Source organism: Cryptomeria japonica, chromosome 10 (genome assembly GCF_030272615.1).
Source record: "Cryptomeria japonica chromosome 10, Sugi_1.0, whole genome shotgun sequence".
NCBI classification, from domain to species: domain Eukaryota; kingdom Viridiplantae; phylum Streptophyta; class Pinopsida; order Cupressales; family Cupressaceae; genus Cryptomeria; species Cryptomeria japonica.
In genome coordinates, this window is record NC_081414.1 from 708,249,667 (window position 1) to 708,321,755 (window position 72,089).

Genomic DNA, 72,089 nt, shown 5'->3' on the forward strand with positions numbered 1-72,089 from the left:
TCAATATTGTTGTATCCATTTTCACCATAAACACCTACCATCACCTATTATCTTCCTTCCCACCTTTTTCAGAATATTTCCGATTTTAAGAGCATTATACGACAAGAGCCCGAGGGTAAGTCAAATTCCTAAAATATAATGTTACTAGTGCCATTATTGTGATATTTAGCTCCGAAGATTCTGACCCAATATTTAACACCTTCAATAATTTGCCATTTAATTTTGGCAACAAGAGCTCTATTCAAAGGTCTTATTTTCCTTATTCCTAACCTTCTAGATCTTTTAGATTTGCATAGCCTATCCCAAGCCACTAGGGCTATGTGAGTTTTGTCTTCTATACCTGTCCACGAGAACCTTTTGTGAATTTTTTCAATTTTATTAGTTACACACCCTGACATTTAGAAAAGAGAGAGATAGTAAACATGGATATTCTACAAACAAGATTTTACCAATTGCACTTTGCCATCCAAGCTTAAGAGTTTCCCCTTCCAGCCCGAGACCTTTTCTTGAAATCTCTCAATGATACCATTCTAGAGGTAGTTGGGCGAGCTTTTCAAAATAAGGGGTAGACCCAAATAGGAATCAGGGAAGGAAGCAACACTACACTCTAATATTCTAGTAATTTTTATTTGCAAGGCAAGGGAACATTGAGAAAGTAGATTTTACTCTTAACATAATTAATATGTTGACCTAACAATTTAGTATAATTATCCAAGATCTCTTTCCACCCTTTAGCTTCAAAGATATAGGCTTCTCCAAAGATAATAGCATTGTCCACAAATTGTTGGTGGGTAATAGTAGCCAATTGAGAAGAAACTTTAATGCCCTTTAACCTGTCAAGGTCCCTATATTTCTAGATATTTCTCCCTAAGACTTCAACAACAATGATAAATGGGTATGGGGAAAGGGTTTCACCTTAGTGAAGCCCTCTACCACAAGAGAAGTATCCTTTCAATGAGCCATTAACCAACACTGAAAACATGGGACAGCTTACACATTCAACTATCATCTTAAGAAATTTGTCCTTGAATCCAAACTTTCTTAGAACTTCAAAGAGGAAGTGCAAAGAGACCCTGTCATAAGCTTTTGAAATATCCAACTTACTGGCCATACCAAATTTTATGTTGTGTTCGATAGAGAGGGATAGTTCATGGGTAGTAATAACAACATCCAAGATGTGTCTTCCCTTAACAAAGCCTTTTTTATTTTCAAAAATCATCTCATCTAGCACATTTTTGAGCCTTTTAACCATAATCTTGGAAAAAAAAATTGTACAAGGTTTTGTATAGGCTGATGGGCCTAAAGTCTTTTAAAGAAGCAACATTATCACATTTAGGAATCAAAGCAATAAAATTTGAGTTGGCTTGTTTAAGAAGTTTAGCCATTCTGAAGAAGTCCTTGGCTGCATTGTAAACATCCATCCCCACAGTATCTTAGAATTATTGAAAGAATGTCGGGGGGAACCCATTAGGGCTCGAGACTTTATAAGCTCCAAAAGAGAAAAAAACATCCTTAACCTCTTGAAAGGAAACTCTAGATGTGAGATGGAGCAGGTCCATATCAGTGAAGACCTCGGGTATGACCTCCAACAAACCATCAAGATCACTAAAAATATTCCAACCACAATTATTTTGATTCTCAAAAAATGAAATCGTCATCCTTGCAATCTTGACATCATCCTCAGTAAGGGATCCATCCTCTCTTTGAAGTTGTCATATCTTACTTTTGCTTTTGTGTTTCATAGTTGACTGATGAAAGAATTTTGTATTTTTGTCAGCCTTTGTAAGCCATTGAACCTGAGACTTTTGTTTTCAAAACACCTCTTCCTTTTTGTTTAATTTGACCCATTGGTCCCTTAAAGCTTTCTCCTCTAAGCAATCATCTTGATCATCTTGACCCATTTCAATTTTATCCAAGATAGATTTTAACTTTGTAGAAATAGTCTTTTTCTATTAAAAAATGTTACCAAATGAGTATTTGCTCCACCCTTTCACCCGGTCTCTGAGCAACTTCAGTTATTGCACCACCTTGAACATAGGAGTCCCATTCACTTGAATAATCCACCAATATCCCACCATATCTTTGAATTTACAAATAGTTACAAATGCCTATAGATAATAATATAATTTAGCATGTGGCATACCTTGTGCTCTAAGTACCTTGTCACCAGTCAACCACCAAGCAAGAAAAATCATTAACACTTTCTACACAAGATGAACTTCTTAGATCTCTTTCTTGTTAGTATTGATAGTAAGATTCAAATCGTATCTATTCTTATGTGTGCCACTAAAGTGACATAAAAAATGTCTATTTTATATGTTCCTATGGAGAGTAAGTAACAAGGATAAAACTTACATAATGCCATCTTTTATTGTCCATTACTTTACATGGAACTCTTTTTGTGTCCTTTGATGTTTGAATCTTTACTTTTTATATATGGTTTCCAATGCTATATACATTGAGATACATGATCATTCTACGTATTCACATGTAGCTCAAGGTGGTAAAAAAAATTCTTACTAAAAGTTGCACCCCCATGAAATTTTCCATTTGGTTTTATGTTCGTTTTGGGAGTATCTTAATACATATGTGTATTTGATAAATGACACAATTTTGTGTGAAGTTGGACTCATTCCCATAGCTTTTTCCCCATCTCTATATACACATATTATATCCCTTACATTATCTCTATACCCACATACCTCGATTTGTTTACCCAAGCCTTGCATTTATTACACATGTCTATACACTATCCCTAGTATAGTTGTTATTTGCCTAGATTTGATATTTTTCTCACCCTAGCTCATTTGTAAAATCATAGGGTTGACCATGTAGTCATGAACTTGATCATCACCTTTTAAAATTTTATATTCAAAATTTTGCTAGTTGGCCCATTTTATGTTCTTTCATAAGCAAATTAAGTATAAACTTTTTTAAAAATTATGTTATGCAGTAGTATGTAAAGACATCGATTGTGTTCATTTACATTGCAACACTTCAATTTGTGCACTAAAGGGAATCTAAATTTGCAAGAGCATCCTTCGAGATTAAAGAGTGTTGTTTTCAATCATTTACACTCATTTATAAAGGTTGAACTAGGGAAACATGTCTCATCGTGTCACAACAACAACCCTACTAAGGTATTTCTAAATACCATTGGTCTTCATGTTTTTAGAGAGAAAAAATGTATACAAAGATCAAGTAGGCAAGAAAAAGAGCAAAATTTTATAGTGTGCAAGGTTAATTCTAGACACACGGGATAAATTTGCAATTATAGACTTTACCAAGACCTATGAACTTGATCTTAGGTAGGGCACAAATCTAATGTAGATAAATCACATTTCTTGAATAAATACAAATCTAATTCTAAAAATTTCAAAAAAAAAAAAATATTGTTTATCATAGAACTAAACATCCTTCTTCTTAAACTTACTTTTAAAAATAATTATTACAATCACCTAACTTATCATCCACAGATATCATAAACTAATGTACACTAATTATTTAGATTTACTTAATTAACCTTAATTATACAAAGAAAATATAAAAACAAAACAAAATATTCAAAATACATGAAAAAGCAAAAATGTTAAGAAGTAAAAAAAACAATACTAGTACAAAACATGAGCATGTACCCTACCTATATTGAAAGAAAGGCAAAAATAATAATGAAAGGATAAAGTGGGCTTCCTTTTATTCTAATAATTTAAAATATTATCCCTCTTGAAGTTAGCAAATTTAACTACTATAAACTACAATATTCTTCAATGTCAATAAATTATTCGCTTTGGATACAAAATAACTTTATTTAGATTAAAAATCTAGGTTTGCTTTTCTTAAAGGATAATCTTTCTTTTATGACACAAAAAGTGGACTATTTTCAAAATTGGTGTTGTGGGGCTTCCTATTTAAACGGTTTTCTTTCCCATTGTTCAAATTATGAAAAAGTGATAAAGACAAAAGTGTAAGTCTATTTGAAATGAAGGAATATGTCTAAATTTAGATGATGTAAATCTCCTTTCATATTGACTATAAGATGGTGGGCCTTCTTCACTTGAAATACATTTTAGCCCTAAGGATTTACCATTTTACATCAATTGAATCTTCTCTGTGTAAATATTATGACCCCTTTTCTTCATCATTACTTATATGCTTATTATTTAACTTGGAGAATCTGGAGATTATGAAATCCCATCATTTTGATAAATTTGGAATCCAATTTAAAAAAATTATAATTAATGATTGTAAAATTAAAAGTAATACATCTTTTTTATGGAATTAGGAATAGTTTGAATTAAAGTTTATTTGGGCATGATAAATTCTTTTATTAGGTACATAGTAGTGATAATATGGTGTTTATCACTTACGTAAGAAAAATTTATCAATATTATGGAATATTCATTTTAATTATGATTTGTAATATAGAAAATTTTCTAATTGATAATATTTCATGTAGGTCAAATACAACTACTATCTAACTCATGCTAAAGTTTAAATTGTGATGTCAACTCTAAGAAATTTATAGTGAATAATGCTACAATGTATGGGAGATAATAAACATGATGTATGTGAATGCCTCAATATTATCAATCTGAACCAAAAATCACAAATAAGACATCAGTATCTATACAAGCTCATAGTACTGCTCAAAATCTTACCAGAAAAAAACCATCAAAAACCATTATAAAGAATTAAAAACAAGGGAAACTATTTGTCTATTTATGTAAAGATATTATTTATATTCTATTTTTATTCAAAGAGAAATAATTCATATAAATTCATCATCACCCTTATTGCATGTACATCATGATATTATATAAGATAGTTCCATATAAGAAATGAATCATACTGCCCATTTTTAACCCTATTGAAATTGAACAATTATCATTTGATTACATCAAGATTACTAATTAGCCTCTTATTACCTACTTTTTAGTGCATATTATAACATTATGTTACAAATATCATGTTCATATTCTTTGATTACTATCACTCATTCTTATTACTTATCACTTGTCACTTATCATTTCCTTTTGAAGGATATATGTGCTCATACTTTATTTCAATGGAAATATATTAAGGGTGTATTAAACACCATGTATGTTCTTATATCTATTTCTTTTATTTGTTATGTTTAATTATCAGTCACAACTTTTTAGATTTGTTTTTTTTAATTCTATCAATTTTTGGACTCTTCATATTATACACAATCTAAGGAGATAATTATTAGTGATTTATTGTCCAAGGGGTTGAGCTTAACTGGTTAAAACATTGGGTTCTCACAGTGGAGACCCAAGTTCAATTCCCAATAGGGACATTTAAAGTGGAATTCTAAGTTGTGACTCTTGGCCTTCCATAGGATGGGGAAGGTCTTGGGGTCAATCTAATCAAACATAATAATAATAATAATAATTCAAAGATATGTAATGGGGATGGGGCCCCCTACTGTGTCCCCACTGGTTGGGGTCAATCTAATCAAACATAATAATAATAATAATAATTCAAAGATATGTAATGGGGATGGGGCCCCCTACTGTGTCCCCACTGGTTCATAGCTCCAGTCAAAAGCTATTCAGGCTTCGGCCAATTACCGATCAAAAAAAACAAAAAAAAATTAGTAGTGATTTATTCTTAGTTTATGTATATTTTTTACAATTTATCTTTATTATTCAATGTTATGATAATATTGATAAAAATCTATTGCATTTAAAGTACAAAGGGAACACTCTTATTCTAGTTTGCTCAATTTCTCATGTCTAAAAATTTAAATTCTTTTTCATAATTATTTATCTCTTTAATTTCTACTTGGCATGCTTGCTAACATATTTGGACATATACCAAAGTGGGGGAACATTGAGGGATAAAAGTGCTCTTGAACACCTTTAAACTGCTAAGTTTTATACTATTTTATGTGGATCTAATAACTCCATAGCGTTAGCACTCATTTTGACTTATTTAATGTACTAACCAACCCTAATATTGAATATATCAGTTAGAAATGCTTAATCCATCACCTTAAAACAAAACTAGTACAGTTTTATAGGGTTCTACCTCCTTGTACCAAGAAGCACCCATAGTTCTATCCTTTGGATGGGACTATGATCATGGTGTATTCCTCCCAATTTAAATTATAAATTTCTTGCTTGTAAGGTTGGCGTTCTTAGAATATGAGCATAGACCATTAGCTTTCCCATCAAAGGTCTCAAGTTGTGTCCTTAGAAATTATATTTAAGATCAGTATCCTAGGTTGTTAAATGATAATAAACTTCATAATATAAATAATCCGTATTTTCCTATATCTAGAGTGGAAACCACCAAATATCAAATATTTTGGGTGGAAATTATTAATAATCAAGGTTGCAACTGCCAAATACCCAATGTGACAGCTAAAAAATACCTAGATCACTAGGAAGAAAGCTCAATGTTGTTAGTTCTATTTACCTCTTCATTATTAGTACCTTTCGTCATTGGCCTATTCTATCCTCTTTAGTGGGTGGCTACCTTAATTTTTTTATCACTGTTAGCTTGTTTATAATACCTGCGTCCCAACTATCATTTTTCAATATCCTTTACCCTTATCTAGGTTCCTCTTCCAATTTTTGGTGTGAGTCACTATCATGCTTCTTCACCTTGGATTATTTTGTGGAGTAGATCATCATAGATCTCTCCCCAAAAAAGCTTATTTTTTATGGTACTTTCAACTATTCTATTGGCATATTGTGGCATAATAGACATAGTAGATATGCATTTCATTTAGCAACATATACTCGTGCATTTCATCACTACATTGCATATGTTTGTTACTCGTATTTATGTGTTCTCCTTACGTGTTTTTATCTTGTTTGAGTTACATTTTTTTACTATTATTGGCATACAATAACTACTTTTTTCATGGATTATTTTGTACGATAGGTGCTTATGAAAGAATACAGACCAAACCATAGACAAAGACCAATATCCCTCCTATAGTAAAATTCATCCATTGTATTTTATAATTTACTATACTATAGACTTTAGAAAATTTATTCCCTGGTGATTCAAAAATCTATTTAAGTGAGGGAAAATGTAAGATAAAAAAGTACACACTCCATATTTTTTATTGTTACAATTGCATATTTTAGTGTTGTTGTTGCATGTGTGTTTTAGACCCCATATGTTGTCTTCCCTAACATATTCTTAATACAAATTTTTCACCTTGTTTCCTTTCATGTGTTAAACCCTTTTTATTTTCTTGATTTTGACCCCTAGTCCTAAGTGTCTTTCCCCTTGCATAACACCTATCCCTTCACCTTGCACATTTTTATCCATTTAATCAAATAGTTCAATGAAATCCTCCATCATATTATTCATGAAACAACCACTTGGAAGCTCCTCAAATATCAACCATCATCTATCTTCTACCACCTCTATATGGAAAACTTTTATCTTAAGTGATCCTAAGAAATTTAGCCATTTTGATCCTTGAGAGTTCACCCTAATAATGGGTGAATGAATTAAAATTGAATCTATGTATCTAATAAAATTAAAATTGAATCTATGCAATCAATAAAATAAAAAATTTCAAAAAAAAAATTATTTATCTACCATCAATATAAATTTTTACTACCTTTCCAAACTGAATTCCCTCAAAAAGCTCAAAAAGCTCATTAAAAATGCCTCAAAATATTTTTTTCAACTTGAGAGAAATTTTTCAAATTACCTAAAGGCGGTTAGATCATTTCTACTCTAATTCAACTTTTCATCAAACTATTTCAAAAAATTTGTGACCCCTATAATATCCTCTAAAATTGAATCATTAAGTAGAGGTAGATTATTTTCAATTAATAATAATAGCTAGTGAAAGGCTTTTATTTTAATATTTAATTAGATTCTAATACTCATACAAATCCTCTTAAGACACCTATAATCTACCCAATCCATTTCCATCTATCTACATAATCATTTTGCATATATTTTTCCTCTACCATCCTCCCCAACCTTCATTGCATTTTGTGGAGCTTGTATTTTAGTTTTAAATGTATATATAAATAAAAATAAAATCCTATTATTATATTTTATATATTAATTTAATATTTTTCAAAAATCAATTTTTCTTAATGAGTCTTTGTTCCTTTCTCTAACTTATCCTACCTTTGTTGAAGTCCTACAACATCCTAAATTGCATTTTAGCTTATATTTGAATTATATATATATATATATCATTTTATTTTTTTACCATTAATTATTATATTTCAAGAGTTTTAGTTTAGTGATTTTTTATTTTCTTAATTTATATATTTCACCTAACAACATTATAAAACTTTTGAAAAGTAATATTAATTCATTAATAACTTTTAAACGTCTAATCATTTTTTACAACAAATAAGTTTTGTCACCTTCCTACCTTATCCATATGTTACCATTTGACCACTTTTTGTCATTTCACAAAAGAACCTCATTACTATTATGTCATTGCATCCTAGATTTCAATTATTGTTTATGCTTTGAATTAACATGATATATTATCATAGAAATTTCATTTATTAGTTTTATATCATGGTTGTGGGCACTCAGTTCCATCAGGAGGAAGGGGATGCATAGCATGAGTTCACTCCATGGGAGTGTTGGTATGTGTTTTATCATATACCGAACATTAGAATAAAATATCCAAGGATACTCTATCCTCCCCTGAACAAAATCACTACTTGTGCCAAGATTGCAAGCAGACCACAAGGTGACTCCAAAGTTTATATGTGTGAATGGGCAACTTTGTGTTGGATAGCTACCATGGTTATGTATGCTGAAATAGAAGGGGGACTTACGCTTGGCTTGTTCAATTCACAATGGAGATTTATCATTTGGGTTTTGGATCATGGACTTCAAGAAAATTGAGAAGGAGATAAGGGTTTAGAAATTCTAATCTATTCCTAAGAATTCAAGAGACGGTATTGACTAGGTGACTTCAATAACAACACTTTGCTTCGCCACACTTAGGACAACTACACAAAGTTAGTGCGATCTTCAAGGGATGTACTTATGATTTTCATACTCATGAATAATACCAAAATTTAAACAATATTACTCAAATTAGAAGTTAACTCCTCCACAAAATAAGCTCAAACTAACTTTACACAATGAAAAAAATCATTTATTCATCAAAAGTATGAGCAGAAATTCACCATAAATCAAAACTTATCAGATCTTGCAATCTCCTAACATACATGAAATAAAATCTAAACTATGATGAGGGATAAGAACCATGCCAACTCCAAAATAAGAGAGGTAATCACCATCAATTCGAACAATGCATTACTTATTACTTTGGCAAATGTAAGCAACAATTTACTTATCTCGACATGTTTTGCAACATGCTCCCATGATTTACAAATGAGGGGTGAGCTCAATTTATAGGCTCCCCAATTACAATTCAATGGTCAGGATTGATTTCAAATCAACGATCGAGATTACAAAATAAAACCCTAATTAAGGTTTGTTACAACTAACTACCTCTCGACCAATGAGAAAATTACATTAGAGGACACTTGTCCTTCTTGCTAAATATAAACCAATAATAAAATAGAAGGTTGTTCATCGTGAAGTGTGCCTTCTAGAAGCTTCTGGATAAGTTAGGTTCATTGAACCTGGACATGTTGATCTTGATTGTTGAATGTCCTTGAATTCTCCAATTTATGTCGAAAAATTGCCCAAGTATGGAAATTTGTTTGGAATAGTCCTCTTGCCACTATCTGATCTTGATTGGAAGCTTGTCTTTAACTCTTCAAGAGATGAAATCCTTCAAGAAGTCTGGAATTTTTGTCAAGCCTGAAGACTTTTCTTGATGCTTGGAAACTCTTTCAAGTGTCTTGAATTTTGAAGAAGAATTCCCCTGTGCCTTCACCACAATGAAGGAAACTAGAACTTTTTTTGTGAAGTATTTCCCATACTAAGCCAAATTTTGGCTAGTCAATTTTATTTTGCGACACCTTCATGTGGATCCTCCAGCACCTAGCCAAGATGTTGACCATTTCTATGCTCAGACACACTTGGGATGTGGATTTGCCTTCAATTCTGGATCTAGCTTGTGCTGAGTAGAACAAACTCCACCCTTGGACAAGGAATTATTCATCTTCTCCTTACTTTTCCTCTTTGTTCTTCTTCTTTCTTCATGTTTCCTCTCCAACACTTAAGTCAAAATTTGATTCTTTTGGTTGTGGAAAATTCCACACTTAGCCATTTTTCATGTGTCGAACTTTTATTTTCCAACCCGTTTGTTTGTTTGACCCATGATTTTATGTGTTACTTTGTCAAATTTGTTTTTCCCTTTAGCCATAGGCAAATTTTTATGTCTTGCTTAGGCATCTTCACTTATTCCATTTATGCCTAGTCAACTTGAGTTTATGCAATTTACCTCTACAAATTTTATTTTCTTTTGTCATGCAAAACTCCCACCTTTCCTTGCCTAAGCGGACTTTGCTAGGCATAAGACATTCTTCTCTTTGCCATATGTTTTGCTTTAATCCCTCTTGTAACCTTATCTTAATGGTGGACCTTGATGTAGACAAGACATGACGGAATTGGAGAGTATCATGCCATCTTCCATCTAGCATGGGCAGAATTTATGGATATTAAGACAATTCCCTTCTTGCCATCCTTTTATGCCTTGTCTTGGACAATTTTATCCATTCTTTTGTCTTTGCCAATGTCCTCTTGTTTTTGGCGAACTTCATCTTTGTTTGGACAATCTTCTTTTCAAATTTATCTTTGCCAACCTCCTTGGGACTTTAAAAGCTCTTTGCCATGCTTTAATGCTTTCATCTACTTAGGTGGAGTCTAGGCTTGTTTAGACATTCTTCATGTTGGGTGGAGTTCACCTTCCATTTGCCTTCTTTCAATTTGCTTTCTTCTTTGGCAGACTTGATTGCTCACAAGCCAAGGTGGACTTGGAAGACCATGTGACATATTTGCTTTAGCTTTTCTCCTTATCTCTTTGAGGGCAGACTTTGGCTCTTCTTATACATGTTGTTTTCTATCCTTGTTAACTTTGTTTTGTTTGTTTTTATGCCTTTCTCCTAGAGGGCGGACTTTATAGCTTACAAGCCAAGGCAGACTTGGCTCCCTTTGTGCCATCTACCTCTTGTGGCTAGCGGTCTTCATGCTTCATTGGATCTTCCTTATGTTAAGGGGACTTTCTCATGCCTTGGACATTCTTTGCTTATGCCTTGGCGGACTTTGAAAGCTCTTCTTAGACAAGGCGGAGTTCACACAAGTCTAGACATCCCCTTTTTTTTATGTCTTGGCAGAGTTTGAGGGTCTCATGACATGGGCGGACTTGGAAGAAGTCTTGCCAACTTTCTTTATCTATATACACCCCTTGGGTGGAGTTCACATCTACCTCGCCATCTTCACATGTTTAGGTGGAGTTTGCCAACCTTTGGACAAGGGCGGAGTTCATGAGTTTTATGCCATGTTGCTTTATTCCTTCAAGGTGGACTTTGAAGACAACCTACCATTCCTTATACATGCCTAGCAAACTTTGGAGAAGTTTGGACATTTGTCATAGGGGCGGACTTTAAACATGCTTGGACAATCCTCCCAAGGCGGACTTCGTGCATTGTTTGGATGTGTCGACACCTTGGTTAGGCGAACTTGGAGGATCCTGGGATATATGCAAGGGCGGACTTTGCTTTGGTCTAGACATTCCAATCTTTTGCCATACTTCCCTTGTTTGTGTCATCTTTCCTAGGTGGAGTTTGCTTGGTTTTTGACATGCCTTCTTTTCATGCTTTGGCGAACTTGATTGCTTTATTCCATCCTTGCCTCATGGCATATTTTTATCATGCTTTCTTTTGTTTTCTTGGCGGACTTGGACAATCTCTTTCCAACCTTGCTTGGGTAGACTTTGGAGGTGTCTAGCCAAGGCGGACTTGGAGTATGCTTGGCCAAGGTAGGGCGGAGTTGGAAGTCTTCATGCCATCATGTCTAGGCGAACTTGCTTTATTCCTTTGCTAGGTGGACTTCACCTCCCTCTTGCCACACTTGAACTTGAAGATGACAAGCCATGTTTTCTTTGGCTTAACCTTAACCATATGTAGGAGCTTGCTTGACTCTCCCCATGAGTTCCTTAACTGAAGGTAGGAGTTTAGCATGTGTTTGCCAACTTGTTTGTGCGTGGGCAAACTTGTAGAGAGCTTGGACATCCAAGTTGATGTGCCATCTTCCAAAGCAGATTTAAACCTTTGTTTGCCATTCTTCCCTTGGGCGAATTTTATCTAGACAGCCATGTCTTCATATTTATTCAAATTGTCATGTCCATCCTTGACCTGCCATATTCATACCTAGATCATCTGGAACAAAAACCCTAATCTTGTTTTTTGCACTTAAAGACATAATTTCTCAATTCTGAGGACATGGGCCGTAATGATATGACCTGAGGATCAAAACCCTAATTCCAAAAAAAAGCGAAAAAAACATAACCCTGCCTTTTGTACTTAGAGATAAAAGATTTAGAATCCAACAATATGGGCAATGATCAAATGACATGAGGAACAAAACCTAGGTTCTACTTTCAAAAAAGCAAGCCAAAAAAGATGCTTCCCACAATATGCCCTAAGTGCCAAAAACAAAACTTTCTATTTTTAGGAAAAAAGAAAAAGCAAAATTTCTAATAATAGAAAGTTGTCAAAAATGACCCAAAGCAATTGCGATTCTCGTCTTTCAAACCTTCTAAGCATTTTGACAACGTTCAAACACTGATTTGACCATGAATTCTCTATTTGGGTCGAGATGATTTCTCAAAAACTCTAACTCATTGTAAAAAGGCTGGTAATTAGCAGTTGTGATGCCAAAGCAAAACCCTAAAAAGCAAAAACAAGGGGGTCCCCATCTACAATGAGGCGATATGTGAAATAGGTCACAACAGGGAGCCCCCAAGAAAGCCCACCATGTAGGAGGAGATATCACCGACCACAAAGGTTATTGAGACTGAAGAGAGTGCACATCATGGTGATGGTGATGGTGATGGTGATGGTGATGGTGATGCCTCCCTGTAGTTGGAGTTGGTGGTTGATGAGTCCAATCGAAGGGGGATGCACAACAATCATATCAAGGTTTCAAAACCCGACCCTCAAGATGCACTCGGGACCATGTTTGCTCCATAGGGTACACGTTCAGAACATAACAGAATGCAAGTAAAACATAACAGTACACATATGCACGATGTATAGAGAGCTCTCAGATATATTCATTAATCATAGAATTACAATGTATCTCCAAAACGGCATTTCCAGTCTAACATAACATATTCCAAAGATAAGTACATAGACATATATAAGGGTGTCGACCGTCGGCTACAGCCGACCCCTCGACAACAACTAAAAACTACTAATTAACTCGACAACATCATCCCCCCCCCCAAAAAAAAAGGAAATTAATCTTTGGACGACACATAACAAAATGGGGAATACAACTATACAAAATAAATCAAGGAGCTAGGGGTTGAGAGAGCGTCGCTGAGGAGGTAGGTGCAGGTGGGGTAGATGTCGCGAGTTGCTCCCTCAACTGGTGGACCTGCTAAGTTTGTCGTTGTAGATCCCTCTTGGCCAACAGTTGTCTTCCCTTTGACAGTTTTCACCATAAATATTGCCTCCATAACCTCCTTGTGCTTCTCATCTATCTCCTCCAAGGCTACAGTAAGGCGAGTCTCCACTGTTGCCCGCTCAGCCTTCTTGTGGTCCAACTGCTCTTCCAAGGCTAACATCTGAGTCCTCTGTTGAACTAGCTCATCCTCTACCATTTGGAGTTGAGTGGCTAACTCCTCCCGAGCTATAATAGCTACCACCCGCTCGACCTCAACCCCTTTTGTTGAACGTTGGGCCAGTCTTAGCTCATAGTACCCATCTCGGAATGCCTGCTCAACCCTCCTGAGCAAGGAGTGTGACCTACTCTCCCCAACTGGCTCCTGACACCTCCATTCCTCCAAAATGGCAGGCATCTCTATAGCAGGCCATCCCCGAGAGTCAAAACATTGCACAAACTCCTCAGCACATCCCCCTATAGCCAATGCAAGCAAGTGCTACATTGCCTAATCCATCATCCTAAGGGTCAGTTCTTGTACTAAGGCTGCCATCCTCCGTGCACCCGCCTCCATATCCACCAGAAACTGCTCAAGAGCACTCAACTCACCGTGAGTTTCAAACACTACCTACAATGACACTAAATGTTTGATTTGTAGGGTACATGTTCAAAACATAACAGAATGCAAGTAAATGTAATAGTACATATATGCACAATGTATAGAGAACTCTCAGATATTTTCATTGATCACAAAATTAAAATGTATATCCAAAACGACATTTCCAATCTAACATAACATATCCCAAAGATAAGTACATAGACATATATAAGGGTGTCAACCGGCTACGAGTGCCAACCATCGCCAACCATCGACTAACAGCTGACCCCTCAACAACAACTAACAACTACTAATTAACCCGACAACAGACCATAGAGAGGTATCTAGCAAAGTTGTAAGACATCACTGCAGTCATCTGAGAAGTGGTGGAGCTCGCCAAGCAAGTTGACATTGGCCTTGTACCATAGAGGTCGAGAGACTCCTAACTTTCATGAGGAGCAACTGTGTGCAAGAGTTTGTGTGGCATTTCACAGCCCAAGGGTGGCCAGCCACTACGACGTCGAAGATGGTGGTTGATGAGTCCAGCTGGAGGGGGATGCACGACAGCCATATCAAGGTTTCAAAACCCGACCTTCAAGATGCCCTCGGGACCATACAAATGTATCTAGCAAAGCTATAGGACATCACTGCAGTCATCGGAGAAGTGGTGGAGCTCACCAAGCAAGCTGACCTCGACCTTGTACCAACAGAGGCCAAGAGACTCCTCACTTTCAAGAGGAGCAGTTGTGAACAGGAGTTTGTGCAACATTTCACAGCCCAAGGGTGTCCAACGACTAAGATGCCAGAGATGGTGGAGGCATCGCGATGGCCACATCTAGATGAGGGCCAAGGTGGTATGTTAGGCACCGTACATGGCATGGAGCGCATTTAGAGATATAGTTTATCAGTTGTAGATGGCAACCCACTCAACAGGTGAGGTCGAGGCAGGGAGAATGGTTGCATTGGGGCAGCCAACAGGTGTTCGAGAGGAGTTGATTCAGTAGCAAACTTACCACCGCTGAGAGGGAGAGGAGAGTGCCTTGGGAGGAAGAGTTGGAGCATTAGAGGGTGGCCCCAATAGAGATAGATGTGCAACTGGGAGAGACAGAAGCATGCCTAACAGCAGTGATAGGGCAGAGGGAGAGAGAACAAAGGACCTTATGGAAGCGATGAACCTGATGAAGATAGCACGTGAGCGCCAGAAGGTAGCTGAGCAAAGTAAAATGCAAAAATAGATAGTCTGTATTTCATCCACAAAGCATACCAATTCTATAGACAAGGTATCCTTCCTGCTACATTTACGATGACTAGCAAACAAATATTTCAAAAGTCACCTCCACAAAACAATGAAAGTTCACATAAAATATTATATACAAAGAGCAGTTGGACTCCTTTAAGCAGAGTACAAATGGACTGTCTACAACCTACCCCACTTCTTGTTATGTTCATTAATTTGTCAAACAAAATCTCCAACTCTACTCTTCTTCAAAAGTAACAGAGCTTTTCTAAAACACCCAAACACTGCAATAAAACTAGATGAAGTCGCATTAGGGTATAAATGAATTGGCAAGATGTAACTGACATGCAGTGTAGCATTAAAACGGATAATAGAAGCCATTAAGTTTCCACAATCCATGAAATAATAGTCATCTGTTTCCGGATTCGATTGTGTGTGATTTTTTGCATCAACGTTTCAAATCACACTCTGTGATCCATCATCAAGATGAAATAGTTAGAGCATACAGAGTGAAAAAATGAGAAAGAAGCAGACCAAGGGTGCTAAAAAGAGGGAGGGAGGAAGCACAAAGAACAAGGAATGAAGGATGACAATACAGGAAAGAAAAAGTAAAAAAGTGAAAAAGAAATTGACAAACTAACAAGAGCAAAACAAGAAATAAAAAGAAATGAAAAAACATAAGATGATAAATATAAATCAATATATAAACAAAAAATGAAATAGAAATAAAATAAGAAAATTTAATGATAAATTTTTTTTAAAAATAGAAAAAACAAGAATATATATATTTATCACTTTTTAAATATATATATATACCAAACACAGAAAGAAAAAAAATTTTAAAAAAACCAAAAAAAAAAATTAAAAATAATAAAAAATAAATAAAAATAAAATTAAAAAACCAATTTATATTATATATGAAAAATACAAAGAGAAAATATATATATATGTATATGACCATATATAATATACTAAGGTTTTACATATAAATATATCACACGAAAACACAAAATAACAAAGAAGAATAAAAATAAAAAATATATAAATATATAAATATGAAAAGCCAAAGAATATATATATACACACACACACATGAAAAAAACTCAAAGAATAAAACAAAAGAGCGCAAAAGGGGGCAAACAAGTGAAAAGAAAGAGAAGGAAGCACAACAACATGACAAATAGACCCAAGACCAACACAAGATAAAAAAGAAACTAGAAACAAGAGCTCAAACTAAGGAAGAGGGGGATGACCTAAACAAAGGAAAACGAGATGAAAGAAGCAGGAGACTCCAGGGAAAAAAACACAAAGGAAGAGAGAAGAACCAGAGGAAGAGAAACATCACGAGCAATGACGAGAGCAAGCACGAAGGTTTGAGAGCAAGGGTTGCCAAGCAAGATTGACACTCCACCCCTCATCCCGATTAAGGTTGGAGGCATGGTTCTTCCTTGAGCTTGCGCTTGAAAAAATTATCCTCCTTACACAAGATATGGGTGTTTTCCAAACAAATGTGGTGCTTGGTGGAGGAGGCATGCTCAGCTAGGGTAGATTTGGTGATACGCTCGTGCCTAATGTCGGCACTATGCTCTTTAATTCTGGTGACAAAATAGCAGCTCATTTCACCAATGTAAGGAGTGCCACATGAGCAAACTATCTTGTAGACCCCAGAGTCAAGAAGGATGTCTCTAGAGTCTTTGAGGGAAGGCATACGGTCTCTCAAGGTAGAAACAGGCTTGAAGACACACCGAAGACCTTTAGATTAAGGTTTTATCTGACTTATAGCTATAATATATTTTTAAAATGACAGTATCCACCTCTTGATAATGCCATGTGTCCATTTAACCAATGCAAAAAAAATTACAAAAATATGCTTGATAAAATAGCCAATGCCCAAAGGGTTAACAATTCAAATTACCAGTTTTAATTACCCAGAAAACTCACAGCCACAATGGCCTCCCATCTTGATTACTACTACCCCTGTATTCAAATTCTCAAAACTCTGATGAATCAAACCTTCAATAAAAATCAAATAGTAAAGTTCTTGATGTGTCTGGTCATCCTCTAACTAATTGCTTAGGCTTCTTCCAAAACAAGAAAACTACCAGACCTATCCAAATAGAACCACTACAAGCATTAACTTAAGATTTAAAAGATAACATGATTATCTCGAAATTACTACCCCTCTCAAACACTTAGAAAAATTTAACAAAGTGAACTTAGATTCCAAATGCATGCTCACAGACTATCCTCTGAATACAGTAAATTTCTTCTAGAATTTTGATAGTTCATTACATATTCTGGAAGCGTCCATAAATCATTACACTCATATCCAGAAAACGCTGTGCACAGTTTGTGAGACAGGTGGTCTCACTGGAGCTAAACTTGTTTCCAGGAGTACTGGTGATACATTTATCCCAGCAAACATTTGTTAGCTTTGCTACCATCTGATTTATCATAGCCTTTCTCTTCTCTTCCTATAAGAATCATTATAATACAATAAACAAAAAAGTAAGTTCCAAATAAATGAAATCAAATCCTGTACATATACAACCAAATTTCCAATACAAAAGACACCGTTGTAGTTTATAAAGGGATGGTTATCCAACAATGGGCTGAAATGTATAAGGTTTAAGAGATCCAGGCAATGCAGTAATAGATTCCGCTGTAGTTACTCACATGATAAATGTAGAAAGAAATGCAACAAATTTGATATAAAATTTACACATCTGTTACATACTAGTAAGACATACATGACAAATAAATGACACACATAACCACGGCTTTATATACTCAGCCATGGCACATATTTAATTACATGTGCAATATTATGTTCAAGTGTGCAAGTACGCAAGAAAGCACTGATGCACTGTGGTAGAGGTATATGCATACGAGAAACAGATTTTACATAAGATGTAGGATCCGATATATGATGATGAAAATCATAGTTGTAGCAGATCCACTAAGAAATAGGTCATCCCATGTTGAACTTACTATGGTTGTTTAATAGCAATTTCTAAGAGACTTGAAGGTAAGTCGAGAGAAATCAATTACTTGTCCCATCTGTATAATTTAACTTTAGATTGGAAAGTTATGCAAAGTTAATTCAAGCTTTGATTGCTTTCAGATTTTAATTTTCAAGACATGCAGCAGTTTACAGTTTGAAATTGACCATGTGCACTTAAAATGAAAACCAGTCTGTGACAAAATTTCTCTTACATTTGGAGAGAGAAAAATGCAAGTACATTTGTGGAACCGTCCAATAAACTAGCATTACGGCAGAGTGTTGAAATGTGGAGCTCTTATCATGTGTTACGGTTGCATAAAAATGCAAGTACAATCACAACGTAAGCAAAAAAGGCTGTGCCAAAGCCAGATTTGCCTCCAAGGCTACCATTTTATCGGGAGTTGCAAATTATCATAGAAGTAGAACCAAGCTCTAAGCTTGCCATTGTTTACCCTCTGGGTGAACAGTTTAGAACATACAGATAGAACACTCAATGCAGAATAATAATGCCATAGATATCAGATAAAACATAAGAGATGCTATTCCATTCATAATCATGTGTGTCTTTACAAGTTACCTTCCAAGGTATATAAAGGTACCAAGGGGGTGAGAGGGCCAACCGTCGCACCCGTAACTACCATCCCTCGGTTACCGAGCTAACAAAGACAAATACAACTTAATTAACTAGTTTTATTCTCGTACAATATTGCCGCCAACATCATCCCCCCCAAAAAGAAAGGTTGTCTCCAAACGACTTACAACAAAATTGAGAATACATTGCTACTACAAAACCCAAAATCAAAAACTAAGGGGGTGCAGAGGGCGTCCCTGATGAAGAAGGCGCCGGTGGTGGTGTAGTGGTGGAAGCCAAGCGCCCACGCAGCTCGTACACCTACTCAGTCCTCCTCTTTAGATCCCGTTCTGCCACCATCTGCCTCTCCATTGCAGTCTTAACCATATAGGTTGCCTCCAACACCTCCTTATCCTTCGTGTCCAAGCTCTCCAGTGCACTGACTAATCGAGTCTCTAACTGAGCTCTGGATGCCCTTTCCTCTTCCAGCTGCATAACCAAGGCAGACTTATCTGCTACCAGAATGTCCATTGTTGTCCGAGTCTGTGCCATTGTAGCCTCAACCTCCCGAAACCTGGCAATCGGCTCCTCCTGAGCCGTCACTGCTGCTACGCGCAAGGCCTCAGCTATGGATGCCATATGTTGTGTCCTTCGGAGCTCAAGATAGCCTTCGCAGAAGGCCTGCTCCACCTCTCTCAACAAGGACTACATCCAGGTCTCGCCAACCCCCTCAGTGAGGCGCCAAGCCTCCAGCATCCCCAGGTTCTCTGTCTCAGGCCACCCGGCAAACTCAAAACACCTCCCAAACTCTTCTCTGTATCCAGTGCGGGCAAAGGTCAACAGCCTCTCCATCCGCTCGACCATGGCAGCATCCTCTTGGAGTCTCGCAGAGGTCACAAGCCGTTGCGCTCCTAGGAGTCATCTCGGCAATGAACTGCTCAAACTCTCCCGCACCCTGCTGCACTCCCACAAGCACCCCCTCCTCTTTGTAAGGACTGGTTACTACATCCGCTGGGGGTGAAGCAGCCCTCTGAAGCACCCTACTACTAGGAGAACTCCCTTCCTCGAGATCAATGATATCGAGAGAATGCATCTCCCTGCCTGGAGATAGAGCGGCCTCCCCTACAAGTGCCACGGGTGTGAGCTAGTAACGACTCAACCAGGCACTGAGGTCATCCTGGAGAGCGCCTGCTTCCATCATTACCTCCTGCATATAACCTGGCAGACCCGGCACATCCTGCTCCATGGAAGCCCCCGCACTCGCCAAGATACCCAGCCCATCCTGGTGAACTGAGGCCACCCCAGAGTCGATCCCTGTTGTGGTCTCGACCCTCGGTGGTGTCATAGCGATCGTCACCCGAGGCTGCCCAAAGCTAGGTACTGGCACCGTGGTGACTATGCTGACTGTCCTAAATGACCATGGCACCGCCAACTGACAAGTCTCCGGTAAGCGTGCTGGTGTAAACTGGACCCGAGCCGGGTGCGATGATAGAACAGTACTAGCTGGTGAGGACCCTTCTGTGCCTACCGATTCCATTACCTCCTCTTCGGGCAATTGGTCACCCCCTCTACCTGCCAACCGGAAACACCCTCCGCTCATCTGGGAGGTGTCGGTGGATTCCTCCTTGCCGCTATCAGCATCCTCCTCCTCTACGTCAGAGTCTTCTGAGTTGGACTTTGTTTCTGACATGGCGGGCTTCTTCCTTTTAGTGCCCAGACTTGCCTCCGCACCATGTGCCAAGACATCCAAATGCGACCAGTAGAATATAGGCGGCTGGTCCGGTGCAACACGACCCTGTGGCTCCAATGGCTGTGAGCCTGGGGTGATCTGTGTGCAGACTTTATCGAGAAATAACCCAATGGCGTGATGTGGCATATAAAATTTCTTGTATTGGAGGGTCATGAATTCATCCATCCTATCCGCCAGCAGTGATGCCCAATCATACACCACTCCATTGTGCAGCCCATTCATCAACACGATTTGTGCGATACTATATCAGACGCGCGGCTAGCACCTGTAAGGCGACTCTTTACTGCGGACAACAGGCATCGCCATACTCCCTTAGCCAAAAATGTTTTCTTGACCCCCCTACTCTTACCAGCACTTTTGAGGCTATCTTTTTCTGCCTATATGAGGTTATCGCGCAACATCAACTATAGCAAGGTGGCATGGACGTCTGGAGTGATTTTTTGTGAAGTATCAATTTTTTTTCCTTTCACCCCAGTTATGCCAAAAACCCTTCTGAACTCGCTTGTGGTGAACGAGACAGTTATCCGCTGGTGCTGGTAGTCAAATACAAACTGGCGGCGGTGTCTATCATAGGTGCCAATCATGGCATGCAAAACTACCTCAAAATCCTTTATGCAAAAAACTAGCATTTGGACCGTCCAATGTACCTGTGCGTGGCAAAGATTTTTCTTTATTAGGTCGTCATGAGGTGTCTTCGCCCACCAATTCTTGTAGTCTATTCCATTAAGACCTTCGAACACAATATTGTTCGTTGTTACCTCTTCCTTGTCCTTTGCCAATTGGGGTTTTGGACGATGCTTCTTGCTTTTCTGAGTGCTCATCCCGAGGCTGCCTGCAATACGCACACCGGATGGCAAAACTCGCTTGCCTGTGTCTGCACTTGATTCTGAAGTTCTTTGCTCTCCCTGTAACTTGTCTTCTAACGGCTGCAACCGTTTTCTCCAATCCGCCTTATTCCTGTTTGTGTCCATTGATCCCCGATTAATTTCCTTAATCTGCTTTTATAGCTTTAACTTTCTTGCACCTTCCACTTTCTCCTTCCAACTGCCAGCGTTTCCCTTTCAGCTCTCACCGTACTGTATGGCTTATGGTGTCTGTGGTACGATGTACGGTCTGCGGGTGTACGGTGTACGGCGTGCACTGGCGATTGCCGGCTCTCCTTCCTCCGCGATTTTTTTCTCCTTCCTTACGGTTGGCGGGGTCTGCAATTTAATTTTGTTTTTCCTTTCTTTTTGGGCGTCGCAGGGTATATATGGTGTGCGGGGCACCTGCCTCACCGCACGGTGGGCACGCTGGCTCCACCGCACGGTGGATGCACGGCCCCACCGTTCGGCGAGTGCCACCGTATAGCGCAACTTTCTTCTTCTTTTCTCTTTTTTTTTTTTTTTGTGTACGGTCACCTACCGTATGAACTCGTACAACCGTATTTTTTTTTGTTTTTTTGTTTTTTGTTTTTTTGTTTTTTGTTTTTTTAACGATTATTTCTTCGGGAGGATTCGAGGTCGGTCGCCCGTCTCTGCTCATGATACTGTTTTAATTTCGACCCATTGACGGCGTCTGACATCTCCTTCCCGTCAAGCGTCCACAACTTAATCGCCCCGTTGGCATTGACCTCGCACACCTTGAAGGGGCCTAGCCATCGTACTTTAAATTTTCCTAGTTTGATTTTGTTCCTCCCATTGAATTTCAACACTAATTGCCCCGAAGTAAACTTCATTCGCCTAAGATGCTTGCCGTGCCAAACCTTCCATCTTTGCTGGGCTGCCTCTGTGGCCCATTATGCCATCATTCTTTTTTCGTCCAGCTCGCTCAAGGCATACAATCTCTCCCTCAAGCTCTCCATATCCTCGAGTCTGTTCTCCACTGCAATGCGAAGGCTTAGCACCATGAATTCCCCTGGCACGACAGCTTCTTGCCCGTACATGAGTTGGAACGGAGTCTAGCTGGTGGTCACCTTGTAGGTTGTGCTGTAGGCCCACAAGATCGAAGGTAATTTTTCTTCCCAGTCTTCTCCCTCGACACCGCACGACTTGTAGATTACGCCCACGAGAATCTTGTTGGTAGCCTCGACCTACCCATTGGCTCGCGGGTAATAGGGGCTAGACAGTGAATGGAAAATCTTAAATTCCGTAGTGAGGAGTTTAATAACGTGGTTCACAAAATGTCCACCCCTGTCGCTCGTCAACTGCATAGGGATCCCATACCGTGTAATAATTTGCTCATAGATGAATCTTGCTGTACTTACAACCGAGTTGTCAAGTAGGGCCCGCGCCTCAACCCACTTGGTTAAATATTTCGTGGCTACCACAATGTAGCGACACCTTCTAGCGCGGCTAGCCTTGAGTGGCCCAATAAAATCCAGCCCCAACGCTCAAATAGTTCTTGAGCATGTGAAGGGTTGAGGGGCATGAAATCCCTTTTCAGCGACCTCCCCGCTCTCTGACACATATCACTACCTACTACCCATTCTCTCGCATCATTATACAATGTGGGCCACCAAAGGCCTGCTAGCAACACCTTCCTTGTCGTAGTGTTAGGTCCCATATGGCCTCCCGCGAGCCCCCCATGTGCCTCCCTTGGGACGCTTGGCACCTCTTCCTCCATCACACATCAACGTAAGGACTATCCTCTAGAAGGTTGCGGGAGCATTGCACAACCCGAACGGCATCCGGTTTTACGCATAGACTCCATCCTCCACCACAAAGGTGGTCTTCAACTTGTCCTCCTCAGCTATCGAAATCTGGTTGTATCCTGAAAAGCCATTGAGAAATGAGTACATTTCATGGCTAGCCACCTCCTCCGGGATATTGTCTGTGAAGGGTATGGGAAACGGGTCCTTGATGGTGACTGTGTTGAGGCACCGAAAATCCACCCAGATTCGGATCTGGTTGGCCTCCTTGAGTGAGATCACAATCGGCAAGACCCACTCACTTGTCTCCACCCGAAATATGATGCCAACCTCCAGCATCCGTTCGATCTCTTCGTTCACTTTGGCAACATAGTTTTTATTCATTCGGTACGGCCTCTTCCGTACCGGTTGGGCTCCCAGGACCAATGCTATCCGATGGGCACACATTTTTGGCGGGACACCCTTCAGATCCTTGTAGGACCACGCGAATACGTCCTTGTATTCCAAGAAGATTTTGAATGTTGCGGCCTTCAACACCGGGCTCCAATCGTCGCCTACCCAAATATTTCGGGGGTTGGCAGTGTCTCCTAAGTTTGTCTCCTTCACGGTGGGGTCTTTGTACCACATTGGTCTATCCTTTGAAAATTCGTACGTCGGAACATCATTTACTTTGGCATCTCCCTCCTTGTACTCCGTGTATTCTGGCAGAAACAACTCCTCACCTGGCTCGTCCTCAATCTGTAGCATGTGACAAGCAGGGTGAAACACTCCATAATCTTCCATTTGCCAATGGAAGATTCCATTCAGTGAGGAAGTGTCATCTTTTGAACATCCGCCAAGTTCAAGCACTCCTTCCTCATTTGGTTCCCTCTCGTCTTTACCTTCATAGGAGTCCCACTCCCATCTGTTTGAATCCTCCGAATCCGAGTCAGCTGACGCAAGTTCCTCGCCGACAACCTAGGTCCTCAGATCAATGGTGTACTTCCACCCCCCTTTCTCCATGGAAAGGGTGTTCTTCTTCCAGTCGTGGTTCACCTTTGTTGTAACCAGCCACCCTCTGCCTAAGATGGTGTCGTACCCCTTCTTCTTGAGTGGGATTACCACAAAATCTAGTAGGAAGGGTTGCGTGCCAATTGTGACCGGCTGGGCCATCAGGGTGCCGAGTGGCTTGATGTTGTGCTGGTCTGCACCTACCAAGTTGAACGTGGGTGGCCATAGTGTTGGCTTCCCGAGCTTTTTCCACGTATCCTCCGGCTTCACCCCTGAACCTCCGTCCACGATGGTGTCTTTGAGGATAGCCCCGAGAATTCCCATCTCTACTACAACAGGATGCCGACCACTATTTAAGGCCAACAACATTGGGTCAGCCAAGGGGCTGACCGGAACTTCCACCCATGTCGTACACGAAGGTGCCTGCACAGTGGTTTGTATGGAACTAAAAATGGCGGTTCTCAACTGTGGCATTGTCTCTAGAAGGTCCTTTACCCTTGCAGGCACTTCCATCTGCAGTACTTGCCCAATTATGTTATTTTCGGCCTCCATACGGGATGATGTACTCACCACCTCGTTGTTCTGTCGTTCGGCCGTCATCTCACACTCAATATTGGCTTTTGCCTCCCGTAATCTCTCCTTCTCCGTACGGGGGTCCGGATAAGTGGCCTTTTTGGTCTGAGCGCAAGTGATTGCCAGTACTTCTTTCTCACCAATCTTCTCAATGTTGAGGAGGTTAACCCCTAGCTTGGTGCAATTTGTCTCATCATGATCTTCAGGACCACACCATCTGCACAAGTGTTGTGATGCCTCCTCTTTCTGGCAGTCCCGCGCAAAGTGTCCCCACTGGTTGCATGCTCGACACTGAATCATCGGTCGTCCCTTGGCATCATACTGCATTCGACTCCAATTATTGCTATTATTATTGTTGCCTCTTCCTCCCCTTCGGTTACCTCTGTACCCACCAAATGATGTCGTGGTGTTGGCTTGGGGCTGCGATGTGCCCGTTGTCGCTGACGGCTGCTCCTGGGTGAAGAGCACTTGGTTCCCGCGTGTCTTCATGTTGTAGGGGCATTCTTTGGTAGAATGTCCCAACACTTGGCAAATATCACAGAAGGCCTTTTTTGGACAAGAGCCTTTCATGTGACCTTCCTCCTTACAATCTGCGCACCATACTTCCTCATTTTTGTTGGTGCTTCCCTTCATGCTCTTGAATTCCTTCATCATGCGGTGCATATCTTTTTGAAGGGCTTGCACCTTTTTACTCGACCCCTTGTCGCTGCTACTTTCGTCGAAGGAGGAGTCCTCTTTAGAGGATTTGTCTTTCTTTTTCCTGGATGTCTTCCCTTCACTCTCCAGGTCCATTGCCCCGTTATAGGCATTGTTGTAGGATGTGGGGGGTACAATTTTCATTTTTCTTCTGAGCGATGATTTTAGGCCCTCCACGAACCATCTTTTCTTTAACCCATCTTCGAGCTGATTATCCATTCTCCCCAACAATTCCTTTAGTCGTCGGCTATATGCATGGATGGTCTCACTTTTCCCTTGCTTGGTGCTCAAGATTTCTGCTACAATTTCACTATCATCTCTGAGGAGTCGAAACTCCTTTTCGAAGGCTTTGTACAATGCATCCCAAGTTGTCAGTTGGGTTTTGTCAACATCCAAGTACCAATCGATGGCTACTCCTCGTAGGGTGGCGGGGAATTGCACCACCCATTCGGCCCTGTCGACCACGTCATTGGCCAACCAGATTGTCTCACATGTACAGCAGTGCCGTACAAGGTCTTCTTTCCCATCTCCAATGAACTTCGGTAATTTTTGCCGATTCGCCATTACGTTTCTTGGCGGCCCGGTCTACCATTCGGAACTCGAATTTAAACCTCCAGGAACTCCTCCTCCAGGCACTTGTCCTCCCGAAGGTACTCCGCCGAGATTTGGTCTGTTGGGTCCCACCAAGTTGCTTTGACTACCAAGGTTTGATGAGCCTGTCCCGAACAGATTGCTTCTACTACCGTGACCTTGTGTCCTCCCGACACCTTCGGTCGCACCGGTATCCTCAGCCTCTCTGTCCTCGGTCTCTGTCTCGTCTTCCCTCCTGGTCTCAGCACCTCTGTATGGCGTGTACGGCTCTACCGTACTCCCGTCACCGATCTCCTCCAATGTTAGGGAAAGGTCCCCCAACCGTTTCCTGGTGGTTTCTATTAGTGTGGAAACCTAGCCCTAGCTAGAGCCATTGTTGCCATTTCCACCGCTTCCTTCCTCGGCAATCCTGTTGAATCCCCTTCTGCGTTCTGCTTGTTGCTCGAGAATTAATGCTCGTTGGGCGGCTTAAGAGTCCCCTATGTATTCCTTCTTATTTTTGTCTTTATTTAGCAAATTGGGCATTAATTCTAAGTTCTCTTTATGCAATAGAACAAGGCATCATATTGAACAGAACACTTTTATTAATTCATCCCTGGTATACAATGTATGTCACTACAGTGGGGGTGTTCTTGTTTTATTCTTCCCCGCCGGTACACATTCACGGATTATTCATCCCTCGATCGGTTTCATTGCACTCCTCTTGGCGCTCGTGAAACTCCCATAGGATTTGTTGGCGTTGATTCTCCCGATAGGTCTCTTCCCTGCAGCTTTGGAGAGCCAAAAATGCCTGTGCCAGAAGGCTGGGCAAATTGCTCATCAACCGATTTACCGTCAGTCTTACACCAAGCGCACTCCACACAGCGTCCTTTGGAACATCCTCGGTTGTGGCTTCCCTCCGTACGTGTGTTTCGATCGCCACCTGGAGGATGCAGGAGAAATCCTTCATGAGTGCTAGTTCTCCGTCGAATAGTTCTTCAGGTTCTTCGTCTGGGTTACTGCTCGTCCCTTCGGCAAATGGTTGTCCCATTATCCGTGTGCCATATAGTATACTCCCGTGCTCCGGATAAAATTTTGGCAACGGCACCAGATGTTTACCCTCTAGGTGAACAGTTGAGAACATACAGATAGAACACTCAATGCAGAATAATAATGCCATAGATATCAGATAAAACATAAGAGATGCTATTCCATTCATAATCATGTGTGTCTTTACAACTTACCTTCCAAGGTATATAAAGGTACCGAGGGGGTCGGAGGGCCAACCGTCGCACCCGTAACTACCATCTCTCGGTTATCGAGCTAACAAAGACAAATACAACTTAATTAACTAGTTTTATTCTCGTACAATATTGCCGCCAACAGCCATAACCACTCCTTGCCTCCACCCAAAAATGTTAAGAGGAGCTATAAAAAGCCATATAAAAGCTCCTATAGATGGGTCACAACAAGCTCAATTCTAGCCCATTTGTGTCCATGGCTCTTTTTAAGAAAAAGGAAGCAACATGCAAGTGTGTATTGATTATAGAGCTTTAAGAAAGAAGATCATCAAAAACAAGTATCCCACTCCCAAGATCAATGAGATAATTAATGAATTGCATAGAGCTATGTACTTTTCAAAAATTGATTTGCTTTCAGCCTACCATCAAATTCATGTAAGGGATGAAGATATGCACAAAACAACATTTATATATCAATTTGGGCACTTTGAATTTTAATCATGCCTTTTGGTCTGACAAATGTGCCAGCCTTTCCATTCATGCATGAACCATGTTTCCAGCAATCAATTGAGAAAATTTATTTTGATTTTCTTTGATGACACATAAATTTATAGCAAGACTTGGGAAGATCATTCGAAGCATCTAGATACATTCCTTGGAATATTAAAGCAGCAAGCTCTCTTTGCACAAGAATCAAAATATGTGTTTGAGGTGACAAAGATCTTGCATTAATGCTCAAGGTATTCAAGATGATCAACAAAAGATCCAAATCATTTTGATTTTTCCTCCTCCTATCACATTGACATAGCTAAGAGGATTCTTTGACCTTTGCAGTTATATAGGAGATTTGTTATGGAGTTTTCAAAGCTAATAGTAACTCTAAATGATATGACAAACAAATGAGTTTTTGCAAGGATAGAACTCAAGAAGCTTTCAATAAATTTACGAGTTAATGGGTTCATGCCTTGCTCTTGGAGGTAATAATTTCATGCCTTGTACTTACTATTGTAGAATTTAAAAGGAACATTGTAGAATTTGAAAGCAAAAGATTACAAGAATAAAAAAAGGACTCTTTATCTATGACAAAGAAATGTTGGTCATCATGCATAATTTGGCCAGGTTAAACAACATTTGGTTTGTGGAAGACTTGTGTTGTACACATATCATAAAAACTTAAAATTCTTTCTTGGCCAACATGACTTCAATGATAGACAACAAAAAAGGAACAGAAAAAGAATGTAGTTGTTGATACTCTTTCTAAAAACCCTACTTTGTGTTCCAAGTATGATTTTGACTTAGAGTACATGAAAGGGAAAAAGAATGTAGTTGTTGATACTCTTTCTAAAAAGCCTACTCTATGTTCTACTTCTATTTTTTCTATTGAATGGAAAGTCACTTTTATGCAAAAATATTCTTTAAATGGATTTCTACTAATCTCCTTGAAGGGAAGGTGAGGGAAGAAGGATTTTGTGATAACCCTCTACTGTATCACTTGATGTATATCTTATAAAATATCTCAAGAAGGATAATAGCATATATTACTGAGTACAATAGAAATATATAAAATGAAGAAATCAATTATTAAAATAATGTATTAAAAGAGGAAATAAATTATTAATTAATGTTAAATTATTAAATAAGGTTAATATAAATAAATGATCAAATAATGTTAATATATATTTAATATATTAAAAGATGTCAAATATTAAATGGAATTGAGAAATTGTATAAGCTAAGTTTATTATATAAAGTATATTAAATAGAATTATGATATAACAAAAAACGGGAAAGCTAACACCACGGTTACCCCCCGCGGGAAGTGGTGGGACAGGAGTCCCAGCCTGGGCTACGACCACCATCACACCTCTTCCTGCGGAAGGGACCCCATGGTGGGACGCAACCCTTCCCCTCCACGGGGTATAAAGGAAGACATCCGTAGAGTAAAGGGAGGACACGGGAAAGAGGAAACGTGAAGGAAGAGAAGCTGCGGACTGCGGACTGCGGACTGCAAACAGGTAAGCGATTAACTTACACGCCACAAGGATGTATATGTGTGTGGACGTGTGTGCCACACACACACATATATATTAATGAGGATTCTGTCGTATGTGAGATAGCATACCAATCTCTTGGGCAGATTTATAGTAGTTTAATAATATTGTCTCATGGGTATGTAACAAATAAATATATGTATGTATGCAGCATATTTGTAAATATTTAGGAACAATAATAGTAATTAAGGAATATGTAGATGCAGACATAAAATATAGATGATAATGAAATAGAAAATGTTATATGAATAACAATAATTTGGCTATGTGATGGAGGCTATTGGGAGAAAAGTCCTTTAGCCTAATTCAGGGATTATGATAATCCCTGGTAGGCAGTATATACTGAGTATTCATATGCATATATGTTAAGGCTTGGGTGTTAAAAGCTCACCCAAGAAGAGACGGATCTGGCCGGTCCTCTCTAGTAGACTTGGATGATAGGATGTATCATCCAAGGCAAGGAATTGAACATATATGATGGTCTTCCTTGGTAGGCTTGGATGTAAGATGTTACATCCAAGACAGGAATCGAATTATCCATCAATTTCCTGATATGGCTTGGAACCAAGATGGGTTCCAAGAAGGCGAGCATTACAACCGCCTAAGGACATGTCCCAGTACTGCACTCATATCCTTTTATTAAATAAGAATTGAGATTAGCTTTAATTAAGTAATTGAAGTTTAATTGCAAATTAGATTAGTTATATATATATATATATATATATATTTGTTGCATTCTAACAGTCTGTTTTACAGGACAGTGATCTCTAACCAGTAGGGACATTACAGATTTGTGGTAACAAATGGTCTCATTCTTTATAAAAACAAAATCCGATCATTCTTGAAGTTTGAATGAGACAATCTTAAGGGCTTTCTGTGATGCACAATTAGCATGCCAGTTGCCACCCATGATTCTTCATGACCCACAAACAACTTAGGAAATAGTTCTCATGGAAGGGTTGCATGTCGTGTCCCCACCATGATACATCATTCTGTCCTAACTTATTAAATCTAGCTAGGCGTCAACATGAAGAAAATGGCCTTATTCATAAGACCTCGCCATTTTCTTTTTGTCTCAGCTGACTCGTGACAGAAACCTATATTAATATGATATCTAATGTTGATGAAGAAGAGTAATTTGTATATGCAGTGATCAAGTATAAACCTTTGATATATGTCAAAGAATACACAACATATAACAACGACTATGTAAATATATCACGATATATGATAGCAACTACAGATGATACAGCAATGTTGAAACAAACAAGGATCAACTTCTTAATGCACAACAAAGGAGCAATATTACTGTTTGTAGCAGTTAACTGACAAGTCAGCATATAAAGTCTGATCCGATAAGGTGGTTAATAATATGCGGTTTACACTAACAAGACAAAACAATTCATAATTAATAAGCAGTGATTCATTACCCCAGAACAAATGCGATTTACTTTAACAATTGTTAAAGTGCAATTCAGATAAGAGACATGTCCAATGGTAAATAATGATCGATGAGACTTCATCACAAAGATGTGAATTTATTAAGCAAGGAAGTCCGAGTCACTTCTAAGATGGTGACTACTTATATGAGGGAAGGTGTCTCTTGAGAGAAATTGAGAGATATTTATACAGAAAAATGATCATTCCAAGAGAGGGAGGAAATAAAAAGATATATGAGATCTATATATTCAGATCTGTACATTAAGTAACAGAAGATCATCTAGCAATAGGAGATCTTCAAATACATCAGCAGGAATCCTAAATTCACAAAACACAGGTTTCATTCTCCAGCATCAAATAACAACAGAACTTCTCCCATTCACGGCAGACAATCTGTGTAATAATATTACTGCCGTATGCGAAAATAGATACATTGCTTATCTATGTACTTATATCAATTCTATATATGAAAATATGATAGATAATGATATCAATGGTAGGCAGATTTGACTGTTTGATCTAAGCATCTATGCATTTAATGATATGATTACAATAATCCATCAGGTAGAGTAAGGAAGCAGGGAATCTGCATTTAGGGAGAACAGCTTAGGGCATCCTACTACAGTGACCAGTAGGGAGAGAACAACTATTGGGGTACCCTATTGCACTATGGAAGGGAGAGAATGGCTAAGGGCACCCTATTGCCATTCCCCTTCCAATCCCTACATTGAGGGACTGTTAATAAACATAAGGATCTCTAGCCATGGATGTGTGGTGGAGGACTGCATGGAGGGAGAACAGTTGTCTTAGGGCACCCTACCCTGCTTTCTTACTCCATATCTTCTATAACTGAGATTCACATACAAATCAGACTTGCTGTGTAATGAAAAATATATAATTTCCTTGCTCTAACCATAGATTTATTCATGAATGATGTCTGCAATATTACCTAACCATAATCTTTAACATAGATATATATATATATATATATATATATATATATATATATATATATATATATATATATATATATATATATATATATATATGTGCATATATTGTTCATGATGTGATTGCAGGATTAAAGATCCCAAGATCGCATTATTAAAGAGATTTTTTTTGGTAAGATGTAACCCTAACCCTAAATTGTTGTAAATGTGATTTTAGGGCAAATTAGGAAGGGGACATTACAAATGAGAGCATGATCTTGCCATCCTGCAGGGAAAGATGAATCAACGAATCACTCTAGTTAACAAGAAAGAATCTAAGTATACCTGTATTCACATGTATGCTCCATGTTTGCATATATCCATGTGTATGTTTTGTGTTTGGTTCATACCTAACATGTTAATATTCAATATAAGATCTCTGATGAGTGTTGTAAGTTGCCCACTAATTGCCATTATATATGTAAGAAAATATGTCTCAGTAGGTAGTACTCTAGCCAAAGAGATTTGATGGAACACACTAACTGCATGAAGGAAATGCAATTTTGAACCAATGAATTTGTTGATGATTTAGTTCGTAGACAAGATAAGCATGGTTTGTTAACAAGAGTTATGTCTCTCCCAAAAAGGAAGGCATCTCTTCAAGGGTATATGGAGATTTTGAGAAAAAAAAAAAGGCATCGATACTTGTATAGCATTAGTAATAAGTGTCAATGGGTAAATATGTGTTAGAGTGGTAATTGTAAAAAAGGGGTTACTTGGTTGAATGTAATGTTACGCCCCCTTTAGCATAAATCATATCCAAAGAATTTGATAAGTTATAATTACCCAAGGGTAGCAATTAACTATGAAAGGTTGTAACTCGTGCAAGGGCCTAATTACAAAGAATTGTGACTCCTGCACATTAGAAGTTATAAAAAGGGAGAGTATTTCATTTGAAACGATCATCATGTACCAATTCATTCCAGTATCCAGTCATTCATCAAATAGAAAATAGAATAAATTATCAACCACAGCAAATAAGACACTTGAACAATTCATTCTATGTAGATCATTCATACATTCATCATTCAATCATCAACAATTCCATGCTCACTTCAAGTCATATGGGCAATTCATTGAAATATCAATTGCTTCAAGCCTTAGTTAAAGAAATCTATCAATCCACCAGCAATTCGTCACTATGCATCATTCAATCAACAAACTTCCATCAATTGACAAATCAATCATGAATCATCAAATATCAATACCGATCAATCATCAAATATTGAATATCAATCAATTATCAATTTGTCATAAATCCACCAATCTGATTGGCAACAATCAATCAAAACTGAATTTTCACTCATCGATCATTTGCCGCATTCACATATATATACACTTATCAATTTATCATCCAACTCTTGGTTGTGTCGTTGAGATACCTCAGTTTGTTGTGATGACAAAAACAAATATTAGTTCAAACTTGCAAATTGAGCAGAGTGGTGCAACAGAAGCTAATCACATCACTGTTTCTAAGAATTGGTTGAGATCATCATAATAACAAAAGACCCAATGAATGAAATGAAATTTGACATTCTTTGAGGACAAGCAATCTCGGGAAGGGCAGACTGTCATGTCTCCACCATGATACATCATTCTGTTCTAACTTATTAAATCTAGCTAGGTGTCGATGTGAAGAAAATGGCCTTATTCATAAGACCTCGCCATTTTCTTTTTGTCTCAGCCAACTCATGTGACAGAAACCTATACTAATATGATAACTAATGTTGATGAAGAAGAGTAATTTGTATATGCAGTGATCAAGTATAAACCTTTGATATATGTCAAGAATACATGACATATAACAGCAACTACGTAAATATATCACAATATATGATAGCAACTACAGATGATATAGCGATATTGAAACAAACAAGGGTCAACCTCTTAATGCACAACAAAGGAGCAATATTACTGTTTGTAGCAGTTAATTGACAAGTCAGCAAATAAAGTCTGATCTGATAAGGTGGTTAATAATATGCGGTTTACATTAACAAGATAACAATTCATAATTAATAAGCAGTGATTCATTACCCCAGAACAAATGTGATTTACATTAACCATTGTTAAGGTGCGATTCAAATAAGAGAAACGTGCAAAAATAAATAATGATCGATGAGACTTCATCACAAAGATGTGAATTTATTAAGCAAGGAAATGCGAGTCACTTCTAAGGTGGTGACTACTTATATGAAGGAAGGTGTCTCTTGAGAGAAATTGAGAGATAGTTATACAGAAAATTGATAATTCCAAGAGGGGAAGGAAATGAAAAGATATATGAGATCTATATATTCAGATCTGCACATTAAGTAAAAGAAGATCTTTGAACACAACAGCGGGAATCCTAAATTCACAAGAAGCAGGTTTGACTCTCCAGCATCAAATAACAACAGAACTTCTCCCATTCACGGCAGACCAATCTGTGTAATAATATTGCTGTGGTATGAAGAAATAGATACATTGCTTATCTATGTACTTATATCAATTCTATATATGAATATATGATAGATAATGATATCAATGGTGGGTAGATTTGATTGTCTGATCTCAGCATCTATGCATTTAATGATATGATTACAATAATCCATCAGGTAGGGTAAGGAAGGAAGGAATCTACAATTGGGGAGAACAACTTGGGCACCTTGCTACAGTGACCAGTAGGGAGAGAACAGCTGTTGGGGCACCCTATTGCACTGTGAAAGGGAGAGAATGGCTAAGGGCACCCTATTGCCATTCCCCTTCCAATCCTTACATTGAGGGACTGTTAATAAACATAAGGATCTCCAGCCATGGATGTGTGGTGGACTGCATGGAGGGAGAACAATTGTCTTAGGGCACCCTACCCTGCCTCCTTACTCCATATCTTTTATAATTGAGATTCACATACAAATCAGACTTGCTGTGTAATGATGAATATATAATTTCCTTGCTCTAACCATAGAAAATGATGTCTGCGACTCTGCAATATTACCTAACCATAATGTTTAATAATTAATATATGTGTGTGTGTGTGTGCATATATTGTTCATGGTGTGATTGTAGGATTAAAGATCCCAGGATCGCATTATCAAAGAGATATTTATTTAGTAAGATGTAACCCTAACCCTAATTTGTTGTAATTGTGATTTTAGAGCAAATCTAGGGAAAATTAGGAAGGGGGCATTACATTGCAATAAGGATGTCCTTAAACACATTAAAGAAAATGTGAGTTAACAACAAAAATGGTAGAACATGTTTTTGTAGCAAGCTAGCTTCAACCACTACCTGTCCCAAATCAAAAGTGAGAAAGCATATCCATAGATTACATCACAAGATTGCATTTATGTTGTAGTGTTTAAGTTAACAAAGTATGCACACTTATGTGCTATTTCTTCAAAACTCAAAGAACATCAAGTAGCTGACTTATTTTTCAGATTAGTGTTTAGGCTAGATAGGTTGCCTAAAAATATTGTCGATAAAAGAGATGGTAGATTTCTCAATTCTTTTTTTGCAAGTGCTATTTCATTTGACTCGTATGAAATTCACTTCTAGCACAGACTATCATCCTCAAATAGATGGCCAAAAAGAGATAGGCAACAATTGGGTTAAAGGTTGTTTGAGGAACTACGTTTCAAATCTGTAGCAATCTTGGTTTAAGTGGCGACGAGAGAATATTGCTACAACACTACCCCACCATAAGTCCACTATTATGTCTCCATTCATGGCATTATATGATTATGATGCATTAACATTTGTTGATTTAGTGTTCACAAATAGCAAAGTACCAGTAGCTAGTGATGGTGATAAATAAACAAAGCATATTGAGGTCACTCAAAGATCACCTATAACAAGCCCACAATCAATAGAAATTCAATGTAGTTTGAAACCACACAGAGAGGTTATTTGAAGTTTTGAGATATAGCCAAACCTCCATCAAAAGTAGTGGGCTGAAAATCTAAAACCACACTATTATGGGCCTTACCCGATCTTGAAGAGAGTTGGTGAAGTTGCATATGAGTTGAAATTGCCAAAAAGTAGTAGGATTCATAAAAAAATCATTTGCCTTATCTCAAGAGGGGCCTTTGGGAAACATATCACATTGTTGGTGGATTTGCCACCCTTGGATGATGAGGGAAAACAGGTATTCAAACCTAATGCTATTCGTGATACCATGTAATGATGTTGAGATGTAAAGCATTACTAAGTACCTAATTCGTTGGAAGATGCTAATTGGGAAAGGCCAAAGATCTTGGGGCATCCAAATTCGCATTTTCTTGAGGGCGAGAAATTTCGGAAAGGACAAAGTTGTATTGTCCCTAATCATAAGTATATGGGTTTTTGAGTCATTTTCCAACCATGTGGGGGATTTCAAACTTTGGCATATTATGATGCCTCCCTTTCATTCCCCATATGCATTAGGTATGCTAAAACCTTGATCCCTACTTCCTTCTTGCACTAGCATCACCAACTCCCAATCCCCATAATCCCACCACTCAACCTATTTGAACCCCAAAACTTTAAATCTCTCACCTCGGCATCCCCGCATCCTATTCCCCACACCCCAACCCCAAACATTCAAAAGAACATAATGATGGCATACCAAATGGAGATATGTCAAAGTGGCATACCGACTCCTAATTCCCCAATCCCACTAACCTATGCATCCCACTAGTGCACATTTCCCTAGAGACCCACCTTTCAACATTCCTTTCCCTAAACTGCCATCATTTGAACAAGGAGATTCATGAACCGACTTGGTTGACCAAAGACACCATTAATGGACCCAAATTTGAAAATGATAAAATGGTAGGAAATTTTCAAATAACTCTTAACATGTGCAAGCCCACACTAGACCTCCAACCTCTATCATACGGTGAGCAGCTACATCAATTTAAATCATCTTTCAACATTTTCATCAAATCATAACCCTTAGTTCGAGCACTTGTGTTCAGCTATCAGATCAAGAGGAAAAAAAACCTTAGGTACTAGATACCAATGGACAAAACCGCATTGGTTTCTTGGAGTTCAAAGGATCAAACCCAATTGAACCTTGACAGCAGCTTCATACAACAATTGTATCAACACATCAACCTAGGAGACTACAACAATGTTTGAATATTTTTGCAAGTCGATCATTTCCAAAATGTATTTGTCATTATTGTAGTCTTGATTATCAGCAAATATTTGTAACAATAGATTTATGTAGTTATTTTAATGAAATGTGTGAATTAAATGCTCTATCCCAATCAATTCGTATGTTCAGATCTGTTCATTTTATGTAGGCATTTCAAATCTAAGCATTTTGTATGAAAATTTTGATTGATTTTTATTGCATTAATCTAGATCTAAGCAATTTATATGAATATTTTAGCTAAGGATCTTTACAATGTTATTTTTGAACTATGGACATCTTGGGGAGTGGGTGATGGACTTTGACTAGGAATTTGGGTGCCACACTTTAAGTGATTTTAGCTCTTAGTTTCCTAATTAACATTTGATGATTTCATGTATTGCTTCTATTTATTGGGTACTTAAGATGATGGTTTCATAGTGACTTTTGCAAGTATTGTTATGCTACTAAAATTGTTGGTATCATTATGCTACCAAAATTGCTTGAGATCTTTCGTTGATAATACTCTTGTAATGGATTAAACTCTACAAGTGTACTATGATCGTTGTTTACTATATAATACATTGATTTACTTTGTAGTGTGGAGTTTTTCTTCCAAAAGGGTTTTACCTGTATAAATCACAATGTTACAATGTATTGCTTTTGTGTTTATTTCCTTGTAATTGTATGACCAACTTAATTATTTGTGCAAGCCTCCTCTCATATATTAGTGTAGGAGCATTTTCCATATCCTTGCTTCTTTTCGATTAGTACCAAAACTTGATCACATTTAGTCCTAAGTCTTAGAGACAAGGTTTTTGTTCTAATATTTATTTGAGTGAAAGCTTGCACAAAAGGAGATTTTCTTGCTAGAAAATGAAAAGCACGTCAAGGATACAAATGGAATGATTCACTAGCACTAACTTTGAGTTATGAAAGCTAAAGATGGGGGATATGCTTGTAGAAGGAGATAAATAGGCTACCATATTTGGATCCAAACCCATTACAATGTCACAAGCCAACTAAGATCTATTGGACAAAAAGACAAAGAGACTTATTAAGCTCTACTTGGAAAATTTCAACTTGTTGACAGTACATGAAGACAAAGTCGCCAAACAAGCTCTTTGGAAGAAGACTTATACCAAGTTAAATCCTTGGTAACATTTTTTCTTGAGAAAGAAATTGTAGACCTTGAGAATGGATGATGGTAGTGCTATGGCCGAGCATATGAACGTGTCCAATATGATTTTGGGCCAATTACACTATGTTAGAGTGAAAATGGAGAGGAAGAATTATTGCATGACACTTCTATATTCTTTGCTAGACTCATGGGATCACTTTGTGATAGCAACTGGGACCGCTACCTTGAAACTCAAAATGGATGAAGAAGTGGTTGCTTTACTCTCGACGCAGATGAAGCAAAAAGCATCAAAATCTACTAAGGAGACTAAGACCTATACCATATCAGGCAGGTAATTGTTTAGGTCACAATCTAGCGAGCACATCTTATGGGCATAGGAAACACCCTTGTGAGAACGAGGAAAATAATGCTGTTTCTTATGTCTATTGTTCAAAATGATACCTCTTTGAATTTCAATCCTTGGACAATGCTCGTGATAACTCAAACCTTGCCTGCACTTCTAAACGCAAGGGACATGTGTCTTCCCCAGCTGAATTTCAATTCAATGAATTCTTAAAATATACATTGCCAATTAGTATAACCTTCGAGACGACCTATATCTATTTCTCATTAAGAAACTTTTGACTGAGTACCATCTGCAAATTAATTGCAGCCTCTCCATCACTATTTCATTACGTATTTCCTGATCACTGAAAACGTCCTCAACCCTTAAACCCTAATTCGATGACCCCGACCAAATGAAGCAAGCAAGAGATTTTTCTTTCACTGGGGAAAGAAACCCTAAAAAGAGCTGCTTTGAGTTCAAGAAAAGAAGTGTGCGCCTACTGTCACAACGGGATGAAAGCAATGCTTCCACATAAGAAAACAACACCACTCAATACAGAAATTTATATTTTGTTCGAAGAAAACGTAATAGTGTATCCATTATTTAAATTTGAAAATCTTAACGGAGGGACTGTTTAAAAACTAAATGATAATTTACGTTTGAATAGATGAAAACACAGTAAGCGGCTTGGGCTTGCTTACTTCGAGAAAACTTTGCATCCTGGCAGCATCGGCGGAAGAAGCCATGCTTTCGATCACTAGATGTTAACAACTTGCGAATGGAATTTCTTTGTTTATCTCCTGGTCTAATGTGAGCTTCTGAATGAATTTCCTACGGTTCCAAAGTCTGCAGCCAAATCTACCTAGTTAGCAAAGAGATCTTTCAAATGTGGACTAAAGATAGCCGTACGTTTGAAAAAGGAATCTGGAAGGAAGGATTTTAGAAATACTTGGGCGGTGAAGTTTAGGGTATTCACTTTTCAGGGTGTGACATGCATGACTTGACGGGAGGAATGAACCAATGAAGGAATTTTGTTGATGTGTACGAGATAAAAGCAGTTTAAGGGATAAGAATCAAAATTAATATGTTTTCAAGTTTTTTATGTTGGGTTCTATTATGAATATTGAGTAAGAATCTCGTTGTTTTGTGAAGTTTTGTCTCTTCCAAAAAGCTCATTCAAACTGTCCATCTTTAACTTGTTATCAAACTAACTAGGAATATCCTCATATGTTGTGCACTCCTCCATGAAATGCTATTTTGTTTCCACTGCCCCCTTGCTACAAAAATTGCATGTCCTTTCTTCCCAATCTTCTTTGGGTACCTTCCACCTACCAGTTTCATATCTCAAATGATGAGATCTAGTCCTCAACTATGCAATTAAAATTTTGGCCTTCCCATTGATCGTAGATCTCAAATAAACTTTTTCATCATCCTCCCAAGTAGGATTAATTCTTTGATATAGTATGATTTTTTTCTACCTAGTTGTTTTATCCACATGGCATTCCTAGATTTTTCTAATACCCACTTTTTAATCTCCTCTTCAGTGCTAGGACAGTCATGGAGATTTATGTCCCACTTGTTCATCTGCTTGTTGTTTTGTTTCTTCCACGTCTTTTTCTTACGACTTAGCTCCTCTTCAATAATCATTTTGGGCCAACAGTGCCTATCCATACTTCAAGTTTTTTTAAGTAGCATAGCAACTCAATTACCATTGTCAAAGCCTCAATTGGGAACATACCAGCTTTCGCTAATAGAATCTCATAAGGGATCATTGATTTGGCAGGCTGCTAGTGATTAGATGTTTTTAAATTCTTTCTATTTGTTGTCATTTGTGGTTTGGCATGCTATTCCCCCAAACTTCACACCCATAAAGGATAATTGGCACCACTAACAAACTAAAAAGTGTTATGTTAGTCTTCCAATCACACAACTCAGCTTTCCTACATCTGTTTTGAAGAAGGTATAAATATCTTCATCCCCCTTGGATCCTCTTTGATCTACATGTCTCCCAAATGAGCCTATCATGAAAAACAATTCCTAGGTATTTGTATTCCGCCACTACCTCCAAGGGGTTATTACCCTCAAAGATAAAATTGACCTACTGTTTCTTCTTTTTCGAAGAAAAGATCATGACTTTGGTCTTGCTAGTATTCACTTGCATTCCAACCTCTTGACAAAAGAGCTCAAGATCTTTCAAATGCTCTCTCAAACCTTGTATTGATTTTGCAATAAGAATAAGGGTATCCACATATAGAAGCAACTTCACCACTTATCTCGCCAACTAGATACCTTCTCCATTAGTATTGTTTTAATCACTCCTCAAGTTTATCAATATAGAAACCGAACAATGTGGGAGACAAAGGACACCCTTTTTTGACCCTGAGGTCACTACCAAAGCATTCAGACATACCCTCTTTAGTTTTTATTTTATTTTAGCTCTAAACTGCTCATAAAGTTTGTGGACAATAGCTCTAAATTCCTCTGGTGCCCCAAGTTCTTCCATTACGTGCCAAAGCTTAACCCTAGGGATGGTATCAAAAGCTTTTTTGAAATCAATGAAGCAACAAAAGACTTCTCCCCCTTGGTTGTCCCAAAAAATTTCAATAAGTGCCTTAGATTGATGTAGGGTCAACAATGGAGTGTTTAGGCCAGAAACCAGCCTATCCTCTTGCCCTTTTTCCCTCTTTTTTCACCCATTTATTGATTTTATGCTCTAGCATGCTCCCAAAAATCTTCCTAAAGAGACCTACTCTCCACTTAAAAAATTGTGCTTGTAGACCATCAATATCTTGTGCTTTACCACTTTCCAAATTCTTTATACCTTGTTTGATGTCTATTATTGAAAAAAGCTCAACAAAAGTATCGATTGTGGGTGGATTACTTTCTCATTTGATTGTTCATACAGGATCTTCACATATTCTAATCGTTGGGAATTTGTGATGTTATTTTTTATTTGTTTTCTCTTTTGATGTAGCTCCCTCCAAAATCCTTTGGGATTGTGTCTCCCTAAAGCAATTAATTCCTTCCTCCTTGAAATTGCATATCTTTCTTTTTTTTATTTTATCAATTGTTTGTATATTGTCTTGTTTTCCATGTTTGAATCCTTCTCTTTAAGAGACTTCTTAGCAGCCTTGCATTCTTCATCATACTAAGGATTATCTAGAAAGGTATTTGAAAATTTCTTTAGAAGTTTAGATCATTTACAAACTTTCAAAGCCTTGTGTGTTAAAGGGATCAACATGCTACCGCAAACATACTATTTTTGTTACATCCCACTTATGCCCTAGATATATAGATGTTATTTTATGCATCAACACTTGTTGGTCAGTATTGTTGAATGATGTTTTGCATAATATATGTTGATGATTTAGTTTAAATCATGATGAAATATGAGATGTTCTCTTTTGTTCTTAATAAATGCAATGACAGAGATATGTCAGGGTTTTAGACTAACTACTTGAATTTGACCTAGTGTGTGCAGGAGATCGTCGTCCTCCGAGAAGGGAAGGAAAGTATCATCGGATCGGGAGATAATGAAAGAAGGATTCAGTGCCATCTATAACCCTATCTGTAATTTCAGTCATGTTGATTTGCGTTAATGATGAAGAGGCAGAGGTTGGACTCAAATAACAATCTCAACTTATAGGGCTTATGCAATACAACTTGCAAAACAACTCCCTTGGATATGTCTACTAGACTCCATCATGGGCCATTACAAAAGACTTGGTTCTTACGTGTGGAGTATGGAGAGAGGGAAGGCTTGGCATGGGTTTGTGCTATGACTTACGGAACCATGTGGCATTCTCACTTGTTGGCTTACAATGCCAAATTCTCAACTTTTAGGACTACACTGGTTTGGACTATGTGAGTATGAGGGTTTCCACACTTGAACAATGTGACACACTACTTACTAATCCTCTTGCCCAATGCAGGTTTAGAAGCATTCTAACTCACAACCAAATACCTTTGAGAGGCCTCAAGGTGACTCCAAACAAAGATAACCATGACTGCTCATTGTTTTACAAAAGTGGCTAAACTCGGTCCTAAAAGGGCAATCATAAACAAGGACGCCAAAACTTGTAGTAATCTTCAAACTCCAGTGGCCCAATGAGTCCCTAGGACCTTTGTACACCCTTTATAGGTCTTTCAAAAATGAATGACTTCTACCATGTTAATGTTTACAACATTTAATTGACTTGGAATTATTACTGTGACAATAAATCTTTTAGGACAGGCATTAATACATGTTTTAGTTCCCTTTTTTATGACTATCAAACGCTTATATAGGGTGTGTAGAGTCCCCACACATCTCTTCCAATATCTCATCCAAGATAGATCACCTTTTGTTTGTTTTGTGTAATACTTTCTCTATACAAGCATTTTTTAATGCCACAGGATACCCTTATCTGGTTTTGGTAGTTTTTACAAAAAATGATTTTAACTTATTCAATTTAGAATGGATCTTACTGAAATAAAAGGCAAAATATAGTAGATTCACTGGTCTACCATATCCAATAGGTTTCAAGTGTAAACAATAACAATTTCAAAGTGAAAAAGATAAAGGAACAGACTGCAACATATGTAAAAGCACATAAACTCCAATTTTTATTAAGCCAAAATCTCCAAAACTCAAATTCCAACCCTTGGATGGCATGCAACAAGGCTATTTATGCCCATCCAAGTGGTTTTCAACCACCAATCGCCAAAAACCAACTTACAACCATATTTTCAAAAAGTTGTTACAAGAATGCAAAAAATTGTCACGACAATAATGACAACTTTTTGCAACTTTTACATTTTTTGCCCAATGGACCTCAAACTTGCACAAATAGGTCTAAATACACCATAATGGCCCCAAATGGACTTGTTAACATAAAAGAACACAAAAACAAACAAAATCTCAAATTTGGCCATGTTGACCATACACATGCTCTTAGGGTGCTCTTGCACTAGTTAACCTTGTTACCGTTAACCAGTATGTGCCAAGTAATCCTATTTTGGTCAATGTAGATAGGGTTTTTATCCTCTTCTTGGAGTTGGTATACTTTTCTTTCGACCAAACCATTTTTGAGATTCTAATCCTTACTCTTTATGTTCTTATAGTTATGGAACTCCATGGTGTTAATTATATATTATTTATTAAAAAAAACTCCATATATATATATATATATATATATATATATATATATATATATATATATATATATATATATATATATATATATATATATATATATTGTTGTCCTCATTTTTTAAAATTCAAAAATGTGACAACCCCTATAAAATTTTGCTTAAAATATGTCATTTTTGTCTCTAAGGAACGTTTTACGAGGTAAAAAATTCACATTTGTTAGTGTCAAATCATTGAGGGGTGTTTTTTACATCATTGTCCAAATTTTGGTTAGTTTTGGTCTTCTTTTTCCTAGCCTTTTGTGCAATTTCAGGTTTTAGAGCAGTCACTATAGGTTGAAGATTTTGCTCTTAAGGCACGCTTCTCGAGGCAAAAAAAATCTCCTTGGTGAACTAGATTGATCTTTGGTCCATCCTCGATTCACATTTCAAATTTCATCACGTTTCGAGTTCGTTTGCTATGTTTTTTCTTCAATTTCAGGTTTTTTCTTCCTAGCTGCAGGTGGGAAATTTTCCTTTGATTGCAAGTTTTCTTTTTCTCTTGTTTTAATGTTGTAGGGAAATTTTAAAACAATTACAAATGCATTTTATTTAAAACTTGTCACTTGTAACTTACTTTTTATTTCCCCCTTGTTTTTTTATGCCTTTTAAGTCATTGTAGGAACTTTGTGGACAAATTGCAAGTGAATTTAAAATTATAAGTTTAATAAGAACTTGTAATTTCTTTTAAAAGTTCCTACTTTAAGTGATTCTAAGTTGTAATAGGGATTTTATTTCCCTGTTGCAAGTTTTTATTTGTTGCTTTTAGTTGTAATAGGGATTTTATTTCCCTATTACAAGTCCGTTTGAGTTTTTCTTAGGTCCTTTTTTTAAGTTGTGTTTTTTTTTTTAACTTGTAATGGGGATTTTATTTCTCTATTACAAGTCTTTATGTTGCTTTATGTTTTTTAAACTTGTAATGGAAATTTTATTTCTCTATTACTAGTTGTTTTGCTCTTTCTTTTTGTCATTTCTTCCCTAAAACCCAAATTTTCCTTTGAAGTGAAAAAAATGAAATATTCAAAACATGTAGAGGGGTTTCTAAAACCCGATTACAACTTCCAAGTGCATTTTGCTACTTGTATTTGCAGCTCAAGAACCCGAAATGCATTTTTGCTCCCAAAAAAACCCATTTTCATGGAGGAATACATTAAATGAAGGAGGTGGGACGTTTTGTTCTTCATTTACTGGTTTATGGGCCACGTTTCCTTGCTATTTGAGAGACATTTTTACTGATTTGGAGCCACGTTTTTGCCCCATTATGGACGATTTTCAAGCACATGTTGCTGCATTTTGATCCTCCATTGCAAGGCATTTCTCCTTCTTCATCCCCAACGCGGATTTGCAATATGATTGAAATCATTTTTCTTCCTCCTTTCATGCCATTTTTGGTGCAAGAAGTTTGTTTTGGCTGCCAAGGGTTTTCAGCATGTCTATTTATGTAGCATTTCAGTTCTTCTCAAGTCCATTTGCTTTGATCTAGGGCATTTGTTCTTGCTCAGATTTTGGGTTTCTTCAAGATCTTCTCCAAATTGATAAGTTATTTGCAAAGCAATTTGTGAATGTGCAAGATTTTCCCCCTTTTCATTTTTACTTGTATTTGGGATTTCCAAACCCGATTACAAGTAGCTCTAGTTATGTTGTCCTTCCCTTTGGTAAAAAGAGTTAACCTTCTTTTTACAAAAATTACAATGTTGAGAGTTTTTCCCATTTTCCAAGTTGTCAAGATGAGAATGTCCCTCTCCATATCTATCCATGGTCACATAAAGTTTGTCATTCCCAATGGGTATCATTTTTCCCATTACAAGTCCACTTGCAGTCAGAATTTTAAAACCCGATTGCAATTTTATCATCACTTGCAGTCAGCCTTCTAGAACCCGAAATTGGTCCAAAATGCACTAAAAAACACTTGAAAATGAGTCTCTAGGGTCCAATTACAAGTGCAAACTTGTATTTTACCATTACACATATGAAGTTACATGTTTGTTCTCCATATTTGCAAGTCAATGCTCTTGTTTTACCACCCCTATAATGCAGTTCTCAAAACCCAAAATTCACTTGTGAACCCATCTTTGAATCAATTTATCCCTACCCATGTCAGTCATGTTTGCACACACGACCTACCAAATCAATAAATTAAGGCATGGGCCTTATTTTGCAAGCAAATTTCAAGATTGGAAGATGATACAAAGAAGAGATACAACAACAATTCATGGATGCAAATTATAGAATGCTTTCAAGACAGAGTTGGTCATGACATGAAAAGAGGAAGGCAACCCTTTCCCTCCTGAATGAATGGTACTACCCCAAGCAAGAAAATAAGATTTAAGTTCGTTGGCGAAAGACATAAAGGCTATCAAGGATGCAAGTTCTTGTTCTGATTCAAGATGTCTTCACCAATCTAGAATACTTCAAGTTCTAACATCTTGTAACAACATGAAGATCATCACATACAAAGGATGATGCAGTTAGAGTCATGTCTTTGGATACAGAATAATTTCAATTATGCATTTGTAATTTTGTTTTAACAAGTTACATGTAATGTCAAAAATTGTAATTACAAGTGTCACTTTTAGTTGCATTTTGTAAAATGTAATTACATGTAAAGCAACTACAAGTTGAGTTCAATTAGAACTGTAGTTGGAATAAGTCATGGTGGTTGAGAGAATTTCTCAAGTTAGTTAGGATCCTCCCAACTTTTTCTCAAGGTTCCTCTCCTATAAATACTTGAGGGGGTCTATTGTAATTTTTATCTTTTGGCAATGCAACAAAATTCTGCCAATTTGTATGTGCACTCTAAGACTTTGAGCTTCGATGTAAATCAGATTGTTTTCAATAAAAGAGGCAAGTTGTGTTGATACTTTGTGCCAATTCAAGTTGTCATGTGACGACATTTTCTGGAGTTGATTGTGATTTTTGTTCTATTGTTCAAGAGGGATTTAAATTCAATCTTGCAGACTTTGAGCTGCTAATTGCATTTGGAGATATAGGTTTAGTTTTCAGACTTGGTCTTGCATACTTTGAGTTGTTTATCATGTTTGAAGCTAGTGTAGAAAGCTCGAGCAAAGGGTGTAACTTGCAGACTTTGTGTTGCTTTTATTTCCTATGTTTGTGCATAAGAGGTGCATCTTGTAGTTAGACTTTGAGCTACTATATATTGTGAGTGGTTACCAGAAAATCATCTAAAAAAGGTTGATAGGAGAATAGATAGTTGAATATTTTGAGCTTTCTTTCTGTTTTCCTATCCCGGGGAAATGATGGAGGTCTTTGTGCCTTCATGGAAACTTTTCTTCCCTTTATGTTCTAAAAATTATACAAAAAGTCTCATTTTTGTATTTGTTGTTATTTATTTCCAGTTGCTATTTTTTTCTGTGAAGAGAAAAGAGTATAGTTTTTCTTAAAAGAAGAAGAAAGATTGTTGTCTCACCCATATTAGATTAGTTTAGTTTGTAGATATGGGGAGCCTTTCCTAAATTATGAGAGTATACTCACACACTGTGGCTGAAACCACAATTTTGCACATCCCCCAAGTGTATAAATTTTTCAACCAACAATTTTTAGCGACTCTGTTGGGGACACGAACACATTCGAAAGCCTCATGCTTTTGTTTGAATTATAATGGTATCCTATTCATTGTAATTCATATTTTTGTAATTTCTCAAGCTTTCACCAAGGACATGTAAAATGGATGCTCAAGGTCCTTGGGGGAATGCTTTTGGTCCATTAAATCTAACTCCGCCTTTGCATGCTCTTCCTGATGGTTCGAGGAAGAAATTTACCAAGATCTTTGGAGATGGACAACAACACCCTGATGAACACATTGGTGTTTTTTACATTGCATGTGGTGTTCATGGTGTTCAACACGAAGATGTATCTGTAAGGCTATTTGTGGAGACTCTCCAAGGTATTGTAGCTGGTTGGTTTTATAACCTTTATGTCAGTTCGATTATATCTTGGGCCATGCTTAAAGACAAGTTTGAAGAGAGGTTCAAGCCTATAGAAGATGTGCATGCACTATTAGCTTAGTTGACTCAAATGAAAAAGGAGTCATATGAACCCATGCGGGAGTTTGTGGCTAAATTCAATAAGTTGTGTAACAAAAATCCAGTTGTGGCTCAGTCTACTACTGCAAATTTGAAGTGCTTCTTCATTAATGCTCAAGTGTCTGAGGTAATTTTTCTGTTGAGAAGGGTTGTTCCAAGAGACCTTGCAGCAGCGCAAGCCTTAGCAGTTGATATTGAAGATGATCTTATCCTTGTTGGTAAGATAAAGATAGAGCCAAATGGGTCCAAAGAATATCTTCATTGGGATCATGGGCTACCAAGAGAATAGATCCCATGGTGCAGAGGTTGGCTAATGAGATGGTTGCCCTCAAAAAGCAAATAGCTCAAGGTGTATTCTCTTCCCCTTATGATGAAGACATTCCAAGAAGGCCATTTCCAAATATTGCTCCTAGTTATGTAACTAGAAATCAAGACAAGCTTCCTTCATCACCAGAAAGGCTTGCTCTTGAGGCATCACCAACAAATGCAATAGTGGAGGATTATGAATTTGAACAAAGTGATCTTGCTAGTCTCTTCCAAGAAGAGGAGGAAACAGACATAGCCAGCGACTCTAAAATCTGGTTTATGTAGTTCCAGAAAGCTAATAAACAAAAAGAAAAGACCATGTCGGATACCATGAACATACCCAACAAGAGGTTGAAGGCCACTCTTCCAAGGTGTTGTTAAAGGAGGACAATCATATCATGAGATGTGAAAAAATGAATATGCATGAAGGTCCTAGTCAAGATGAAATGAATGAATTCATGTTCCAAGGTCATGAACTTGGACATATCATGCATAAGAGATCTACCACAGAGCTTGATGAGGCTCATTTCATGAGTAGTATATAAGAGTTTTGTTCAAGTCTTGTTGATGATTCTCTCCAATCAAAAGTTTGTGAACAACATATCGAGGAATGCAATGCAGTCATGTTTTCATTTGAATCACATGAAGATATTTTCATTCAGCATGTGGTTGTCATGGTTGAAAAAATAGTTGTTCAAGTTGTAGCTATTAAGAAGGATTCAATATTTGTACAATCAAAAGGATGTCTAATCAGACATCTTGCTTGGTTGGAAGCTAATGGAAAGCCAAATGTTTCACTTGTCCCTGAACTTGAAGATACACTTGAGGTAGAAGCCAAACATGCATTTTTCAGCTAAGCAAGAGCAGTCTGGTTTCAAAAATCTACTTTGGAGCAGCAACACATATGATTCATTTCAAGAGGAAGGTGAATTTGTTCATCTTTTTGAAGGAGTTGTGCATCAAGTTCGAGTACACTTGTTCGTGCTTCTATTGGTTGTGGCTGCTAATGATCATAACAGGTACCATAAGCTGTTGAAGAAAGACAATTATTTTGTTGAGCCAGTGAATGGTTTCATTTGAAAGTTTTTCATCATGGCTAGTTTAGGATAGGTAGGTTTCCATTTTCAATAAGTGTAGTTGCACAAATTAGTGTCTTGTTCTTAGGTAGTTGCTTTGCATCAGTTATATTGTCATGAACCCTATTTTTCCATAATTATTTAATTAGGAAAATAATGTTTATTTTTCAAATGAAATTGAAATGAAATGAAAATAGAACTGATAATGAAATAAGAAAGGATATCGAATGTACAATTGAATGGTCAGTAATAATTTTTATTGTAAATTGGGATTGTCATTGCTAATGAGTGATTGAGTGCAAAGTGAATGCAGGAACAGGTGAACAATGATGAAGACGAGAACATGGTTCAGGTAGAGTTGTCTTAGCTCTTGTATTTCGTTAGGATAGATGGAATCTCTGACACACCACATTAGGATTTATATTTGCATCTTGAAAGATGAATGATTTAAATGACCTTATTGAGTGTTTGTTCAAATTGAAATGATAAATTTAGTATGAGTAGTAGATTGATTTAAATAATTATACATGTGCATTGATTGCATGATGTGAATGGCGATTGAATTGAATTTAAGTTGCATGAGTAATGGTGAAATATTATGCTTTATTGTTAAAAGAGATAAAATGTGTAGATCATTCGAAAAGGAATATCGACCCTAGGTTTTATGTTCTTTTTAGTTATGTATAAATGTATGAAAATGGTACTTATGAGTTTACTTTTGTAAATTGAATAATATATATATATATATATGAGAAATTTATTCAATCATATACATATATCAATATCCAATTATCATGAAATTTGACTTCGTCTAGAATTTTGTTTATACATATACGTAATCATTTGAGATTAAAAATATATACGCATTATATATATGTGTGTATATGAATTCTAATAATAATTTTATCATGTACTTGTAAATATGTATGTAATTATTGTATATGTATTTATGAAATTAAATTATGTAATGAAAATCCAATATATATATTTAATTAAAGAAAGGGTTTATTAAAGAATTTATTAAACAAAGTTTAATGTTTAATATATATATTAATGAAAAGTCATTAAATATATATATAAAATATAAATAAATTATAAAAAACACTAAAAATTACATCACACATGGTAGTGGCGGGTTAAGTTTTAAGAAGAATTAAGCAAATAAAGAGGATGGTCGATAATAACATCGACCACCCCTCCTCCCTTTTAGTAAAACATAAACCACGAAACTCTTTCTTTTATTTGTTATATTAATACCACCCTCTCCCTTTCAATAAAACCAAACCCCATGTTGCAGCAAATACGGTGGGAGGCAATAAGTTGTTTTACTCCCTTTTTTCTATAAAGTTGCATCACGTTGCATGCAAACAAACTAGAGAGTTATAACTAACATAAATGTGCAGCATCACGTGGGTAATGTGCAAAATTTAATAAAATTTAAGCCATCACCAAAGATCAGATTCTCTAATTAAAGAAATGAAATATTCCAAGTACGAACTAGATGCCATTTCATATCAAAAGGAAGATAAGTCAAAGTCTCTTGCCAACTGAAACTGCCTCAATTATGTTATTAAAACGACTGAAGCTTCTTTTGTCTTTCTTAAGTGATGTAGATGACTATGCACTCAAATATTTATAGAAGCATCAACACCTCACATAATGCGTGAATAACTGTTTGATTGTCTTTAACCTTTAACATACAAGATCAATCCGATATCCACCGTGATCGACATGTATAAGATAGTTAATTAACTTGCATGTTTTTAGGAAGTTATTTTTAGTAAAGTCAATTTAGTCTTGGAGTTTAAAGCCACATGGATAATCTATAATTATGAATTAAAAAGCTCAGTGGTGCGGTGTCATGAAATGGATAATGGATAACATTGCATGGAGAACACATAAGTGTTCAAAACCATTTAGGATTGTTATGTTGCAATTAGATCATGAGTGGTGTCACTTAGAATCAATCCACCTCTAGGAGAGATAGCCCAAAAGTAGGAAAGGAAGGTAGACAACAACACTATATATAGACCATTGAGTTGGAAGAGAGGGGGAGGGAGATGGAAGAGGAAAAAGGAGGAGATGCAACTAAGGATTAGAGAATTGAAGGAAGAAGAGAAAAGTAGTAGAGATTTAGATGTGTTTTACGATCAAGTCGTAATCATCTCAGATTTAGAGTCAAATTTCAGAATAAATTTTAGAGATAAAAGAGATAGAAAAGAAGGATATGGAGGATGGAGTTAGTAGAAGAATCGACAGATGGAAAGCGACAAAGAGTTTGTGAACCATCTTGAAAGAGAGTAGGCAAATGTGAAGAGGGAAGCAAGTTCATCACCTCAAGCCAGTAACAAGAGCATAAGGAGGTAGGATCTACCTTAATTCTTTGGTCATTATGCAAGGATAGTAAGTGAGTCATGAAGTTATATAATGTTTATTAGAATGAAGTTTGATCGAGTCAAGCCATGATTAGAACATAATTGTTTGAACTCGCTTTTGAATAGCCTTATAGAGAAATGTATTATGAGGTACATATGATTAAATAAATATGAAGATGCATGGAAAATGCTAAAGAGTGACAGGAATTGTATCATAGGTTGCTTTACATATCCTCTAAAGGATGATCTAGTTTTAGACTTATGTAATATTCTAATGGAAGAAATAGAATCGTGAAAGGAATCATTGTTAATTGTTCAAAAATTACGTTCATGTAAATATAGATACAATAGTGAAATATTTTCTTAAGTTTGTTGATAAACTTAGTGAAACTTATAAATTAGATCACTCAATCCTCTAAGAATAAAGTAAGAGGATAGAGAGAGAAACTTTGAGATTGAACCACGAAGATGATGAAATAATAGGATAACGACTTATTAAATAATGAAGTTATTTTGATATCACAAGGAAAGACTCACACTTGGAATTTTGCATGAAAAGTAAAGATGGTTATTGAGTGTCTCATTTAAAAAGCCTTATAGATAGGCATTTATGAACTTGTATCATATTAGATTGTCGTTATGGTAAATTAGTGAAGTCGGTGTGTTAAGTTTTAAATCATGAAAGGTCACATATTAGTATTAAACTAAATATGATGTTTTGAGAAAAGCGGTAAATGAACCACGACTCTTGGAAAGATAGAGAGAGTTTAGATGAGATAAACTTAGAATTCTAAACCAATAGAAATGGAATGCATGTTAATGATTATACTATGTCTTGATAATTGAATAAAAGAATGTGTACTCATTTTATTCAATTTATATGTAAGATACAGACATGTGTTACACCTTCTTAATATTTTAATCTTGTCTTTAAATTACTTGAAAGATAGAAGGGAAAGATTGTTTCCTGTCAGATAGGATTGGTTGTAATAAAAGATTTATTTTATCAATTTCTATTCAAAACAAAAGATTGTCTTCTTAGCATAGTATTTTTATCTTGCAAGAAATAGGAAGCTAGAATTAAAAGGCGAAAGATTGTCTTCTGTATGAATTTATGTGAACAAAGCTAGATAGGCTTGTGTTTTTGGAAAGTTACCTTCTAGGACGGGTGTTGAATGTGGATTATAGAGAGTATAGTTGCTTTTCCAACTATCTATTTTTGTTGTGCATGGCATTATACTCGACCGAGTAATCAAATTGAATTAACCATTGAAATAATGGAATTCTTTTATTTTATCCTCTCTACCATATCCTAGATTGATAATGAATTCTTGTTTCTTAAAAGAGTTAGAAAAATGAAAATGCTTGTATCATCTAGGCATGCACCAGATTCCATCTTGCCTTTCGAATTTCTTTTGCTAAGCAATTCGTGCAGGGTCGAGTATTCTTGATTGACCAAGAATTTCGGGGAAGCGTAAGCTTCAAGGTTGGGCAGAAAAAGTGCCTGAATCTTGTTCTCATCTTCATGCTAAAGATTGCATTGGCGACAGCTTGGGTTGCAGATCAACGGACGCATCTCACCCTTTACTTTGTATTATTTTGTTATTGAACTTACGACAACTTGAAATGCGTAAGTATTGTATGATCGAAATACTACTTTTATCAATTTATTGAATAAAGAATATTTATCTTTTATAGAACTTTCGTGTTTATTACGATCTAAATGGAATGATCAAATGAAGCTATGGATGGAAAAATGGAATGAAATAGATTTATTAACTGATTTATGAGTTTATTTAAGAATAAAGAGTATTTCAGCTATTATTTGAAGTTAGCTCGATTTACGTCTTTAAATATATCATCCTTCTTGTCATCTATGTCTTTGATGTTTGACTCTATAGCCCAATGGATACTAAGGCACTTATAGTTATGGATTCTAGTCCCTTCAATTCTTCCAACAATCAAAGGAAGTTCCCCAGTCAACCAATTGTTGTCCTCATTTTAAAAAATTCAAAATTGTGACAACACCTACAATTTTTTGCTTAAAATGTGTCATTTTTGTCTACAGGGAACATTTTAAGAGGCGCAAAATTCACATTTGTTGGTGTCAAATCATTGGCAGGTGTCTTTTCCATCATTGTCCAAATTTTGGTGAGTTTTGGTCTTCTTTTTTCTAGCCTTTTGTGCAATTTCGGGTTTCAGAGCAGTCACTGCAGGTTACAGATTTTCCTCTTAAGGCACTCTTCCCAAGGGAAAAAATTTTTATCCTCAATGAACTGGACTGATCTTCGGTCCATCCTCAATTCACCTTTCAAATTTCATCGCGTTTCGAGTTCGTTTGCTATGTTTTTTCGTTAATTTCGAGTTTTTTCTTCTTGACTGCAGGTGGGAAATTTTCCTTTGATTGCAAGTTTTATTTTTCTCTTGTTTTAGTGTTGTGGGAAAATTTTAAAACAATTACAAGTGCACTTTATTTAAAACTTGTCACTTGTAACTTACTTTTTATTTCCCCCTTGCTTTTTATGTCTTTTAAGTCATTGTAAGAACTTTTTGGACAAATTGCAAGTGAATTTAAAATTATAAGTTTAATAAGAACTTGTAATTTCTTTTAAAAGTTCCTACTTAAGTGATTTTAAGTTGTAATAGGGATTTTATTTCCATGTTACAAGTTTTTATGTGTTGCTTTTAGTTGTAATACGGATTTTATTTCCCTATTACATGTCTTTTTGAGTTTTTTTTAGGTATTTCTTTTAAGTTGTATTTTTTTTTAAACTTGTAATGGGGATTTTATTTCCCTATTACAAGTCTTTATGTTCCTTTATGTTTTTTAAATTTATAATGGAAATTTTATTTCCCTATTACAAGTTGTTTTGTTCTTTCTTTTTGTCACTTCTTCCCTAAAACCCGAATTTTCCTTTGAAGTGAAAAAAGTAAATATTTAAAACTTGTAGAGGGGTTTCTAAAACCCAATTACAACTTCCAAGTGCATTTTGCTACTTGTATTTGCATCTCAAGAACCCAAAATGCATTTTTGCTCCCAAAAAAACTCATTTTCATGGTTTGAATCCGATTTTCATGGAGAATGCATTGAATGAAGGAGGTGGGACGTTTTGTTCTTCATTTGTTGATTTATGGGCCATGTTTCCTTGCTATTTGGGAAGCATTTTTATTGATTTGGAGCCACGTTTTTGCCCCATTATGGATGTTTTTCAAACACACGTTGTTGCATTTTGATCCTCCATTGCAAGGTGTTTTTCCTTCTTCATCCCCAACATGGATTTGCAATATGATTGAAAGCGTTTTTCTTCCTCCTTTCATGTTGTTTTTGGTGCAAGAAGTTTGAATTCGAGTTTGTTCTGGTTGGCAAGGGTTTTCAGCATGTCTATTTATGGAGCATTTCAGTTCTTCTCAATTCCATTTGCTTTGGTCTAGGGCATTTGCTCTTGCTCAGATTTTGGGTTTCTTCAAGATCTTCCCCAAATTGATAAGTTATTTGCAAAGCAATTTGTGAATGTGCAAGATTTTCCCCCTTTTCATTTTTAATTGTATTCAGGATTTCAAAACCCAATTACAAGTAGCTCTAGTTATGTTGTCCTTCCCTTTGGTAAAAAGAGTTAACCTTCTTTTTACAAAAAATACAATATTGAGAGTTTTTCCCATTTTCCAAGTTGCAAAGATGAGAATGTCCCTCTCCATATCTATCCATGGTCACATAAAGTTTGTCATTCCCGATTGGTATCATTTTTCCCATTACAAGTCCACTTGTAGTCAAAATTTTAAAACTTGTTTGCAGTCGTATCTTCACTTGCAGTCAGCCTTCCAAAACCCGAAATTGGTCCAAAATGCACTAACAAACACTTGAAAATGAGTCTCTAGGGTCCAATTACAAGTGCAAACTTGTATTTTCCCATTACACATATATAGTTACATGTTTGTTCTCCATATTTGCAAGTCAATGCTCTTGTTTTACCACACCTGTAATGCAATTCTCAAAACCTGAAATTCACTTGTGAGCCCATCTTTGAATCAATTTATCCCTACCCATGTCAGTCTTGTTTGCACACATGACCTACCAAATCAATAAATTAAGGCATGGACTTTATTTTGCAAGCAGATTTCAAGATTGGAGGATGATACAAAGAAGAGATACAACAACAATTAATGGATGGAAATTATAGAATGCTTTCAAGATAGAGATGGTCATGACATGAAAAGAGGAAGGCAACCCTTTCTCTCCTAAATTAATGGTACTACCCCAAGCAAGAAAATAAGATTTAAGTTCGTTGGCAAAAGACACAAAGACTATCAAGGGTGCAAGTTCTTGTTCCGATTCAAGATGTCTTCACCAATCCAGAATACTTCAAGTTGTAACATCTTGTAGCAACATGAAGATCATCACAGACAAAGGATGATGTAGTTAGAGTCATGTCTTCAGACACATAGAATAATTTCAATTATGCATTTGTAATTTTGTTTTAACAAGTTACATGTAATGTCAAAAATTGTAATTGCAAGTGTCACTTTTACTAGCATTTTGTAAAATGTAATTACATGTAAAGCAACTACAAGATGAATTCAATTAGAACTATAGTTGGAATAAGTCATGGTGGTTGAGAGAATTTCTCAAGTTAGTTAGGATCCTGCCACCTTTTTCTCAAGGTTCCTCTCCTATAAATATTTGAGGGGGTCTATTGTAATTTTTATATTTTGGCAATGCAACAAAATTCTGCCAATTTGTATGTGCACTCTAAGACTTTGAGCTTGGATGTAAATCAGATTGCTTTCAATAAAAGAGGCGAGTTGTGTTGATACTTTGTGCCAATTCAAGTTGTTATGTGATGACATTTTCTGGGATTGATTGTGAATTTTGTTTTATTGTTCAAAAGGGATTTAAATTCAATCTTGCACACTTTGAGCTACTAATTGCATTTGGAGATATAGGTTTGGTTTTCAGACTTGGTCTTGCAGACTTTTAGCTATTTATCTCGTTTGAAGCTAGTGTAGAAAGTTCAAGCAAAGGGGGTAACTCGCAGACTTTGTAATGCTTTTATTTCCTACGTTTGTGCATAAGAGGTGTATCATGTAGTTAGACTTTGAGCTACTACATACTATGCTTGGTTACGAGAAAATTATCTAAAAAAGGTTGATAGGAGAATAGATAGTTGAAGACGTTGAGATTTCTTTTTGTTTTCCCGTCCCAGGGAAGTGATAGAGGTCTTTGTGCCTTCATGGAAACTTTGCTTCCCTTTATGTTCCAAAAATTCTACAAAAAGTCTCATTTTTGTATTTGTTGTTATTTATTTCCAATTGCTATTGCTTTGTTGTGAAGAGAAAATAGTATAGTTTTTTCTTGAAAGAAGAAGAAAGACTGTTGTCTCACCCATATTAGATTAGTTTAGTTTATAGATAGGGGGAGCCTTCCCTAAATTAGGAGAGTATCATACTCACACACTATGGCTGAAACCACAATTTGGCACATCCCCCAAGTGTACAAATATGTGTGTGTGTGTGTGTGTGTGTGTGCTCAAGACATTGAGAGATAGACACATATAGATATCTATACATGTTGTGTATATACAAATATATAAATATATGTGCAAAGTTTATTTTAAAATCATTATTACCAATCCTTGGAATGGCTATAATGTAAAACCATTTTGTGGGTGCCTTATTCATGTATAAGATTTTTCGTTTATTAAAGCACCACTTAACATTTATAAAGCAGCGGGTTGGTATGAGCATGAACCAGTTAAGCTAAACAATAATCAAACCCATGATGGAAATGGGTAACATCATAGTGGTTGTGCGAAATTCATGGCATGGTTGTTAAATTCATATGAAATAGATTCAAATTGAGAATGAAATGGGCCGAAATTGGCCAAACCCTTTCTTTACAGAGGTAAAAGAAATCCTTTAGAATCCCTAAAGGATTATTATTATCTTTTGGCTTTGGCGGAAAACAATATTGTTCAGAAAGAAATAGTAGTTCAAACTCTTAGTAAAGAACACGATATTTGGTTGGAGATTTGCTTACAACGTAAGCTGTAAATCACTGGAATAGTGGTGCCACTGCTTAGTCAAATACGTGGTAGCTGTGAAGGAAATTGAGAGTGTTGTTGTTGAAAAGAAAGCTATGACAAGTCAACATTTCTCTGCTTAACCAAGTCATGTAGCATGTAAACCAGAATGACTTTGTAGCATTCTTTACCATGCTTTTAATTATGAAGGGAAAGAAACTTTTTGATTTTCGGAAATTTTTTTGAATAAAGGGGTGAAAACTTTATTGAAATTCAGAAAAGATAATTACATAAAGACAAAGGGCCAAGGCCCTAGGAATCCACATGAAACATCTAGCAAAAATAAGAGACGTCATCATCCTTCACCACTACCATCCCATCCTCAGCAAGAAACCCCTCCAAGTCATGTCAGAACTCATGGGAAACATGTTCCCACTCATCAATCTTCCAACCATCTATATGCTCAGAAGCCCACTTAGCCAGACAATCAACAACCCTATTCTAGTCCCTTGGAATATGGACAAAAGACACCATCTCCATCAAAGAAGCAATTTGCAGAATTTTCTGCACCAACATAGCTAGCTGCTAATTAACATCAAACATTTTCCATTCAATTAGAAAATTAATTAAAACCTTTGAATCATATTCGCAGATAACCTTGCGCCATCCCAATGCTTAAGTCTGCTCAAAATCACAGAGGATCACCAAACATTCCATAAGGTTGATAGATTGTGTCCCTTCATAAACAGAAAAATACCACGAGCATAAGGACTTTTCCAGACTCCCCTCCAAAAATGCCAAAGTTGCAAAGCAAAGGGACAATGAAAAAACAAATGAGAAGAGTCATCCTCATCATCCCCACACAAAACACAAATAGAGGGGCCTTGAAATCCCCACTTCGAGAGATTATCCCAAGTCAAACACCTGTTCCAAGCCAAAGTCTAACCAAAGCAGTTACACTTAGGCCAAGAGAACTTTTTCCACACTCTCTTCCACCAATGAATCTCCATCCCATCCAACCTATGAGATAGCAACACTTGATATTTAGAAGCAATAGTATAGACCCGCTTAGGATTAGGAGACCAAAAAAGAACATCCCCATCCTGGAGGGAGATACAATGCCTATTAGAAAGGATGTTGTGCAACACAACACTTTCTTTCCCCATCCCAACATCAGGCCACTCATCAATATTCTTCCATCTTGCCACCAACAACTAAACATGAGAAGATAAGGACTTAAAGTCACTTACCCTTGACCACCTAGCCTCAAGGAACCTTTGGCAAAGATTCAACAAGTTCGAAAACTGAGAAACAATGGGAGGAAAGCCATCCCAAGAATCAAACAAAAAATGCACCTTCGTCCCCCTTTTGCAAATCCAGAATTAGTCATCCTTGATGACCGCAACCCCTTTCTTGAGCATATTCCAAATCACCGAACCCTCTCCCAATCAGGGCATATCGAGGAATATCCATTTGTGGGGTCCCTGAAAAAGACTTATGAGTTAAAATCCTAGCCCATTGCTGATCCTGCTCCTTACACCACCTCCAATACAATTTAGCAACCAGCGCCACCCCAGCCAAAGATGACTACCTTAGCCCAAGGCACCAAACTGCTTTGAGCTACAAACAATATCCCATCTAACAAGGCTCCATTTAGAGGAAAATAGACTACCATCCCATAAAATCATCTTGCTAAAGAATTCAATTCTTTAACAAAACTCATTGGGGCCACCTGAATCATACATCTCTAAATGGGGAGAGCTTGTACCATAGACTTGAGCAACTGAACACAACCCACAAAAGACAACCATCTATGAGTCCAATGATTAACTTTCACATGAAATTTGTCCAAAATATTCTGCCAAGAAGCCCTGGGAAGCCTACCAATAGAGATAAGAATACCAAGATAAGTGAAAGGGAGAGCCCCAATTTCAAATCTCAAAATATGAGCAATCCTCCTTTGAATGGGACCCAAAGTATTGAAGAAAAAGATGGAGGATTCATCTTCATTAATCAATTGGCCCGAAGCAACAGGATAAACATCCAACACCCTATGCAAATTTGAAGCTTCCCTGATAGTAGTCATACCCATCAAAGCAGTGTCATCCACAAACTGTAAATGAGACTACGATGGTAAACTACCTCTCCACCTCCAACCTTGAATGAAACCCAACTCCATATTCCTTCTCATCAAACGTCCTAGACCTTCAACAAGAAGAAGAAACAAGGAGAGAGGGGGTCTCCCTGACGCAAACCCTGAGATGCACCAAAAAGCTTAAGTGCTCACCATTTATTAGCATAGAGAAAGAAACTGAAGTAACATTACTCATAACCCATTGAATCCATTCCTCCCCAAAACTAAAAGCACCCAAAACCTTTTGAAGGAAGGACCTTTGCACTCTGTCATAAGCCTTATCCATATCCAACTTTATGAACATCACCTTATCTTTGGAGTTGGCCATAGAGTGAATGGTTTTTGTTACAATAACAACCCCATCCAAAATTTGCCAACCAACCACAAAACCACTTTGTTCCTTAGAAATCAGCTCTTTAAGCCACTTTTTTCAACTGATTAGCAATAAGTTTAGAGATAATTTTATAAATCACATTGCAAAGAGAAATAGGATGAAATTGACTTAACTTATCTGCCCCATCGCACTTAGGGATGAGAGCTAGGAAGGTAGAGTTCAAAGCCCGCAACATCTGCTTATTCCTTTGAGACTTGTACACTACCGCCATCAGGTCCAATTTGACAATATCCTAGAATTCTTGAAAGAACTCTATTGGGAAGCCATAAGGGCCTGGAGCTTTTCCTTTCTTCATCTGAAACACCATCCCCTCCAACTCTTCTAGCAAGATATCACTCAAAAGATGCTCATTCATCTCCTAAGAAACCAGAGAAGGGATACATGAAAGGACTTGAGCTTCCTCATCCGAACCTCCCTACGGGAGCTCCCTGAATAAAGAAGCAAAATACTGCATAGCTTCACTCGAGATTTCATGAAAAGAGGAAAGATGCTCCCCCCTATCATTCACCAGAGTAAAGATAGAATTTCCATGTCTCCTAGCTTTCACCGAATTGAAGAAGAACACAGTATTTTTATCTCCTTCTTGAAGCCACTGTATTCGAGCCTTCTGTTTCCAATAAACTTCTTCCTGCAACTCACACTCCTCCAATGCTTTCAGAACCCTGGCCTCTTCTCGAAGAAAATCTTTAGTCACCCCCTCCTTCCTAATCAACCTTGTAACACCATCCAACTCAGCTTGAGCAACAAACTTAGCATGGGAAATGTTTCTAAAGCACTGTCGATTCCAAAGTTTAAGATAATATTTGACAAATTGAAGTGGCTTAGAAAAAGTATACATTGACATACCATAAGCAGGTCTACCACAACTCTACCAATCAACAATATAATCATGGAGAGAGGGGTCACACAACCACATAAACTAGAACTTCAATGAAGGAGACTAGGGCATACAAGAAGAAGAAAGAGAAAGCTTGATAGGCCAATGATTTTATCCCCTCCAATCCAAAATTTATGAGCTCGAAGACCGAACCGCCAACCCAGTAATAAGAAACTAGAAAATAGTCCAATCATTCAGCAATGCAATTATCCCCAACCCTCTAGTTATTCCAAGTAAATTGTCCATTACTGGACTTGACATCCACAAGATTTAAAGCTGAGATGTTATCTTGAAGTAGCAGCGCAGAGGGCTCTAGCCTCGTAGTACCACCTCGCTTCTCAGTCATCTCAGAAAGAACATTGAAATCCCTAGCCATAATCCACAGATGGTAAGGGACCATGCTTCGAACAAACTTGATATGAGACCACAAAAATTGCTTACCCTGAATCTTTGTAGGTGCATAGATGTTAGTGAAAAGTATGACCCCCCTTGTCTCAAAAGAAGGACTAATCATAGAGATAAATTTCTTAAAGGACATCCAATAAAGAGGCTAGATCTTCTGAGGGTTCCATAAACAGGCCACTCCCCCATCAAACCCATGGGCACTAATGCACTGGCACTCGCCATTCCTCCATAACTTAGGCATCAAAGCTAATATACACTCCACTAATAACTTAGTCTCCTGCAAGAAAGGAACATCAGGAGATTAACTTCTGACCAAATCATGAAGAACTTTTTGTCTAGGGCCACTATTCAAGCCCCTTACATTCTAGGATAGGACAATCATTTCAAGGGGCTTGATAAATGAGAATCCAGAGTCTTAACAGGCCCAGACTCCATCAAAGTTTTCCCTGTTAATTTAATCTTTTCCATATCCTTCTTTCTGCCAAGCCTGGAAGACTTCTCCCCCATTCCTTTTTTGGATCCTTTTGAAGAAGACCCAAATGAGAAGAAGAAGACTTAATATTCTTCAACACTTCAACACCTACATCCAAAATCTTAGGGGATCCATCCCCACCTCCCTTCTTCTCATCAACAATAGGAACCGAGTACAGTTGGACTTCCATTTGATGATCCTTGTCAATTTTCCTTGCACCAGCATCCTGCATAACCTGAGTAGCCTCAAACATAAGACCCTCTTGTCCTGTACTAAATTCACCAAGACCGGATTCACTTCCTATTGGCTAAGGTCATCTAACACCTCAAATTTGTTAAAAGTATCTTCCTCTTGCCTATCCCTCAAGGTCCTTTTCTGACCTTGGTTCCTATTACATGCCTTGACTAGGACAAATCCATCTGCACCAGCCCCATCACTAGGAATGGGATCTTTCCTCCTATCAGCCCTAGGTGGGTTGTGAGGAGGTTGAGAAGATTGGGGTTCCACAGACCTAGCCCTTGGGAACCTTCGTTGAAGGTGACCATATTCATGACAAAGATAACATCAGAATGAGAGAGTCTCATAGTCCAATTATTGCACCTAGGAATAAGGATCCACACTCATGTCTAGAGAATCTAGTAATGGCTTAATTAAATCAATCTCTACACAAATATGAGCAAAAGTCATCACCCTTTTAAGTTGATTTTATTGCGAAGATCCAATCAGTTTCTCGAGCATCAAAGCTAGAAAGTGCAGGACATCATTGCACCAACATTCCATAGGGAAGCATAGAAGTCGTACCCACATCGAGACTCTATTCGAAAGCTCCTCAGCTAGATTGAAGTCTGCCTGCCAAGGTTTAATAAACAACCTAGTCTAATTATGGAAATAAGGGCCCCCTTCAAAGACCCTATTTTTGATCCACCATGCAGTTGAAAGTAACCATGAAATAGTTATTCACCAAAAGCTAATCTCCATCTCTCCCTCCAACACCCAAGTCTGTTGGGCCCAGGTTTCCAAAAAAATTAGCAAAACCCACATCCCCTTAAACTTGCAGTATAGAGAATGCTTTGAATAATATTCAATTTCCTTCGCAACCATCTCCATTGGGATAACCAACTTCGGCATCCCTTTACACCTTTCTAGACATCCATTGATTTTTGTAACCCGCAAACCACCAAACAAGCCCGATCCATGCAACCTCGGATGCAGAGAAAATAAATTATTGTAAAAAATCTTCGTGCCATGAGATGGTGACTTAGCACCAATTGTTGAACGGAAGTTCATTGAATGAGGATCACCAGAAAGGTTCACCCTGAGTCATGACCATATCCTCAACCCGAGATGAGCATGCAAGCATTGGAACCACCAAATAGAGAGGGTGCCACAAAAACCACAAGTATGCATCAAGCTGGACCCGAATGATTCAAGCTCCACAAAATGGAGACGAGGAAGAAGGCCATCAAGTGCAGGCACCCCATGCCTCACAAAATAGGCATCAAGAATAATGCAATAGAAAAGACATACCCCCCCCACACACTTAAAAAACCCTCCCCACACAAAAAGGATATACTGAATGTCAATCTGCAAGAAAACGAGCACAAATAAAGAAGCCCCCCTGATTGCAAGAAAAAACCCACCCCATAGAAGCCCTCGGTCCTCCAATCGTTCATGCACTCCAAACACCTGCATGCAACTCCTCCCCACCGCATGTAGCCTAGGCCAAGATGGTTGTGCCTGCAAGAAGCAGGTGCAGATCCATCCAAAATTTACTTTAGAGTTTTCGATTTCTGGAATTAAGCAAGAATTAAATTCTTTGTTTGAAAGGAAGCTTTCTTAAAAAAAGGTAGAGATACTCTAGTTAGAGATGAATAGAAAGGCGTTGTATTTACAAAGCCACCATAGTCTTTTGTACCAAAATAACATATATAATCTAAACTTTTCCCTATTAGTTTCAGATTCTTATGTTTTGTAGAGACAATACAAAGAAACAATTGAGTTAGTTTGATGTAGTCAATACACAATTCAGAATTAATTTGAGTTTCAGTATTAGATTTTGGGAATTACTCTAAAAATTAAATATATTAGGCCTCGAGGGATGCCTCAAAATGTATTGCTCTTCCATATAATTATTTAGTGAAATATTTGGGGATTTTCCTAAGCATAAATTAAATTACCATTAAACGATAAACCTAAAAAAGATGAAGTCTGATTTTTGAAATGATCTTTGCTCTGAGCCAAGTTTATGTGAATAAATTCAACCTAAGTATGAAGAAGACTTCTTAGGTAAGAGTAACCTTTTCGTGCTTTGTAATAAGAAAATTACTTGTAAATGCATACAATCAGGGAAGAGTAGTGTGATTATACTAAGTTCGTAGCCCAACATAGCTCAAATTTGAAAGTGAAAGGAAGAATTGCCTATCTAGTTTCCTTCAATCTTATGTATCAAATACAAGACTAGAGAAATGAAGTAGAGTACCAGAAGGTTATATCGTATACCATGATAAACAACAAGTTGTATTCTTCTAAGAAATAAGGTCTTCAATAAAGAACTATTATTTGTACATGATTCTTGTGTATGTTGTGACTGGATAGCAAGTAGAAAGACAAGTGGTCATCCATTAATTAAGTTTTTAAAAAAAGAACCTAAGTCTTAAAAGTTCAAGTTGCAGCCAAGTGGGGTGATAAACATTGACTTCATGCATTAGCATGATTGCGATTATATTAAAACTTTTGGCGAAGGTAATGCTACTTTATAGGAGTGTCAATCAATTCGTTAATCCAGATATACAACCCAATCATAGGTTATACTAGTTAGGGGTAGCCTATAGTGTGTGATCGACTAGGGATTGTGTAGGGTTAAACACCAGTCTCAGATGGCATGAGTTCAACTTCTCGTTACCTCCCAGTGAAGAGTTGGGCCTTTCCAGTTGGAAATGACACGGGGGACTAGTAAAGTCTGTGGTTGAGTGGAAAAGCACCCTGATGATACTTTGCCTCCTCCAAATAATTGGTAAAGTTATTTTAAAGATCAAAATGTACTTCGGGAAAAACTGTAATCTTTGAACCTTTCTTCTTTCTTTAATTGTATTGTTAAATTTCCATATGCATTAGATTAAATATCTTCCTAGATTAGATTACTTTTTCAGTCAATATTTTATGATTTCAGTTTCACCATTGTAAAAAAAAAGATTGTTGCAAGTTTAATTTCCATTTCTATTTCAAAAGTTGTTATTTTTTAGTTGCATAGTAAATGCTTGTTACATATGGTATCAGAGCATTGGGTCAAAATTGAACCTAGGGCTCCCGGCCACAATTCTAGGGTAGTCAATTGAAATGAAACATTTTGGTATTTTGCCATGATGAGGATTCGAACCACAAAACAGAAACGAGCTCATGATCCGGTCTACTCCCAGCTATGGAGAGTAATGAATCTCAAGCATGATTATTCATGTTGTTCACTACCATCTGATGATGAAACCCTAGCTATTGCAATAAAAATATTAAAAAGGGAGAGACAACCTTCGACTATTTCTAGGAGGGTAGCAGTGAGAACCAAAATCTTGACCAACAAAGCGCCAAAAACTAACAACAAAACACCAAACCTTGTTGTAACTAAACATGAGTCTATAGACTCAAAAGAAACTCAGGTATCCACTCTGGGTTTCCGATTTGTACCCGTAGTCACATAAATCTGTCCACTTAAATAAATGAATATTTAGTATTTATTTGATTATCTAACCATCAATAACCAGTTAATTAAATTAATATTTAATTAATTCATCCTCAACCTCTTCTTCTATTAACTAAATAAATTATCCAATTTATTTAAATTAATTCATTAAATCACACCTCTAAATCAATTAAATGAAAAAATCCTATTTATTTAATTTAATCTCCTTTCTTCTTTTAAATAAATAATTAAAACATTTATTTAAATCATTAAAATTTCCCCCCACTTGCATTCTCCTACAAATGCAAGTTGCAACCACAATTGAAATAAATTAATTTTATTTTAATTTAAATCCTATTTTCCCTCACCCACCAAACCCACTTGCAATCCTAAATCCCCTTCTAGACCCTTCTAACCACTTTCTAAGCATTCCTAATTAGCCTAATCCATCCCCTAAATATTGTCACATTCGTAAGCAACTTGGAGTCACTTATCAAAGCCTTCAAAGTCTTTGAAAAACATTTAATGCTTTATGTGTTCAACAAGCTAACCTCTAAAGTCTTCCAAACCACTAATGGCTCTTACATGACCATTAATGGCTCTTACATAACCATTTATGGTTAACTCAACTTGCCCCCATGGTTAAAGACTTTACCTCTAACTCAACCTCCATTTAACCCATGGGTCTCTTGAAGCATTTATTGCTTTGACCATGGTTATCATCAATAACTCTTGCACAAGAGTTTATCCATTGGATAAAGACATTATTTATTGGATAATGGATTTATTCATTCAACTCAACATTAACCTTACCTCCCAAGTTAACCCTCAAGTCATGTTAACCATATAATGCTTATTCCCTCTCCTCTCAACCCATCTCTTGTTGATATTTGTCATCCTTGGATTGGGTTGAAAGCCCTCACATAGATCTTAAGCCCTTCAATCCCGACCCTTGTTGAGATTTCTCAATCTCAAACGTCCATTGCTCCATTTTACCTATAAATAGAGTTCATTTCTTCATAATCCAGATCCTGAAAACTTGTATGCATCTAACTTATAGTGAATTTTAGAGAGCATTTAGCATAATCATTTCACATTGTCATTTTGGGCTAAAATTAATCTTAGTTAATTACATAATATCTCATATTTAGTTTGTTTTACACTTGCATTTGCATAGTTTAAAGCATTTACAATCTTGAACCTCCATAAGACATCCAGAATAGTGCAAAAAGCTACTGAGAGCTACACTCATTTGGGAACTTGGAGAGGAGAGGAACAAGGGAGGAGAAGCTACCAACATGGTGGAAGGCATTTGGAGATGCCTTGTTGCATTTATTTTCTTTGTTAAATGCTCTATTTTGATTTTAGTGTCTTTCTCGATATGCTTGCTTAGGATAGTGTTTGATCTTTGATTTTCTAACACTAACACTTGTTTCTTCCTGTTTGTTGGTGTTTGTTATCCTAACCATCCTTTTTGCAGAGCATCATTTGGTGAACCCGACGTGAATCGAACATGTAACCTCCCGATATCATTTTTTTAAAAACTACTAACTTTTTTGCATGTTTTAATTGACACACAGGTCACGCTTTAGCACTTTTGTTCACACTCTAGTGCCTTCAAAACTTGGTACTTTAGTCTTATTGTTCCTAATAATAGCGTTATTGTCTCTCAACTGGTGCTATTGTTTTTATTTTAGCCCTATTGACCATTAAATAGCGCTATCATTTCTTCTTTTAGTGCTTTTGGCTCTCTGTTTGATAGAATTAATTCTGCCTGACAGAGTTCTTTTAGCGCATTTTCATTTCTTTTGGTGCTTTTGATTGTTATTTAGTGCTTTCATGTTAAATAGCGCTTTTGTTTTCACACAGAGTAGCGCTATTGTAACAAAGAGTTGTAAAAAAAATTCCTTGTAACCAAAAAACCAAAAATATTAGGCTTGTGGAAGCCCACCAAACATTCAGATTTTACTAGCTAGTTGATTTTTGTGCAGGTTTAGACTAACCCCATCTTGTAGGATTTTTCAAAATTTAAAGCTTAGGAAGTAGATTTATTTATGTTGCTAACTTTGTCTTTCAAGTTGGGATAAAATGAATTCACTTTCTTTTCTTGGTTAAAAATCAAACTTCACTTCTTTTTGGGTTTAAAATGAATCAAATATTTGGTTTGGAGCTCATAAAAAGAATCTCATTTGTCCAAAGTTAAAAAGAACTACAAACTCCAAATCCAACAAATTTCTTTTTTGCAAGATAGGAGCAAAATCTTTATTTTGGTGCTTAAAAATCAACAAAGACAATTTTTCATTTCTTGCATCAACTTAAAGAAATCACAATCCACACTTCATTTTGGGCAAAGCTTAAAAAGAACAAGCCATTTTTCCTTCAAGTTCAAAGCGATTTTACTTCAAGCAAAAACGTGTTCTCAATTCAGTTGACCAGGATTTCAATTTCTTAGACTAAAAAACATTTTGCCTTTGAAGTTAAAAAGAACACCATGATTGTTGGAGCAACATCTCCAAATAGTTAGATCACATTGCAATGAAAATCAGTTAAAAAGAATAAGTGTTTTCAGTGATTGGCATGCTCGTGCAAAGTTTGTCGAGTGGTCCTACTTCTAATACACACTATCCTCTCTCTTGGTTTTCGTGGTCCTAGGTGCAAGAGAAAAGTGTTAGTAACACTCAAAATTTTATCTTTTTAAGAGAGGCTTGCCAAGAGACACAACACTCTTGGGAACCACCTCGCGTGGTAAATCCTTTGAGCCGCTATAGAAATCAGGTGTGAGCAAAAGCTATAGCCTTGGGTATAGTTGTTCCTATAGTGTAACTTGCCGAAAGGACATATGGGCCCCACCACAAGTTACAAGGCTCTTAAGTGAGTCACTGCAGAATGAACTTATGTCCAAAAACATCGAAAATTACTAGACACCTTTTTATATAGAAACCAACTCGTTCTATTGATTGAGAATATTTGTGATAAATTCAATGCAAGAGCATAGATGGTTTTTCTCCCAGGATACTCACCATACATATTTCCTTGAGTAGAAACAAGGCTTTTTGAAAGGCTACTTATAGCTTGATAAAAGTGGTGACTCCCCCATCATAGGGATCATCTATCTGTTATGCTCGCACAGGATTTAGTATATCACATCCTTACCTGCTATGGCGAGATTCATAAGGTATGTAGTACCAAAGTTGAAGAAATATCAAGATGTGGGCTGAAATTATCGCAACTGGCCATTTGACCTTAGGGATAAAATGTGTTTGAAGTGTCTTAGTTTTGATAACTCAATGATGAAAGAATAGTACCAAACCAGTACTGAGAGGGGGGGGTGAATCAGTACAGACAAAAACACACTCTTAGACCGGTTTGTTAGAAGACACTGTGCATTGACAGACAAACAGTAACACAGGGCCTAAAACAGAGTACAACCGGCAAAAACGCAGAATAACTGAGACAAACATAAATCAGTTAATACCTATCTTCTCATATACTCTAACACTTCATTTCCATTTCACCCTAATACATGAATAAGGAGACTATAAATCATATGCTCTTTCATTGCCCCTTCTCTGCTGATGTTTGGGGAAGTTGTCTGGATCAATTCAATATCAGTTGGAGCTTTCCCAACTTGACTCGGGAGATTTTCAAGTCATGGCATCATCCTTCAAAAAACAAAACCACTACCTTATTATGGAGAATTGCTTTACCTCACATGTGTTGGGGTTTATGGAAAGAGAGAAATGATAGAATTTTCAGAGAAAAGACTACTAAGGCTAACATTGTGTTTGAAAAAATAAGAAGAAGTATAGTGGAAAATATGAATTATAGGTGGTATTGATAATCCTAACACTAAGGAGGATCAATTTGTCTATAAAAAGTGGAGATTAAAAGCTCAAGAGAGCATCTAGAGTAATCCTAGAGAGGGAGTGATATGGATCAGCCTGCCTAGGGGATGGATGAAAATCAATTTTGATGGGGCCTCTAAGGGAAACCCGGGGGTTGTAGGATGCGAAGTGGTCCTAAGGGATGAATGGGGAATATGTAAAATCATAAAATGTATTCCTATAGGAAATCAGACCAATCATGTTGTCGAAGCCATGGTGGCTTATCATGGGATTATCCTTGCCAAGGCAACCAATTGCACTAAAGTTTGGTGTGAAGGAGATTCCTTAAACATTATCAATTGTTTAAATATGAAATTCTTGCCGTCTTGGTCAATTAGTAATGCTATTAAAGCTACTAGGAAAATCAGTGAAGAGTTTGAAATGTGTGTTTTTACACATGTTTACAAGGAGGCCAACTCTTGCGCTGATTGGGCAACCAACCTAGCTTGCCAATCGGGAGACATCATTACTAGTTATGGTGAAATGGAGATTTCAAGTGAAATGAAATCCTTGCTCAATCAGGACCGAAGCTATACAAGGCAACGTGGTACTTTTAATCATTATTTCTAATGACCTTTCCGCCTTTTTCGATGTAGGGCTTGCTTGAAGATAATGAGCTATTAAATAGGTGTCTTATCATTATTATTTGGCATGGATTATGGGCGCTCTTACAGAATAACCACATAAACCAGAGGAAAAGTTATCAAAATGAGAGAAGGCATTGCAAGGAAGGGGCTGAAAAAATGGGAGGTAACAAGAAAAGATTTGAACCTGCTTCTTGCTCTGAATGGAGAAAGAACGAAGAAGTCTGGGATATCCTTCAGCAGGGGGGTCTCAATGTTTTCATGGAATGACTAAATGGGAAAGACCCCACAATCACCAGCTATTTCATCAAGAACTAGAAAAATGGAAAAATTCTGATTGGATCACATATGATGAATGTAGACGAAGAGGTTATCGCTGAGGCCACAGGGATGACTACCGAGGGTATGAAATTTTATAGGGACAGAGGGATATCAGATAAAGCAGCAGACAAGTTTCCTATTACAGATGGAGAGAGGAGAAAGATGATCAAAATTGATAACTCCTACCACTCCCCGAAGAGAATTTGCAGGCCATGGAGGTTTGTATTATTTGCTTCTATTGAATACATTACCTTAGATGGTAGGTTTACTAGGGCCTATGGGCATCACTTCATCCTACTCAACCATTTCCGTCATGGAGAAAGGGTTAGCCTTCCCTATTACCTTGCCTGTTCTATGGATCATACTATAAAGGAGATCCAGAAGGACCCTAAAGGTGATCATGCCCTCCACCAGGGGCTTATGGTCCTAGTTTATAAAATGCTAAAGGGGAAGTGCATTGAAAAGCCTATTAAAGGCAAAAATGCTAGAGATGAGACTACGAAAAGTAAGGACAGTGGTTTCAACTTTGATTCAGAGACCGAGGGAGAGTCAGAAGAAACTAGCAAAAAAGGGAGGAATAGGGCCAAGAAGAGGAGGATTATTGTGGAATCTGAAATGTCAGATTCTGAAACTAAATCCCTTGAGGAAAAACCTGTTAAAAAGAGGAAAGGGAAAGCCACTGGAAAGAAGGCTCAGAAAAATAAAACTAAAAAGGGTAGCAATTTTGATTTCAATTATGTTCTGGTTGAATCTGAGGAGGAGGTTGAAGAAAATAAGAGGATCAATAGTCAGGACAAAGAAGGGGAGGGTAACTCGGTTAAGGATAACTTGGAGACCATGAATACCACTAGTCTGCATAAGGAGGAAAAAGGGGGTCAAAGTGATAGTGGTGACAAAGATACTATTAAGGCCTTCTGTGAGACCATTGCTACTATGGTGAAGGATATTAATAGTCTGAAACCTGATACAAAGGCCATTGCAAGAATTACAGTTGGTGACAAGCCCTTGGCGGAGTATGTTAAAGAGTTAGTGGCCGTTTTGCATAATGGGGAAGCTATTGAATGTATGGTTGGAAAAATCTTGGCAATAGAAAAAAAGGTCAATGAGATGGGAGATAGAAAGGAAATGGAAAACAAAATGAAAGATTTTGGCAGCAGAATTGACAGGCTGGAGCACAACGTCAAGAAGATTGCTGATCAAAATTTCCAAATCCTCAAATCTTTGGTGGACAACATGAACATCTTTATCAACAGGTTCGAGAACAATGTAGAGAAGGATGGTGATAAAGAGCAGTTGAACAAGAAGGGTCATGAAAGGAGGACCAGAGCTAACACAAAGAATAAGGACGACATCGAAGGTTGTAAGCTGGAGGATATGAAGACCTCAGCGAACAATATGAAACAAATGGTTGTTCACGCTGAGGAAATTATGAATAGTATTTAGTTTCAGTTGATGTCCTTGGTTCTGTCTCTTTGTTGTCTTTGTGCTTTCCTTTTGCTTTCCAAGTTTTTAATGTAATGATGTGTTAAGTTGTTCCCTTCTGGTGGGTTCATTTTGTCTTTTTGAAGTGATCAAGCACTTTTTTTAGCAATTCTGTTTTCCTGGCTTGTAAAAGGTCCGGGTACCTTTCAAATACCTGCTTTTACTTAATCAAAACAAGTAATCTACCATCAAATATATACATATGAGCAACTAGATCAACAAGATTCATCGCTTGATAGAAAACAACAAAGCATCACATGAAGAAGACATCACACATGACACACATATTTTTCACATGGAAACCCAACAGGGAAAAACCACGGTGGGGATGAATACCCACAAGCTTGTTTTTGAACTCTTTAGAAGTCCGCTCTGTTAGGAGCCTTGTCCGGTTAAAGACTGATACAATAGGTTATGTTAGGAACCGATCCT

At 37.1% G+C, this 72,089-nt stretch overlaps 1 protein-coding gene across 1 annotated transcript; it reads right to left on the bottom strand.

Annotated features, from left to right (window-relative positions):
• Positions 1–17,583: 17,583 nt before the first annotated feature.
• LOC131029319 (mitochondrial import inner membrane translocase subunit TIM8) lies at positions 17,584–39,450 on the bottom strand. The gene is made up of 2 exons (XM_057959763.2): positions 39,147–39,450; positions 17,584–17,860 (listed from the first exon to the last, which is right to left on the bottom strand). Exons 1-2 carry the CDS (start codon positions 39,189–39,191, stop codon positions 17,675–17,677), a joined length of 231 nt encoding a protein of 76 aa, XP_057815746.1. The 5' UTR covers positions 39,192–39,450; the 3' UTR covers positions 17,584–17,674.
• Positions 39,451–72,089: the final 32,639 nt, after the last annotated feature.

Excerpts from the sequence above, each read along its gene's own strand:
- LOC131029319 (XM_057959763.2), bottom strand. The coding sequence starts at position 39,191 with ATGGCTTCTTCCGCCGATGCTGCCAGGATGCAAAGTTTTCTCGAA. Across the intron at positions 17,861-39,146 it reads GGATGCAAAGTTTTCTCGAA|GAAGAGAAGAGAAAGGCTAT; the intron begins GTAAGCAAGCCC and ends TGATTCTTATAG.